Source organism: Chinchilla lanigera, unplaced genomic scaffold (genome assembly GCF_000276665.1).
Source record: "Chinchilla lanigera isolate Chin_1 unplaced genomic scaffold, ChiLan1.0 scaffold00080, whole genome shotgun sequence".
Taxonomy (NCBI): Eukaryota; Metazoa; Chordata; class Mammalia; order Rodentia; family Chinchillidae; genus Chinchilla; species Chinchilla lanigera.
In genome coordinates, this window is record NW_004955481.1 from 5,974,124 (window position 1) to 6,043,094 (window position 68,971).

Genomic DNA, 68,971 nt, shown 5'->3' on the forward strand with positions numbered 1-68,971 from the left:
CATGATACCGTCCTAGCTCAGAATGCATGAGGTCCTGAGTTCAAGCCCCAATTCATACAAAAAAAATTTTTTAATGAAAACCTGGTGATAAGCACAAGCAGCACATAAAAACTGCACAGAAAGTCCTAATAATTGTAAAGTAGTATATGATAAAGTTACCATGGAGATGAGCCTGTGCCAGGGGACCCACCGCAGTGGTAGGTGGGGTCAGCCAAGGCTTCTCTGAGGTAGTGCTGCTGGTCCGGAAGGGAAAGGCCAGAGCACTGGGTAGGAGGGACAGTGTAGCGCAGGGCAGTGTTACCAGCGCAGCTAGGCTGCATGGCTGCCTTGGTAAGGTGGCTGGAAGGAGGGCAGGGCCCCCACAAGCAGCTCTAAGGCTTCCATCCCGACTCAGTGCCTTGCAAAGGGAGGTATTTTGGGCTTGCATAGAGAGCGACCCTCAGGGCTGAGGGACCAGGGATGGTGGGACCAGTGACCACGAGTGCAGCCCTTGTCCTGAGGCCTCAACCCAAAGGGACAGGAAGGAGGGTTCTGGGCTGGTTCCATGGTTGTTTGGAAGGCAAAACACCGGCAGAGCAGGCACTGGGAAAGAGGAAGAGGGAAGCCAAGGCCCAGCCCAGTGCAAGCAGGGATGGAGGGGCATTCCCCACATCCCCCACCTCCCACCGCAGAGAGCTGCCTCAGCCCCAGGGCTCCTGGGCTCTGTGGTGGGCAGGAGACCCGCCAGGGCCTTGGCTGGGTTTCCACCGGAAGTCCCAGGAGGGCAACCACAAGGGGGCAAGGGAACTGCCAGAAGTTCCAACAGAGGGTGCTCTGAGTCTCACCCTGTGCAATGCAGAGATGGGCTGCTCAGGGGTGCAGGCAAACAAATACTTGAATCTGGCAGCACGAAAGGCAGCAGGGAGCAGTAGGATCTGTGGACCTCAAGTTCTCCTGCACTGTCAGGAGGCGCTCAGACGCCGTTGTTTTAGAATGCAGTGCAGAGCAAACAGAACATCTGGTCTCCAGGTCCCAGGCAAGCCTTGGCCCCCAGTGTGCAACCTCTGCGTGCGTTTATCTCCCATGCGTCTCCGGATCTCAAAGCGCAGTTTCTGTTACTGGCATCATCACTTGAGAGCTACAGTCACATGGACGATGTGTCCAAGTCACTTTCCACTCCTACGGGGTCTCTCAGTGGACCCGGCAGCCCCTGGGAGCCTATCACAGCTTTCCCTGGCTCCTGGGCAGCCCTCGGAGGGCTTGATTCCGTCACTGTGGAAAAATACTAACAATCCTCACAGATCTCCTTCCAAGTTCTGGAAAATACCAGATGGAAGGAGCCTTAGACTTGCAGTTGTCCTGTGAACACAGCAGGAAGACCCACGGAGCACACAGAACAGGGTGTCTTCCTTTCCGTGGATTACATCGTGTCAGGTCCCGGGCAGGGCCCTTAGCCCATGTGATCCTCATAACAATGCCTTAGGACAGTGGTGGTGAACCTACGGCACATATGCTACAGCAGGCACACAGAGCCCTCCCTGTCGGCACGCAAGCCAAGTCATCCCAGCAACCCGATATTCAGGTAACTGTGCAGAGGGGGCATGTGCATCCTTGGAAAGGAGTAGCAGCACCAGATGTCACGACAAAACATGTTAATGTTGTTTTTTCTAAACTAAAACCTCGGTGTTCAGGTTTAATTGCAGTGTTGGCACTTTGCAATAAATAAATAGGTTTTGGCTTGTAGTTTGGGCACTTGGTCTCTAAAAGGTTTGCCATCACTGTGATGTTAGGGTGTTTATGACAATTATCCCCATTTTACAGAGAGAGAAACAAGGGCAGCAAAGCAAAATGACCTGGTTGAAGTTTCAGCCCCAGCCTGGTCTTAGACAACCATATCACTTGGGATGAATGTGTGTCTAGTCATGCACAACCCAGGCTCAGAGGAGTGAAGTGACTCACTTAATGCCACACACCTAGGAAGTAATACATTACCTGCTATCACTCTTCACTTACCCTTTCAAAACAATCTCAGTCAGGTGTAAAGGCACATGCACTCCAGAGGCTGAAGCAGGACGATTAAGAGTCCAAGGGCAGCCTGGACTACATAGCAAGATCTTGGTTTAAAAAAACTTAATCTTGAGGGTCTGTTAATGATTTGACAAGTACTTTTCAAGCACCTGTCTGCTTCTGTTCTAGGCTCTGGGGACACAACAATTGTGAACAAAACAAACAACAATTCCAGCCCTCGTCAGAATCACATTCCAGACAGGGAAGCAGACAGTCAGCAAATAAACAGGTATCGAGAAATGACGGGAAAGGCAAAGCACAGTAGAGAAGTCAGGAGAGGCAGCCAGCGTGTGCTGAGGTGTGTAGGAAAGAAAGGCCCCCCCCCTGAGCCGGTGACATTTGAGATAAAACCAGAAGTGAGGGAGCGAGCCTGGGAGGCCTCAGGGAAGATAATCCAGAGGGAGGGGACAGCAGAGTGGCCTGGTCAGCTGAGGAACAAGGAGGACCAGTGAGGCTAGAGCAGAAGGGCACAGGGAGAGGGAGGGAAGGAGATCGCCAGGCCGTGCAGGAGTGGAGCCGTGGCCCGGTGGGGTATCCTGGGCCTTGCAGGCCATTAGAACAGCTGGCTTTTAGTCTGAGTTGGTGGGAGCCATTGCAAGGGAGTGACATGAGCTTTGTGCTGCTGTGGGGACAGGGACTCTTTTTTTTTTTGGTGTTTTTTTTTGGTTTTCTTTTCCGGTACCGGGAATTGAACTCACAACCTTGCACTTGCCAGGCAGGAGCTGTGCCACTGAGCTAAATCCCCAGCCCAAAATTTTTTTGTGTGTGTTTTTGTTTTTCTTCTGGTACCGGGAATCAAACTCACAACCTTGTGCTTGCCAGGCAGGCGCTGTGCCGCTGAGCTAAATCCCCAGCTGGGACACGGACTCTTAAGCAGCAAGCAGAGGGACCAGACAGGAGGCAAGTGGACCACGCGACCAAAAAGACAGGATGGGGTTAGACTGGGTGTGCCAGCAGAGGTGGGGAGAAGTAGGTGGATTCCAGATATATTCTAAAGATAAACCTAATAGGACTTGCTGGTGGGCTGGGCATGGCAAGCAAGAACAAAAACAAGAGTACTGACGGAATCATTGATGTTTGGGCCCAAGTAGCTGGAACATGACAGCTTCTACTTCCTGAGATGGGAGAAGGAGGAATAGGGGAATCCAGAAGGTCCGTGTTGGACACGTTCGTTTGAGCTGCCTCTTGAATTTCCAAGTGGAGATGCTGAGGCAGCAGGCTGCTGTAGATGATGAGGAGAATGAACCTGGAGTCCTTGGGCTTGGTGGGAAGGCAGAACTCCTGGCAGTCTTTGGATTGCAACAGTATCCTGATGCCCCTCAGGGCAACCAGCCTCCAAGATCAGCACCACTGATCCCACTTCCTGGTACTCACACCTACAGCAGCCCCCTCCCCTCCCACACACAACAGGGCTGAACTATGTCACAAACTGGTGTACAAATGCTGGGCTTGATGACCAAGGCTAGGTCGTAAAGGAAACTATCACTTCCGCCTTGCTTTCTCTTAGCTCTCTCACCATGGGGGAAGTCAGCTGACATGTTATGAGGATACTCAAGCAGCTCTGTGGAGGAAGTGAGGACTCCCGCCACCTTCCATGTGAGTGATCCGTCCTGGAAATGGATCTGCTAGTCAGTCTCTTTTTCCCAGCTTTCTTCTGCCCTTCCTACCATATCTTCCCCTCATGCAAAGCTCCAGTGTTCGTGTGAGGACCGCAGCACCACACTGACTGTGGACACAGCTAACTGTGATGTCAAAGCCTGGAACAAATCCCTTTAGACAGCTCAGAGGGCTCCCACCCTGCCACCTTAAGAGCACGCAGAGACAGCATGGGGAGGGGACTGCCCAAGGGACTCTCACTCCCTGTCTGGTTGTGGAGTCTGGCCTAAATCCCACCTGGGAGAAGCCCCTGGCTTCATTCCCCAGTGGAGGTGTCGGAAACACAGTGTGGTGGTCATGGCTGTGGAGTCTCATAACGAACAGTTTCTGGCTTTGTGACCCTGGGAAAGTCCCTTCACCCATTCTACTGCAGTCTCCTCAGGCAAGCTAATGGGCTCATAAGGCAACATATGGAACTCCTGGCACCAGGTAAGATGTGCGAAGCCTTGGCATTCAGGGGCCATCCAGTAATCAGGGGTTATTATTGTGATGTGACCTCATGGCTTATGCATGGCTGATTGGGGGTTGGATGGGGAAACCCCAATACTTTCCATGGTTCCTCTAGTTCCCCTTTGGGAAAGTGATGAATCTTTATCCACACCACCTCTTCCAGGGCTGATCAAAGGACAAAAGCAGTTTACATTAGTAAGTGTCTAAAAGACACCATCAGCCAGGTGTGGTGGTGCATGACTGTAATCCCATGACTCAGGAGGCTGAGGCAGGAGGATCATTGTGAGTTTGAGACCAGCCTGGGCTACAAAGTGAGCTCAAGGCCAGCCTGAACTGCATATTGAGACCCTGTCTCAAAAAGACCAAAAAAATAAATAAATAAATAAATAAATAAATAAAAAATAAAATAAAAGACACCATCAGATGTAAGGCATTCCAGGGACAGTTGAGTGGGTGGTTTGAGATGGAACTTAAGAGGTCATCTCTTTCAAAGTCTTCAAAAAATTTTTTCCCAGTACTTGGGATTGAACCCAGGGCCTTTGCATTGAGCTACATCCTCAGCACTTTTTAGCTTTTCCACTTGTTGAGACAGGGTCTCACTAAGTCTCTAAGTTGCCCAGGCTGGGCTCCTATTTATGATCCTCCTGCCTCAGCCCTCCAGAGTGCTGGGATTACAGGCCTGCACCATTGCACCAAAATCTTCCACTTTGTTTCTTTGGAACAAGAACCATTTTTATAGTCCCCAAATTCACCGGGGTGGCCACAGGAAGTGGGGTCCAGGACCAGGAGGTGAGGTGATTGGCAAAGAAATCTTCAGAGGAGAGGAGTAAAGAGCTCTACCCAACTGCTGTCTGTGTCCATTTATGGGTCTGTGTACCCATGTGTATCCTTCCATCCATCTACCCTTCTCAGCAGCTATTCAGTAACTAGTCAACTATGCATTATTTACTATGGGAAAAGCACTGTACCGATACCAATGCTCTTTATTAAGCACCTACTATATAAATGCAAGTACCTTGTTTATGTGATCCCATTCAGTTCTCCTAGCAACCCTGGGAAGTAGCTGTTATTGTCTTCACTCTGGGGTTAGGAAACTGTGACTCAGAGACAGCTCAATGTCACAAAGTAAGTGGGGGTGGGGGTGGCTGGGATTCTAACTAAGTTTTGTCAGGTGGCAGAGCACACTACTGCTGTTGTGCTCGAAATCCTGCCAGAGCCGAGGTTGCAAGGGACAGAAAGGCTCATCTAAGTCACAGAGCTAGAGCTCAGGGGCCAGCTGCAGCACTCACGGCCTCGGGGGCTGTTCCACACGCTGGAGGGTGCACAGGGCCTGCCCAAATTGGTGGGGACACTCTTTCCCACTCACTTCTTTTTTTGTTTTTGTTTCTGCACCCGGAATCAAACTCAGGACCTTGTGCTTGCCAAGCAGGCACTTATGCCACTGAGCTATACGCCCAGTCCCTCCCACTTGCTTCATGTTCAGGGTGGATGAACTAGAATTTGAGACTGTAAGGGTATGGCCATGACCCCAGAGGGCCCTTTCAAGATTCAACATTCTTGCTGGGAGATGGCACAAACCCATGATCCCAGCACTCTGGGAGGCTGAGGCAGGAGGATTACAAGTTCAAGCCCAGCCAGGGCAACTTAGTGACTTAAAGAAATGCTGTTTCAAATTAACTGCAGCTGATGTAGCTCAGTGGAACGGTCCTGGTTCAATTCCTAGTGAACATTCTTTCGGAATGCTCTCCTCATCCATCAAGAAGCACAGCCGGGCTTGGGGCTAAAGTAAGCCAGAGAACATGGGCATTGTTCAAGTTCTGACTCTAGGCCAGGCACTGCATACATATTATCTGCAACAACACTGAAAAAAATAGATACTGTATTTATGTTCACTGCTTTTGTTTTTGTTGTGTGTTTTTTGTTTGTTTGGGTTTTGCTTTTCATTTGTTTGTTTTGAGACAAGGTCTCACTATATAGTCCAGGTTGGCCTTGAATTCATTATATAGCCCAGGCTGGCCTCAAACTCATGGTGATCTGCCTGCCTCAGCCTCTCAAGTGCTGAGATTACAGGGGTGCACCACCGTATCTGGCTACATTCACATTTTAGACCTGAAGAAACTGAGGTTCCCAGAGCGCTGGGATTACAGGCGAGCACCCCTACGCCCTGCGGGTGTTCGTTTTATTCTCTCCCATCTGGTCTCATCCCCCCGTGGGATTTCCGGTACAGATATGATTCCCCACATTTTGATCGTTTGTGGGCCCTGGAATGTGGTCGCCCCAGAACTGGCGCTGGCTGAGGGCAGCATGGGAAAGAACCAGAGCCTGTAAGGGGTGAGGGGTGTCACAGTCCAGCCCCTGTCTCTGCCCCCCGCTGAGCTGGCTTTGTCAGGCGGTGCCCTTGCTCCGGCCTTCGGACCAAATGTCCCCTCCCCTCTGTGTCGACTCCCCGGTTTCAGGGAAGCTGGGATGCTCATTCCACTCTGGAATTACAGATGTTTCCCAAAACCTAGAGCCACCCAAGGAGTGTGGCTCCTCTAGATCACACCAAGGAGTGTGACTCCACAGTGAGCTGGGTCTCCAACCCCGCGCCCTCCCTCAGCCTCCTCGCCTCCCCGTGCTGGTAATGAGCACAAAAGGCTTGGTGGGTGTCTGACACCGCCCAGGTACTGGTGCTGTTGCTGGATCCCTGACGTCTGGTACCTGGGTGTCTTCGCCTGTGATGTGGCTGTCGCCTCAGCATGGCTCAGAGTCGTGTGAGGCTCAAGTGAGTTCCCACATGGGACTGCGTTCCAGTCCGGCCCGGTAACTCTGTGATTTTAGCGAGTTTCCAAATAAAAAAAACTAGGAGCTGGGGATTTAGCTCAGCGGCACAGCGTCTGCCTGGCAAATGCGAGGTCGTGAGTCCAGTTCCCGGTACTGGAAAAACAAAACAACAACAACAAAAAAACAAATAAACAAATTAAAAACAATATAGCTCAGTGCGGATGCCCTGGGTTCAATCCCCAAGACTGCAAAACAAGCAAAAAAACCCTTCGAGTCTCAGGGGCGGGGGGTCGTCGAGTCCTGTGTCGCAGCCCCCACTTTGCAGGTTGCGCTGTGCGCCCTTGATCTCGGCACTTCACCTTCCCCGAGACCTCGGTTTCCACGCTCGAAACAGTGACAGTCCACGGTCAGAGCGCAGAGGTGGTTCCCGGCCGCTCCACCCTCCGCCGGGCCCGCGAGGTCCTGGGGCTGCGCTGCGGGCTCTGGCGCCCCCTGCCGGCCGTCAGGTGCCGCGCTCCAGCTGACCGGGCAGGGAACTGCGGCCGGGCAGCGGCCGGCGCTGCTGGGGGCAGGGTGACTTCACCCCGGAGAGGAAATGAGTCACCGCTCCCGAGGCGGGGGACGGCGCGGCGAGCGGGGGGACGCGGCCGCAGGAACCCGGGACAATGGCGGGAAGAGAGAGCAATGTGGGCCTGGCAGCCGCAACCCCAGAACCCACCGGAGGGCACCTAGGGGTGGAGCGGGGCCAGGACACCGGGCGATCGGGCGGGGATGCAGGGGCGGAGGAGGGGGCCCCGAGGCCGCTTCCGAGAACCGCAGCCGGGGCCCTCGAAGGCCCCCTCTTGTCCTGAGCTCTGGGGGTTGGGGCTTGTTAAAGTCCAGATGGGGGCGCCACCCTGAGACACTGGATCCGCAGGCTCCTGTTGGGGTTCCGCCGTTTGTGGGAGGCGGGGTGCTCAGACCCGTTGGTGGGGAGCGCCGCCCGCCCCCAGCCCGGTGCCCTCTTCGTTCCGGCCGCAGCCTCTCCCCTCTCCTCCGGCGCCCGTGGGCCAGCCGGACGATGCTGCCCGCTGCCCGTACGCTGGGGTGACCCCGTGACTGCAGGGACTGAAACTCTTGCCCCCCGTTCAGCGGTGCCCCAGCCGGCTCACTTTGTCCTGACTTTCTAAAATCACCTCGTGGCATGCTTCCTGCCACACACTCAAGGGTGGAAAGGCAGCCAGCGAAAAGGGCGAGGGTACTCCCAAACCGTGTATCTGATGAGAGTTCATATGGAGGATATACGAATAATTAAAAATCAAAATCAGCCCGATTCAAAAGTGGGCAAAGGGCTTAAACGGAATATCTGTCCAAGGAAAATACACAAATGGCCACAAAGCACACGGACTCATGCTCGGCATGTCTACTCATCAGGGAAATGCAACCCGGACCCCTGAGTGATGGCCCTCCAACGCTTCAGCATGTGCGGGGGAGGGGGCAGCAAGTACGGATAAGAACACGGAGAACTGGAACCCTTGTGCGCTGTGCCATCACTGTGGAAAACAGCATGAGAATTCCTCAAAAATTTAAATATAGAATTGCCACGTGACCCAGCAATTCCACTTCGGGGTATACACCCCAAAGAACTCAAAACAAGGTCTCAGAAAAGCATTTCTACACCCACGTTTTTGTTTGTTTTTTTTGTTTTTCTCTGGTACCAGGAATTGAACTCATGACCTTGCACTTGCCAGGCAGGAGCTGTGCCACTGAGATAAATCCCTGGCCGCATTTACACCCATGTTTATAGCAATGTCATTCACAATGGCCAAAGGGTGGAAGCGACCCTGTGACTGACAGACTAACGGATGAACAAAGCGAGGCGCATACACACAATGGAACGTTACACACCATGAAAAGGAAATTCAGACATACGCCACAACACGGATGAACCGTGAGGACATCATGCTGTGTGCTGGTAGCCCACGCTACCATTTCCCTCAGTACTTGGGGGGAAAAAAATCAGCCCATGCACAGGGGCACAGGCCTGTAATTCCAGCTACTCAGAAGGCTGAGAGGATTGCAAGTTCAAGGCCAGCCTGAGCAATTTATCGAGACCCTGTCTAAAAGAAGTCATAGAAGGACCAATACTATACGATTCCACCTCTTCATGGTATCTAGAGTCCTACAGTTTATGACAGAAAGAGGAGCGGGCAGCAGGGCTGGAGGGCAGAATGGAACGGCAGTGTCACGCAGTCCCAGCCTTTTTGGCACCAGGGAGGATGATTTTTCTACCACCAGGGTGGGGTGGGTGGGACAGTTTCAGGATGACTCAAGTGCCTTACATGTACTATTCCCTTTATTTCTATTATTATTACATTGTAACATTTAATGGAATAGTTATGCAGCTCATAATGAGGAATCAGTGGGAGCCCTAAGCCTGTTTTCTCGCAACCAGACAGTTCCATCTGGGGGTGATGGGAGACAGTGACACCCGAAGTTTACCCCGTCGTCTCATTTTGGTTGCTGCCACTGCAGAAAACTCTGCTTCACAAAGGTAGGATGTGGGACGTGGAAGCAGGTTTTTCCTTTCTTTTTTGTCATGGTTCTTTTCAGTTTATTGCATGAAGGAATTACGCTAGTCCAAGTTCAGATGGACCCCGAATGGTTACATTATATAAGCTGTGAACGGGGCTGGGGATTTAGCTCAGCAGCACAGGGCCTGCCTGGCAAGCGCAAGGTCGTGAGTTCAATTCCTGGTACCGGAGGAAAGAAAAACAAATATAAGCTGTGAGGTTTCTGAACTTGTGACAAGGGACAGAAGGGAAATTCTACTCACTGCAAGGAAATCCTCACTTAAACTTCCCTCAGCCACAGGCACTTAAAGCCCACGAGCCCTCAGCTGACGGCTCTGAGCCAGTCAGCCTCTGTCTGGCCTATGTTCTTGCGCTGATCCCCCTGCAGCTGAATTACCTGTCCATGTTCTGGATGCTGAATTATGGTACGACTGAAGGCAAATTTCTTCTTAACCACTAGCACTAGTTTCTTTTTACTGTAGTCATCAGCGATCCTTTGGACAGTAATGCAGGTCTTCCTGCCGTTTCTGTTGAATTCTTATATAGACATAACCCTCAGTGCCAGCAGAAAGCAAAGCATCACCCTACTTGCACCAGTGAAGCAATCAAAGAGGTGGTGATTCTGGATAGTACAACTCCAGGGGCTGGGGATTTAGCTCAGCAGCACAGTGCCTGCTTGGCAAGTGTGAGGTGGTGAGTTGGATTCCCGGTACCAGAAAAAAAAAAAAAAAAAAAGATATAGTACAACTCCTTTTCCTTGGTGGAAATGGCCTTGGGTAGGTGGCTTCAGGAGAAGAAGGACGGGGGACAGAGTGTCAGGAAGTGAAGGGCCCCAACGGGGAAGCTGCTGAGTTCTTGGCAGTGGCTCAGTCACTAAAGCTGAAGCAAGATTTTTCAGTGCTTTCGAGGCAATCTCAATTCTGCCTTGACTTTAATTCAGAACATATGGAGATTTGAAGGCGTCTCAAACGTGGTTTTAAGGCCACCCACATTGGTAATTTCAAGCAGTTGATCCTCTTCTGGCATGGACAAATTTGATTCGCTTGGCTTATTCACAAGGGAGTTGTAGATCCATTCCGGCCCAGTTCAGAGGTCTCTGGTGGTATGGAAATAATGCTCAAACTCTTTGAAAAGCAGAGATAGGTAATCACACACCAGCGGAGAGAAAGATGGCACTGACTCAGTCTCTTTCAAAATCTCTGTTAATGTTTCAAACACATCAAAGATCTCAATGTTCATCCATCACCCCTATAATTCCAGTTTGGCTTGGAATGCATCCCCTTTATCTGCTGACTTGAACACAACTGTTCTCCCTTGAAGTGACAGATTGAGTTCGTTAACCAGGCTGAACATGTCACACGAGTAAGCAAGCTTTCTGTGTCATTGAAAGGTGCTGCCAAGGGTGATTGTATTTTCTAAAATAAACCTCTAGAGCAGCTTTCATAACTCAAAAACTCTCACCAGTGACTTACCTTTAGAAAGCCATCTCACTTCTGTGACCAAAACATGCATGTTCTATGTCCATCACCTCAAAGAGCTCCATGAACAGACATGAGTCGAGGGCACGTACTTTTCTGTGGTTGATAATTTCAATCCCATCCTACAAAACATTATTAAGTCCAAGTGACTTTTTTAATTTTTTGGTTAGCCAGCTTGCTTGTTTGCCTCCTGTTCCTCTTCCTCCTCCTCCTTCCCTCCTCCTTCTCCTTCCTCTTCAACATTTGATCATTTTATTTACACATGCAATGTAATGTTTAGGCACACTGCCTGGGATGCTATTTCTAAAAAATTTGTTGTTTTTTAGATAGCCAGCATTTCTCCATGGCCAGCATTTCTCAATGGGTGACACAGCACGTAGACTCACATTCCAAAGCAACCTCTTTGACCCCAGTAGTGAAACCGGAAAGCTGTGGCCAGATGGAGGTAGCCACTCCATCTGTGTATATGCAAACACAAAATGACCAATCCAGCTGGGTGCGGTGCTGCATGCTTGCAGTCCCAGCACTGAGGAGGCTGAGGCAGGGGAATCGATACAAGTTTGAGGCCAGCCTGAACTACACAGTAAGACCCTATATAAAACAACAACAACAACAACAGACCAATCCAAGGGGACATAGAAAGAGTTAAGAAACCAGTGCGGTGGCACGTGATTACATTCCCAGCACTTGAAAGCTGAGGCCAGCTTGGGCTACACAGTGAGACCCTGCCTCAAACGAACACAGAAGAATTAAGATGTGTTATATACATATACCAACTCCTCATGGTGAATATAATCACTATGTACTGCAAACATGTGCTAATAAAGATAACAATTTTAAAAATCAACAGTGCAGTTTTCTGATACGTAATCATTGAAAGACGTGAATAGTTTTACAGCTGTGGGTGTTGGCTGGCAACCAAAGTGCACATAACAGTTCCTTGTGCACATCCTCCTGAAAAATTCGTCTCACAAACAAAAGCACTGTTGCACTGCTGTGAGCATCAGTAGACTTGCCAACCTGGCTTGCATACCACAGTAATTCATTAACCCCCTCTAACAAGTGTACCTCAGTAGCCGATGCTATTCATCTAGTAATGGTGCTAGCCAAAAGAGAAACACATGACACCTTTTGAACTTCAACCTCTACTAAAAGTTCACAATAAATGTCCTTAGAGGCAGGCAGGATCAACCCTCTGCTATAGCAGAGAGCTTCTGAGTTTTAGCAATGTCGTTAGCCACCAAGAATGATGCTCTCGGGGAAGACACATTTGATGAAGTAGTGGCCTTCAACAGTTATTTCTGCTCTTCGTGTTTGTATTTTTCCCTTTTGGAAAAACTCCAAAGGCTTCTCTTTTAATGCAGGATGCTTGGTCTCCAAGCGGTAAAGGAGTTTGGAAGGTTTCATGTCTTCGCTGGCTGCCACATAATACGCAAAGTAGACTAGCACAATATGAATCACTTGTTACAACGAACCTCAAATTTAAGTAGGACTCTTGGTATTTCCTTGTAAATGCAGCTTTCTTACTAGTGGAAGTCTTTGATTCTTCTGCTATCTTATCATTGGTCTTTCCCCCTTTTCAAAGAAAAATATTGGTTTTTTTTTTACTCATTTTTGATCAAGTTAATATGTGGGCTTATTAAACGTGACTGAGACTAGTACATAGTGAAGGAAAGAGGTGTGGGTGGAAATGGTAATCAAAATAGTGGGCAGGGCATGTACAGAGTAAAATAAGTGTGGGATTCTAATTTAAAGCCTGCCATATATGCAGCTTAAGTGTCATCTGCCATTTACTGATACAGTTTCAATGAGTCTGCAACCAACTGATTTATTATAGTCCTCATGCAGCCAAACCTCTCTCTGCTAAAACTGCTCTGAATCTGCAGCTGCTCCCCAGCACTAGCATCACTGCCTTAGCTCCACCTCAGATCATCAGGCATTAGATTGTCATAAGGAGTACACAACCTAGACCCCTCAAGTGTGAAGCTCACAATAGGGTTCAAGCTCTATGAGAATCTAAGGCCCCCGCTGATCTGACAGGCAGTGGAGCTCAGGCAGTGATGCAAGCAATGGGGAGCAGCTGTAAATACAGACGACGCTTCATACGCTAGCCGCTCACCTTCTGCTGTGCAGCTCAAACCATCTGTGGCCCCAGGGTTGAGGACCCCTGGTTTAATGGGTATAGAATTTCAGTTTTATAAGATGAAAGGAATTCTATGCATGGATGATGGCAATGGTAGCACAACACTGTGAATATTCTTTTTTTTTTTAAGTACCAGGAATCGAACTCATGACCTCAGGCTTGCCAGGCAAGTGCTTATGCCGCTCAGCTACATCCCTGACCCCATTGTGAATATTCTTAATGCCACTGAACCATACATTTCTTTCTTTTTTTTTTTTTTTTTCTTTTTTTTGTCTTTTTGAGACAGGGTCTCGCTATGCAGTTCAGACTGGCCTTGAGCTCACTTTGTAGCCCAGGCTGGTCTCGAACTCACAACGATCCTCCTGCCTCAGCCTCCCGAGTGCTGGGATTACAGCACCACCACGTCTGGCTCTTGAACCATACATTTTAAATGGTTAAAATTTAGCTAATATGCATTTTACCACAATTAATTCACTTTTTATTTGGGGGTTTTGGGGTGGCAATGTTTGTTCTGTTTGGTGCTATGGATCAAATCCAGTGCCTGTACCAGTTAAAAACATACTCTTTGACTGAGTTGCATCCCTAGCCCCACAACTGAAACTTTTACAAAACCTCCTCCCTGGCAGCTTCTGACCACCTGTACCTCTCCTCTCCAGAACAGATGAGACCTCCGCTTTGCTAATGGACGGCGAGCTCCTTGAGCATGGCAGCCCGTCAGTTCTGTGGCCCCTGCACAGAACCAAGAGGGTGAGTGCTCGGCAAAGTGCTCGGAGAAGGCAGGGCCACGCGTGTATGGCTGGGCGGCAGGCTCAGGGCAGAAGGTAACCCAGACTTTCTGCCATGGAGCAGGAATCCGGCCCCAGGGGCTGTGCCCACTGACCCAATACTGGCAAGAGGTGAACACTGTCCCATACCTTGACCCAAGTTTTGATCTTGAGTCCTAAGCCACAGCTACCCCACATACCCTTTGACAAATGTCAGAGCAAACTGCTCATACCCAGGAGACTCGCAACCTTGCCCTGACTCCGCGCTCACTCCGTGGCCTCCGGCAAACAGCTTCCTGTGCCTGGGCCTCCGATTGGCAGCTATAAAGTGGGCAGGGATACGGTCTGAATAGGTTTTGCCTAGCTCTAAATCTTAATCCTTTTCTTTAATCAATTTTAAGTGAATTATGAAATAATTTTGTTTGTTTGTTTGTTTTGGTGCCGCGAATCGAACTCAGGACCTTGTGCTTGCCAGGCAGGCACTGTGCCACTGAGCTATATCCCAGGCCCAATTATGAAATAATTCTAAATAAAAAGGTACAAAGGATACTCTTAATAGAAACCTCTGTTCACGCCCATACAGGTTAAACAAATGTTAACATTTTGCCACGTTCACATACTCCCACTCTCCTCATCTCTTTCCCCTGCTCCTCTTCTTTTTTTTTTTTTTGGAGGCGGGGTCTCACTGTGTAGCCCAGGCTGGCCTCGAACTCAGGGCAATTCTCCTGTCTCAGCCTCCCAAGCACTGGGATTACATGGTGTGCCAACAACGCCTGGCCTCCCTCTCTCTTAAGCAGGGTCTTGCTCTGTATGTAGTCCAGGCTGGGCTTGAACTCAAGATCTTTCTGCCTCAGCCTCCCAAGTGCTGAGATTACAGGTGTGTATCACCATACCTGGCTCATTTTTTTTTCCCCAATACTGGGAATTGAACCCAAGGCCTTCACATTGATACAGTCCCAGTATTTTTTTTTTAAACAGGGTCTTGTAGGTCACTAAGTTGCCTAGGCTGGGTTCAAACTTTAAATCCTGCCTCAGCCTTCTGAAGTACTAGGATTATAAACATTCACCACCACACCCAACTTCAGTATTTTTTTAAAAAAAAGAAATAACTGATAAATCTAAAACTCTTCCACTTCTCTATACAGATAACTATTATTCTCAAGTTAAATTAGATACAACTTGTCTACCTGTGTGTGCTTTTTCACTACATAGCTATATAATACAACACTGTATTAATAATATGACTATTACATAAATACTATATATAAATAATACATTTACATATTAACGATATATGCAGATAACTGGTTTCCTACTGTGTAAGTCTCTTTGAAAGTCATCTTTTCACTTATTACATGTTTGAGACTTATCCGTGTTGATGTTGATATGTGAAGACCTGATTCTTTAATCTTGATGCTGTCTGCCTTGCCACTGTTGGAATGCACCCCAGTTCCTTTGCTTGTTCCCTCACAGATAGAGTTGGTTGTCTCCATTTAGGCTGCTACCCACAAAGTGCAGTGAGGGCTCCTGACACGTCCTCTGTGCACACAGGGAGGGTGTCCTTCTAGGCGTCTAGGTGCTGAGTCACAGTGCCTGCACACCCTTAGCTCTTACAAGGTATTGCTAAATTCCTCTCCAAAGGTTTTCCTAAGCCACTGACGTCATGTTGTTTCGAATTCCAGAATGGTTCTGATCTTGAAAATGCAGTAGGCTGTGTGACTGCATTTATTCTTGGAAAGACAAAATTATAGTGGATGGAAGACAGGTCAGGGCTTGCTGGGCTGCGTGGGGAGGGTGGAACTGGAAAGGGAAAGAATGGGGAGCTTGGGAGGCTCTTCTGTATTCTGACTGTCATGACGATCACACAGGACACGTTTAAAACTCTTGTAACTGTACAGAAGGAAGACTCAATTGTTCTGTATGACAGTTGTGTGTGTGTGTGTGTGTGTGTGTGCACTGTTTAGTTTTTGAGACAAGGTCTCAATATGCAGCCCAGGCTGGCCTCAAACTCATGCTCTTCCTGCCTCAGCCTCTCAAGTGCTAGGATTATGTGTGTGTGCCGCCACGCCTGGCTGCCTGTATGACAGTTTTAAAAATAAAAACATAAATGTTACATTTAAACATGTAAAACGGCACAGACTTCACATATTACCTGAAAGTACCAGTTAGATTTAAAATGGTGCCTCATAGCCAGGCTTGGGGGCACATGCTTGTGATCCCAGCATTCTGAAAGGCTGAGGCGGGAAGACTGAGCTCAGCGTGGGGCAATTCAGACTCAGTGATACTACGCCTCAAAATACTAAAAAAAGTTAGAAGGACTGAGGATGTAGCACTGTGTAAAGCCCTTGCCAAATGGCACCCCCTAAAAAAATTAGCATTTCTCCCACAAAGTACATGAATAATCACATTAGTTAGATAAATTAATTTGTTCCCCTTAAGAGAGGGTGGTCATCTTCGCTTGTTTTGATGGGATTTTTCAGCAAAATGTCTAGAAAACAAGAGAAAATAGGCAGAGGGCCAAAAAGCTCTCTGAGAAACCACGCACAGCCCAAGCCGCAGGAATCTTCCAAGGCTCCCCTGAGAACCTGTTCACTTTTCCTGTAGTCTCTATTCTAAGAAAAGATGATCTGTTTTCCAGCCCACAGCACATTAAAAGCATCAGCTTAGAAGGGGAAATGCAAGCTGTTTGTTAAAACTGAGAAAGGAAAGTCCAAATAATAATCAAAAAGAAATACGGGGGACTGGGGATATAGCTCAGTGGCACAAGCACCTACCTGGCAAGCATAACGTCCTGAGTTCGATTCCCGCTACAAAAAAAAAAGAGAAAGAAATACAGGGAGCTAGGGGCGCAAATATGGGGCACAGCTCGGGTAGAGCTCTTGCCCAGCACACTTGAAGCCCTGGGTTTCAGCGAGCAGCAAAGGAACGGAGGGAGGAAGGAAAGACAGGGTCGCAGGCGCCACAGCGCACTCTGGGGGCAGAAGGCCACTGGGCTCCACACGGTCACTCAACAGCCACCTTCGGGGGCGCCCGGCTGCTCTGGCTGCGGGGCCTTCCTAGTCAGAGGTGAGAAGGGCACGGGAGGACGCCAGGCGTGGCTGTCCCTGGGAAGCGAGGTGGGGAGATGCAGCAGACCCTGCAGTCTCGAATTCTGAGAGGGCTTTGATCCTCCTGGAGCTCTGAAATCATTCCATTTGCCTCTTTTATTTAGCCTTCACTGTATACTCGTTTGGGAGATTGTGGACCTGATCAGTCCGCAATAACTAAAGGATATTATTAACCCAATAGAAAAGTAGTGACGCTGGGAGATGTTTCTACACACATGCTCCTTCTCTGGAGAAAAAGCTGCAACACTTTTTTTTTGTCTTTTTGAGACAGGGTCTCACTTTGCAGTTCAGGCTGGCCTTGAGCTCACTGTGTAGTCCAGGCTGGTCTCAAACTTGCAATGATCCTCCTGCCTCAGCCTTCCGACTGCTGGGATTATAGGCATGCGCCACCACAACCAGCTTAAAAAGTACAATTTTCAATTTATGATTTTCCATGTCTCCTTTTCACCTATCTTTATTTCTTCTATCTCACCTGTCTTGTTTTGTTTTATTTTGTTTTAGCACTAGGATTTGAACCCAGGGACACTCTACTACTAAGCTACTTCTCTGGAGTGAGTTTCAAGATCAACAGAGAGAGCCGGCAGTGCTGGTGCACACCTGTAATCCCAGCACTGGGGAGGCCGAGGCAGGAGGATCCCTGAGAGTTCAAGGCCAGCCTGGGATACAAAGTGAGCTCAAGGCCAGCCTGAACTGCACAGCGAGACCCTGTCTCAAAAAGACCAAAAAATGAAAAAAAAAAAAAAAAAAAAATCAACAGAGCTTGGGGCCTAAAACTCCCAGAGGCATCTCAGAACCACCTCCCCCCAGACTGGTACAGGTGTGGCACATCCCACGGCAGAGGTGTTGCCTGGGTCTTTAAAGCAAGTAAAGTATTTAGCAAACCCCCAAATTTAACCACACATCTTAAGGCTCTTGAAACCAAGGCCTAAAAGATGTGACCTACAAGATAGTGCTGCAGGCTAATTCTGAGAAACGTGGAGTAAGGTACGGTGCCAACTCACCCAGCATAGCAGCTTTCCAGGATGGCTGTTCCTTTTCATGCCGTCCAGATCTCGTGGGAGCTCGCGAGAAGTTCTACATACGGGGTCCTCAGGTTGCCCTGGGAGCTTGTGATTGACAGGTCCTGCTCATTTCCCCAGCCGGCTTTGCGTCGCCCTGTCTCCCATATCAATATGCCCTTACTGGGACCTGGGGCACGGCTCCTGCCTGGCAAACGCGAGGTCCTGAGTTCAATTCCACATTCCAAAAATATGTAAGTATGTATACACAGGATAGCTAACATAGTTGTACTACGTCTTCTATTCCTTTACAGAAAGGAACAGCTCATGATGACTTGTTTGATCAATCATGTATGTCTCTGTTTTCCTGAGAAACCACTTTGAAGATATCAGTAAGTAATACAACAACCATTGTCAATTTCCAGCAACTTTGTCTGTAACTCTGTTTTGTTTGTATTGTTCTTATGCTATTTTGTAAATGGATGGCTGTTTGTTGATATGTTTTCCTTCTTTTATTTCTTAAAATTAAAAAAAAAAATCCAGATTCAAAAAAGACCTTACTCAGGGAACAACGTGCCCCACTCAGGGAAGAGGGCGTGGCCTGCTGGTCCGGAATGCCCTCCCTTGGCTCTTGCTTGGTCACTCTCCCAAGAGTATTAAGATAGGAAATTAGGGCTGGTGCAGACCGGTTAAATAATTGGGCAAAATCTATCCACACCATGCAGACCCAGGACACGTGCCCGGAACACGGGATCCAGGATGGCTCTGCAGTTCCTGAGCACCACGCGAAGAACCAATCAGAAAAGTGCTACTTTCAATTCTTCATTTACATCCGATGCAGAACTAAGCGAATCTCCGATAGGACAGTTTAACTCTGGCACGAGGCCAAGTGAGTTTTGCTAGGACGAAGGTCCCAATGTTTCATTTCAGTGAGGGAGAAGTCAGTCCTGGAACTTCAGATCAAAAAGACCCCTTCCCCTCAGCCTCACTTGTGAGTCTGTTCACCCGCCCGCTCTCACTCTGCGGAGCCTGCTGCTTTTCCACCTGCAGCAAATGTACGTCCCCGCTACCTTTCCTGTATGTCTTGTCCAAGTCTTTATTCAGCACACTACGAGCCCCGGAAAGAATTCCCCTGGGGCGCACCGGCTGATAACCGTGAGGCCACTCAATGAAGAGACAGTCGTCAGTGTCCCCAGCCCTGGTCCCCACTCAGCCAGGCCTTGTGCTTTGAACTTGACACCGTTGTGTCCCTGACCTTACTCTTCATAGGCTTCTCTTAAAACCACACTTCCAGGGGCTGGGGATTTAGCTCAGCGGCACAGTGCCTGCCTAGCACTGGCGAGGTTGTGAGTTTGATTCCCGATACTGGAAAAAAAAAAAAAAAAAAAACAGCCAGGTGCCTTTTCTTCCCCTCGGTGATCAGCACTGCCCACGTAGTACCTCCTCTTCTCCTTGCTGTGACAGGAACTATGGTTACTGCCCACCCAAGCTCATTCACTTAGGTGCCTTGCTCAACACTGGCCAAATCAAAGGATGCCATATATTTGGTCAAAGGGAATAAATATTTTATTCCCTGAGGAAATGGAGGGACCCATTTGCGGCCTATCCCCATCTCCCTGGTACAGGTGGGCAGGGGTCTCTTACAGGAAGATCAGGGTGGGCGCAGAGAGACGGGAAGATCTCCACACTTGCTTTGTCACTTCCAGCCTTCTTCAGCTCACCCTCCTCTTTCCCGAGGAGAGGAAAGGGGCTCCGGCCTCTGGTCTGGCCAGCATCTGCACAGTCTATCACTTCTTTTGGGCTGAGGAGAGGAGGGAATGTTGGTTATACGCTCCAGCAAGGGGAAGCCTGGAGAAGTTGCTTGTCTCTAAAGGAAAAAAATCTAATTTTTAAAGTTCCAGTTTGCGATACAGGCTACACTGTGACTATCCCCATGTGACAAGAAAGGTCCCCAAGGCACAGAGTTTGAATAATTGATCAGGCTTAAAAAATAACAAGGAGTAGGTCAGAAATGAAACCTGCATCAAGGGAGGGGAAGAGGGAGACAGGAGGTGTTCCTAGAGGTCAACAAAATGGATTTTATTAAGTGTATGACAAGATGTGACTGTTTTTATATCTTATGAGGTTTTTCTTTTTTCTTTTTTTTTTTTTTTTTTTTTTTTTTATGGTTTCTCTTTGCAATTCAGGCTGGCCTTGAGCTCACTTTGTAGCCCAGGCTGATCTCAACTCACAACGATGCTCCTGCCTCAGCTTCCTGAGTGCTGGTATTACAGGCATGTGCCACCATGCCCAGCTTTGCTTTGCTTTGCTTTGCTTTCTTTCTTTCTTTCTTTCTTTCTTCCTTTTTTTCTTTTCCTTTTTCTTCTTTTTTTTTTTTTTTGTGGTTCTGGGGATTGAACTCAGAGCCTTGTGCATGCTAGGCAAGCACTGTACCACTGAGCTACACCCCCAATCAAGATTTTTCTATTTTAAAAAAGTATTACATCAGGAGGCTGAGGCAGGAGGATCGTTGTGAGTTCGAGACCAGCCTGGGGTACAAAGTGAGCTCAAGGCCACTCTGAACTGCATAGTGAGACCCTGTCTCAAAAAGAAAAAAAAAGTCTTACAAATTAAAAAACAAACAGTTTTGTCTGGTTGCTACACAAAAACTATGCTTCAAAAAATAACATTTACAGATGTTCACAGCAGCATTATCCACCACAGTCCAACAAAAGGTAGAAGCACTCAAATGTCCAGCAGCAGCTGAAGCGATAAGCCAATAGTGGTACAGTTTATCAGTACAGCCACAAAAAGTAACAAACTAAAGCGGGGCGGGTGGGTCAGTGGCAGATCACTTCCCTAGCCAGTGTAAAGCTGTGAGTTCAGTCCCAATACTGAAAATACAAACAAACTTAAAAGCTATTCATGAAAACGTTAAGCCAAGTGAAGGGGACAGGAGGCTGGAGGGGCGTGCGGGGCGTGTTTCATAGACACGGGGCCCCCTTCAGCTCCGGAGCATTTCCGAGCTTTAACCCGACCATGGGAAGATTGCACAACACTGTGAAGGTGCCAAATGCCACTGAACTGTTCACTTTATTTTATTTTTATTTTTTGTCTTTTTGAGGCAAGGTCTCACTATGCAGATCAGGCTGGCATTGAGCTCATTTTGTAGCCCGGGCAGGTCTCGAACTTGTGAGGATCCTCCTGCCTCAGCCTCCTGAGTGCTGGGATGACAGGTGTGCGCCACCACGCCCGGCTTGAACTGTTCACTTTAAATGATTGACTTTGTTATGTGAATTTCACCATCTACGTAATAGATCAAGTTTTTGCCCATTAAAAAGTCACAAGAGGGGCGGGGGATTTAATTTAGCAGCACAGCGCCTGCCTGGCAAACACAAGGTCATGAGTTCGATTCCCGGTACCGGAAAAAAAAACAAAAAAGGAAAAAAAAAAAAACAAGAGTCACAAGAGAGGTCTCTGGCAAGCCTTCATCGTCTTCAGGTGAGCCCCACAGGAAGTGAGGGAGCCGGCTCCTACTCCAAACAGTCCTGCCGGAAGGGCTTCGCCCCAGGAACGGGGCATGGGAAAGCCCTCTGGGTGGGTCTCTTACCAGGGGATTGCACTCAGGGCTCCAGGGGCCTCGGGGCCACTGAGGGCCAGGAGAGGCCTGGAGAACCGGGCTCCTCCAGCTGCGCACCTCCGCCTACCCAGTGCACCTGCCTTCTGGGAAGGACCCACTTCTAAGAAAGAGCAACTAGCTGGGGATTTAGCTCAGCGGCAAAAGCGCCTGCCTGGCAAGCGCAAGGTCGTGAGTTCAGTTCCCAGTACCGGAGAAAAACCAAAAAAATAAAAAAAATAAAAAAGAACAACTAGCCGGGTGTGGTGGCTCACGCCTGTAATCCCAGCCTGAACTGCATAGCTAGACCCTGTCTCAAAAAGGCAAAAAACAAAAGAAAAAAAGAAAGAGCAACTCAACATAAAGTCCCACAAAGACAGGAAAATCACCTATTTTCCTCTATCCCCTCCTTCACAAATGGAGAACATCAAAGCCCAGCTGGGTAGTTTTGTAGAACAGGGAGACCACAGGCCCTGGAGCTGGCTTTGATTTGCAGATGTTCTGGGAGAAGGAGTAGTAGATAGGCAATGCAGCAGGACTTGCTTCCTGCCACCCTCTCCTGGGGCCTTCAGGGAAAGTCCAACGGGGCAAAACCCACCACCCACTGCCCTTAGGGCCCTGGGACACAGCTGAGCCGGCGCAGACCTGAGCCTCTCCCCGGGGCCTTAGGCTCCTTGACTAGGGTACTCCTCCGTCCGCCCGTTTCCCGCCCCAGCCTGTGTACCTTGTGCAGTCTCTGCCTGCCTTGCAATAGGCGATCTCCAGACCCTGCACCCAGTAAGAAATGATAGCTTTTCATGTTTTTCCACAGGCATTTACTATATTATAAAAGCTTGACTGCATTCTCGTTGCCCAAATTTTCAAGCACTTCCTTTGCTTTTTTTTTTTTTTTTTTTTTCTTGAGACAGAGCCTCTCTATGTAGTTCAGGCTGGTCTTGAACTCACTATGTAACCCAGGATGTCGAGGAGCATTCTATATAATTGTTTGGGGAAAATCATTTCATAATTAAATGGTGACCAGGGCTTGTCCAAGGCCTACTGCCTTGCCTGCAGGCCAGCTATGGTATGCAGGAACAAAACTCCGTGTGCCTTTGGTCACAGTTGAGGTCTCAACGGTCCCGTGATGCAGAGACAACCCAGGGCAAGACAAGCTGAAGACATTCTGGTTCCTTGAGAACCCAGTAGTAATGAAAACAGTTTCACCTTGGGGAAAGGACAAACTGCTTCTTAACCTGCCATCTCTCCCCACTGTCCTCAGCATATTAGCATAAGGTCTATGATGCCCTCTGAGTCATCCAATAATCCCTCCAATTATTGTACACCCAATAAACAGTGGCTGGCTCAGTACATCTTGTCTTTGCCCATCCTGAGGCACTGACCTCCTGGGGGCCCCCTTCACGCATTACTAAATTTGTCTCTGTTTCTCATTTCATCCTTTTGCCATATCTCATACGGGCAGTTGGGGATCTTGGCCAGATCTCCGATGCCAGGCTAGCTTTAAACTTGCATTGGTCCTCCTGCCTTAGCCTTGGGAGTGCTGGCATTATAGGTATGTGCCACTATGCCCAGGTGTCTATGGTTTTTTGTTTGTTTGTTTGTTTCTGTCTTTTTGAGACAGGGTCTCGCTATGCAGTTCAGGCTGGCCGTGAGCTCACTTTGTAACCCAGCTTGGCCTCAAACTCGCAATGATCCTCCTGCCTCAGCCTCCGGAGTGCTGGGATTACAGGTGTGAGCCACCACGCCTGGCTCATTATAGCTATTTTTTTTTTTAATTATTTCTGACTCAAAACAAAAAAATTATTTCTGACTCTAAAAGGAAAGTTTGGCCCATACCCTTGGACTGAATGGATAAAGACCTGGCCAGAAAGAAGCTCAAGCACTTAGTCTGTGATCAAGGTGGTATTTCAAGTCAGTGAGGAAATACTTTCCTGAAAGATAAAGACTCAGTTAAGGGGCTGGGGATTTAGCTCAGCGGCAAAGCGCCTGCCTGGCAAGCACAAGGTCGTGAGTTCGGTTCCCGGTACCAGAGAAAAACAAAAAACAGACTCAGTAAGTACATCCAGCTTTCCTGTCTTCAGGTTCAACCAACTGCAGACAGAAAATACTCTACCCCCAATGTATTTTTTCTTTTTGGTTTTTTAAGGTCTCACTGTAGTCCATGCTAATCTTGAACTCACAATATAGCCCAGCCTGGCCTTGAACTCATGGCAATCCTCCTGCCTCAGCCTCCCAAGTGTTGGGATTATAGGTGTTTGCCACTATGCCCAGCTCCCTCCCAATTTGATCTGTAGTGAACATGTACAAAGCTTTTTCTTGTCATTATTCCCCTACACTTGGGTATGATAACTACTTGGATAGCCTTTGTACTCTATTAAGTATTATAAGTAATCTAGAGAATATTTAAAGTATCAGGAGGGTTGTATCAGTTATATGCAAATATGATGCCATTTTATATAAGGAACTAAGGTTTCCATTTCTGCGGGGGTCCAGGAACTAATGCCCTGAAGGTACTGAGGGAGGAATGTGTTGATAAACTTGCGTAACTGATTTTAAAAACCTAAATTTAAATCTCTACTTCACACCTTATATCAAAACAAACTCCAGATGAGTTTAAAAGCTAAACAAAGAAGGAGAAGAGGAGAAAGAAAAAATAGAGATCTGGAAGAAAGCTGGAAGGATATTTGATACTAAAATGAGAATGTCCTATAAGCAAAGTGCAACGGGAGAAAGAAGAAAGGAAAAAATATCAAAAAGGCACATAACTGGGTGTGGCGGTGCACACCTGCAATCCCAGCACTCAGGAGGCTGAGGCAGGAGGATCGTTGTGACTTCGAGGCCAGCCTGGGCTACAAAGTGAGTTCAAGACCAGCCTGAACTGCATAGTGAGACCCGGTCTCAAAAAAAAAAAAACAAAAAACCAAAAAATAACAAAAAACCCCACACATAAAAATGCCAAGTGTATGTGTCAAAAATGACTTAAAAAAAAAAACGAGGTTAATTCTAAACTTAGAAATATATTCACAACACATAGGACAGGCTTGACATTTAAGGGTTTGCATAAATCAGTAGGAGAAAAAAATATAAAACAGAAAAGCTGACAAAGATAGGACGAAGCAGCTCACAGGAGAGGGGAAGATGTTCTTTGCATTTTTTTCCTGTCTTTTTTTTTTGTTTTTCTGTCTTTTTTTTTTTTTTTTGTACCGGGAATCAGACTCCTGACCGCGAGCTTGCCAGGCAGGCGCTGTGCCTCTGAGCTACACCCCGGCCCATGCAGCTGTTCTTAAAGGCAGCAGACACACGGCCTCGGGTTGCTGAGCTCAGGCCAGCTGGGGCGCCGAGGCCGGGCGTGGTGGCGAATGCCTGTCATCCCAGCACTCTGGAGGCTGAGGCAGGAGGATCGTTGCGAGTTCGAGACCAGCCTGGCCTACAAAGTGAGCTCAAGGCCAGCCTGAACTGCATAGTCACAAAAAAAAAAAAGAAAAAAAAAAAAAAAACTACAGCCGGGCGGGGACTGAGGAATGAGCCGGTCCTTGGTCAGGGCCTCACCCGGGCCGAGCCAGCGAGCCCCTCTGGAGACGGCGTCGCGCCGCGCGTTTTTCCGGCAGGGTCGCTGGCTGCGCTTGGGAGCCGGGCGAGTCCCGTGCCGGGGGCGGCCGCCGGGGGGCGCTGCTGCCCGGGAGATGCGCGGGCGGCGCCCAGGGGAGGCCCCTTTCTGCTCCAGAAAAGGAGTCGGGAGTCGGAGTTGCGCCCAGGCCTGCGCGGGAAGGGCCGCACGCCAAGGCGGCTTCGAGAAGCCTCTGAGTCACCCTGGACGCGGCCGCGCTCGCTGGGCTCAGCAGGCCACGCGTGGAAACTGGGTCAGGCCTGTGACCTAGTTTGCTGGTTTGCGGCACCGGCCAGTGGCAGGCGATGAATGCGAAGGACACCCAGCCTGCCCGCCTGGCTCGCTCTGTGACAAACATCTGAGGAGTCTCCACCACGCGCCAGGCCTGGGCCAGGCCCTGCCAGGGGAAGGATGGACTCGCTGACAGGCAGTTTCCAGTGAACTCCCGAAGCGCAGGTTGCTGGGCATGGTGGCGCACGCCTGTAATCCCAGCAGTCGGGAGGCTGAGGCAGGAGGATCATTGCAAGTTGGAAACCAGCCTGGGCTACAAAGGGAGCTCAAGGCCAGCCTGAACTGCATAGTGAGACTCTATCTCAAAATAATAATAATAATAATAATAATAATAATAAAAAAAACCAAAGCGTGGGTCGCATGTGGTCAGAAGGTGACCTCTCAGGACCCTGGGCCTAGGCTTGCCCGGGCAGGTCCCCAAGTCAGCGGCTCTCTGTCATCTCAAGTTTAGCAGTCCAAACTGGAATGCTTCTTCCCAGCCCTGGGGTCCCAGTCACCCCGCCTGCCCCAGCTCTCTGACCTGCTTCCTCTGCACCCCACATACACACGTCCGTCCTGCTTGTTTTCATCCGGGGCCCGTGTTGTACCCTGCAGTGTTGGGTTATTGAAGTGGCCACCTGCCTCCCAGCCCAGCCCAGTCCAGCTCAGCCGGTCCAGGCTCCTCTGTGTGTGCCCAAGCTGTCTGGAAACATTTCCTTTTCTCTCCAAAATTCTCACTTTTTGCTAATAAAGAAGGCACTTTTGTTTCTTTTCTTTTTTGTGGTGCTGGGGATTAAACCCAGGGCCCTGCTCATGCAAGGCAAAAGCTCTACCACGGAGCCACATCCCCAGCCCAAGAGGGCACTTTTGTCGCCTGGTGTGAGGTGCTGGACCTCAGGGACGCAGCTGTTCAGCTGGGCAGGGGACAGCTGGATGGCTGCCCGGGAGCGCTAGGTTCTGAGAGCAGGAGGAGGAGGCCAGCGGTGGCCTGAATGGATGAGGGTGGCCTGTGCCGAAGGAGGACGTGGAGAGTGACAGGAAGGAGGGGATGGCAGAGTCCAGAAGAAACCAGCTCCTCCGCCCCGGCCCCTTCTCACTTTCCGAATCTGTCCACAGCGCTGAGCTGACATTTCCTGGAGCTGAGCTGCCGCAGGACCTCCAGGCACTGACTTTTGCTGGCATGGTGTCAAGGTACCCATACACTGTCCACCCCAGGCCCCGTGTCCAGCAAGTACAGAGCATGCAGGATGGGCATTGCAGGTGGGCACAAGGAGGCGTCGAGGGCCACATGACCTCCGAGAAACAAGGTCATCAGGAGTAGGAGGAGAGGAGGAGGGGTTCTAATCTAGGACCCCCTGCTCGCCCCATTTCAGAGGACTTGGGCAGAACAGACAGAACAGCAAGCCCGCTGTGGCTTTACTAGGATGGCATTGTTCACAGAATTAAAGGCATCAGTTTGTCCCCCCTCCCACCCTGGATTGAACTCAGGGCCTTCTCACAGAGCTACACACCCTACCCTTTTCAATTTTTTTTTTTAAATTTTTGTGCTAGGAATTGAACTCAGGACCTTGCACTCGCCAGGCAGGCACTGTGCCACTGTGCTACGTTCCCAGCACTTCATTTTTTATTTTGAAACAAGGGCTTGCTAAGTTACTAAATTGCCCAGGCTGGGCTTGACCCACCTCCCTCAGCCTCCCAGGGATTATAGGCAGCACCACCCCGCCATCAATGTGTCTTTATTTATTTATTTATTTATTTTGTCCTTTTGGGACAGGGTCTTGCTCTGCAGTTCAGGCTGGCCTTGAGCTCACTTTGTAGCCCAGGCTGGTCTCGAACTTGCAACGATCCTCCTGCCTCAGCCTCCTGAGTGCTGGGATTACAGGCATGTGCCACCACGCCCAGCTTGACTTTTTAATGTCTGCTGCAGAATCTCCAAGTCACACAGTGTGTTGGTTTGGGGCTTATTTTGCAAGGGGAACAATATAATACAGGACACATACATTATATGATTCTTTGTAATAGTCACCCAAAGAACAGTATACAAAAGAGTGCAGGGAATCTGTCCACACACTAAGACCAAGGAATCCAGCTGAGGGCCTGGATCCCACAATAATGTCCTACATGAGTCGAGCTGAATACCCAGAGCTCATAACAATGCCTCCCATGAATCCAACTGGAGGCCCAGAGCCCATGACAACATCTCATGCAGGCCTGTTTCACGGATCTGCTGTGAAGGCCCAAAGGTCAGTGGTGGAATCTACAAAGTCTGTGCCAGCAGGATGAAGGATCTGTGCTAGCAAGTTGAGGGATCTGCACTGGAGCCAGGAAGTGATGCTCAGAAGAACCAGAGCTCCCCCAAAAGGTACCACAGCCATCCTCGGCAACAGTGAGGTCCCGAGCTCCTCCGATGATCAGGATGGCTGAGTTCCCATCAGGGAAGCCAATGCAGCAAGCTTTTCCTGGAGGCCAGCAGTGCACCATCTTCCCCTTTGGAACCAGGAAGCGATGCTCAAAGTGAGGACCAGAGCTCTCCAAAGTGGACTGAAGCCATTCTCAGTGCCAGCGAGGTCCCGAGCTCCTCGGAGGATGAAAATAGCCAAGTTCATCAGGAAAGCCAGCTCCCCACGGTCTCTCTCAGCTCCCAACAGCCTCCTTCTTCTTCTCCAGGCCTGCCTTTATGCTGCTGGCAACAGTCCTCAGGTGGGCCTCCCACACCCAGCACCACACTTACTCAGTTCAGCTGGGGGTTATAAGTTGACCACCAGTTATCAATCCACGACACACAGACATGCATAAAATCCAACCCAAGCAAAGCTCAGTTCTCCCCCAGCTCACATCTCACTGTGAACAGCTTGGAATACACCCACCCTTCCAAGTTTTTACAACATAAAAAACATGTACACTTACGAAATCATGATAGAATCATTCTGGAACTTGGCTCCTTTGTCTCCCCACAGTTTTATCTCCTTTATAAAAGCTCTCACGTCCTGCCAGCGGTGAGCCCGCCCCATGGGGATGGCCTGACAGTGGAGAGTTTCCTGGTTTTCATCTTTAGGCCTGCAACCCCGTGGGAACTGACTTCCTGAACATGGAGCTTCGGAGCGGAGCGTGGGAGCAGGGACAGTGCAGGGCCCTCTAAAGGCTCACGCTTGCCAGGGCCGACAGGTGCAGGGCACATCCCCCTAGCGCCAAATGCCAGCCTCCAGGGAGCCCTCCCTGCCACCTGTCCCCCTGCTCCTATCCGCCTCTTGTCCTGAGCCTGGACGGCGGCCAGACCAAAGCTTCTGATTGTGTGCGGGGCCTGGGGTCCTTGGCACCCTGGGTTCCCACGACCTTCTGCCACCCTCTGCTCTCAGGGTGGATGGACAGCATCCCATCCCGGGATTCCCCGTTTAGCCGCAGACTTACAAAGTCTCCCTTTTGCAGCCTCGCAGCTCTGTGCACCAGTGCTGGTAACAGACTCTAGTCCCCACCTTCTAAGGCAGCCCCTAGAAGTGGATAAATATCAGGTTAATACCCCTTAGTTATTGCGGACTGATCAGGCCCTAAATCTCCCAGATGAGTGAGCGGCAACGGCTAAATAAATGAGACAATTGAAATGATTTTAGGGCTCCAGGAGGATCCAGCTCTATCGCAAAATTAAAGATTCCCTGAGTTAAGACCAATAACTTCCCCGGGCAGCCCGTATTTATTTGGTTTTCAAACAAACGAGGGAGATACTGAAGAAAGTGCAGGAATCTGGGCAGGACTTGGGAGTCCCTCTAAGGACTTTTCCGGGTAAGACTTTATGTTAACTTAGGAGAACTCTGTTATCTCCAGGAAGGCCTTCCCTGCAGGAGGGAGATGCCTGTAGCTGCAGTCTCCTTTTAGTTAACTGGGGTTGAAACCAAAAGTCCTCAGCTGTGGCCTTATCTTGTGCTTCGAGGCCGCATGGCTTCACCAACCATTACAGGCCTCAGTAGGGACCAGTGACTCCCAAGTAAACATGCAAAGCCAGGGGGTTAATATCAGTCCTGCTCAGAGCTGCTTCGTATGGTCTCCATCAGATGAACAGCTTGTCTTCAGCAGCAAAGCAGTCCCTCAGAGTCCCCAGCCACAGAGCTGGGGGGTTGGCAGAGCTCTGCTTGAAATGTGTCATGAGACAGCCCTGGGCCCTGGGATGTGTCTCAGTGGCAGAGCTGATGTTTAGCTCGTGTGAGGCCCTGGATTCGATCCCTGTACCAAAAACAAAAAGAACAAGGCCTGGAGGCCACTGTGGTGGGGGCCAGGCAAGTAGTATGGTTTTCTGGAGGCCTCAGTGTACCTGGCTCTGGACCAGGCACTGGGAGGTGAAAGAGGAGGAAATCAGGACATAAGCTCCGCTCCAGTTTCTCCGCAGAATCGTGGGCATGAGGCCTGTGACTGTCCCGTAGAGGAATGCTGTCCCACCTTGGCACGGTTTCCAGGAGACTGGCTTCCTCTTTCTTCCTCCGGCACACGCCCTGCCCCCAGGGGCACGTGTGATTCTTCATGACCCTGCGGTTTGGGGTTTGGTAACCACCCTCATGTATGTGGCCTGTTCAGAGCGCCCCACGCAGGTGTACCGCTGTAAGTGTTTGGTGTCGCTTTCTCCAGGAAAACTGGATGGGTCCAGCCTCACAGTCGGGTCACCAGACAAACTATGCTCAAACCATTATAATACAACGCGGTAGATAATTCAGGACAAGAAGGCCGGAGGAGGGGGCTGGGAAGTGCAGTATTCCTTCCTGTGGGGCTTTTGGGGGAAATGGTGTCAATCCACCCCCTCTTCTACTTGCATTTAAATGCAAGGTTGTATGTTCTCTGTCTGTGCCTCTTGTCCTTGAAATCCCTCATCTCAAGGAAATGTCTTCAGATTAGGCCCCGTGAGCTTCTCATTCTCAATGTGGAGGCCTCTTGATGCTGGCCTGCGTCAGAGGTGTGTGTGAGACCTCCATCCTTGCCATCACCTCCTATGTCATCTGCTTCCTCCTTCAGCCTTCATCCGGTTACTGGATTGGGGATGCTAAACAGAGAGGAGAAAGCCTGCCTGTTTTCGGTGCATGGTGCTAGTTGGGCATGGTGACTCATGCCTGGAATCCCAGCACTCAGGGAAGCTGAGGCAGGAGGATCACAAATTCAAGTGATGCCAGAACTTGAAGTATCCTTTGCTAGGCTTGGACTGCTTAATTTCCCCCTAAAGTTCCTAGAAACTACTTCACACCTTCATACCTTTGTGACCCTCCTCATTCCACCTGCCATGTCCCCGCTCACCCATCCGAACAGTCCTGGGTCCAGACCTGCCCTCCTGCGGCACTGCTGTTCACGTGTTTGCTTTCTGAACCATAACGATTGATTGAGGGACAAACAGCAACGGGCCCTCTCTGCCCTTCGGGCTGGGGCCACACGTACCAGTGCGGTTGATGCCAAACAGCTGGCTGTACCCTTCCTCACCCTTCCCTCTTCCAGGCGTTGCTTTCCCCGTGTGGTCTTTGAAAAAACAGTCTCACAGTTATTCATCGTTTTTTTCCACTGCTGGGGATCAAACCCAGGGCCTGGCTCAGGCTAGGCAAGTGCCATAGCACTGAGCTATCGCCCCAGCCCTAATTACTTACTATGTTTAAAAATTGACTTTTTAAGGCACTGGTAGGAGACAGCAAGGCGGGTTGCATGGTAGGCAGCACAGGACAGGGGCCAGTACGGGAGGTTTCAGCTCTGGACAGGCTGGATAGGTAGGGTAGGGCCCAGGCCAGTGGAAAGTTTAGAGGTCCAGTCTGGGTTTGATTTACATTTGAAGGGGCAGAGTGGACAAAGTCTGTGGAACACCATCAGCCAGAGTAGATGCCAGAAGATTATGTCCAGCACTGGGAAATGAGTACAGAATGAGGGAGGCACTCGCCTTCTCCTGGGGAGAGAGTGTCAAAGCGCCCCCATGCTGTAAAGGTTCAGGGAGAGTCTCCAGGGCGGGGGATGGAGCTCACTGGTAGAGCACTTGCCTAGTGTGCATAAAGCCCTGGATTCAATCCCCAGTACAGTACACACATACATACACACACACACACACACACACACACACACACACACACACGTGCGTGGGCTTGTGGGGAGGGGGGGTCCTCCCCAAACAAGGAATGACCTTAAAAAGGAGAGAGATATAGACCAGGGGCCCGGAGGCATCCAGGCCAATACCCCAGCAGCCAGATCCCAGGCAGAAGGAAATCCTTGGTTCCAGCCCTGGGCTCCTTGCAGCATAGAAGGAAAAACATCTACATCGTGCTGCATAACAAGCCCCATTTCAGTTTTAGAACTATTAATCCCTCATCCTTCTAACAGCCCTCTAAGGATCTAACTATTATTATCCCCATTTTACAGCCAAGGAAACAAAGGTAAAGAGAACTCAGTTTTTGTCCAAGGTCCCATGGTGAGTAGGGAGCTGGGCTGCCCACCCTGCCAGGACTTGCCATAATTCGTGCCCTGTGTGTGGCCCAGTATCCCAATTGTGAGGTGGTCTTTTTGGATTTTTTTTTATTATAGTTTTCCTTAGCTGTTCAAAAGTTTGCACGTCTGTGACATCTGCCACCTAGGCTGGGGTCCTTCAAGGGCAAGAACTGTGTGTCCTGGTGTCCCCAGAGCCCGGCACAGGGTAGCCTATTGCAAGGGCTCAGTTGCTGCCTGGAGGATGGATGGATGATGGATGGTTGGATGAACGGTTGAATGGTTGAATGGATGGATGGATGGATGGATGGATGGATGGATGATGGATGGTTGGATGAGTGGTTGAATGGTTGAATGGATGGTTGGATGGATAGATGGATGGATGGATGGATGGATGGATGGATGGATGAATGGATGAATGGATGGTTGAATGGATGGATGGTTGGATGGATGGATGGATGGATGGATGGATGGATGGATGGTTGAATGGATGGATGGATGGATGAATGGATGGATGGATGGATGGTTGAATGGATGGATGGATGGATGGATGGATGGATGGATGGTTGGATGGATGGTTGGATGGATGGATGGATGAATGAATGGATGGATGAATGGATGGATGGATGGTTGAATGGCTGGCTGGCTGGCTGGGTGGATGGATGGATGAATGAATGGATGGATGGATAGATGGATGGATGGCTGGCTGGCTGGATGGATGGATGGATGGATGGATGGATGAATGGCTGGCTGGCTGGCTGGAAGGATGGATGAATGGACGGGTGGATGGATGGATGGATGGATGGATGGATAAGTTGTGCTGGACCGAAAGGAGGCACGGGGTGCCAGGGAACCCAGGAGGAGCAGCCAGTGCAGGGAGAGGCTTAGAATTATGCCTGATAGGGAGTCCATGCCCTGCTCCACCCACACTCCGGTCTCCTCTATCGTTCCTCAGCCTGCAGAGGAGTTGGCCCAAGGACCAGTTCCCAGCGGCTGCTGCCTCCCTGCCCTGGCAGCTCCCCAATGGGAAAGGCTCCTCCTTGGCCCGGGGGCTTGTGTTCTAGGGACAAGAAGCCGAGCAGGGCTGCCATCCACTTCTCTGCCTCCCTCCCTCCTACCCGTTCCTGATCGCCCCACATTCACGGGCAGTCCGGAGTGGGGGTGACCCTTTTCAAGGCCTTCTGCATTTGTCTGCAGAGGAGGACCTGCAACACACTGAGGAATGCAAGTGGATGATGAAATAACTATAAACACCCAAAGCTGGTATTGCCATGGAGATGTGTTCTTTCAGGCAAGTTAGTCACAGCTGTCTCCTGGGCTTAGGCGAGGCCCTGGGGTAGTGCTTTCTGGGTTTGGCAGCTCTGGGCTATCTTGTCTATCTCACAGAGAGGTTAAGGGACTTGCCCAAGGTCACACAGCTATGAAATGTTTAGAACAAACATTTCAAGTCGTTTTGTTTTGAGAGAGAGGCTTACTAATGCAGTTCAGGCTGGCCTTGAACTCACTATGAGCCCCAGGCTGGCCTTGAACTTGCAGCAATCCTCCTGCCTCAGCCTCCTGAGTGCTGGGAGTATAGGTGTGTGCCACCACGCCTAGCCCAAGTCAAGTGTTCCTTGACTCTGGGGTCAGAGGGCTTGGGTTTGAATGCTGACTGCACCATTACTATAAATGGGTTTTTGGAGGAGTTAACCCCTCTGTGCTGCAGATTACAGTGTAACAGTGTCTGTCTCACAGGTTGTTGTGAAGATTAAATCCTATAGATTAAGCATTTAGTGCCTGATTCATAGTAAGTGTTGATAAACGTTAGCTCCTCCTGGATTTTAATGTTTTGGTTGTTTGCCAAGTCATTCTTCAGGATGGGCTCATGGCGTCGTATCCCTTAAATTGCTTCATCCTGCCTCGCATTTCATTTGCTGCCGGTTTCTGGTATCTTTTACCTCTGCTATTATACACAGAACATCCCACTGGCATTTTAATTATATGCAAATTCCACTTTGTATTTCATCCAGTCCTAGACACCACTGGTTTTTATCTGCACCATTAGAGATTCTGAAACATTTGAGTGTGTACCATTTAAGAATAAAGTTTTGGTGGTGTACACCTGTAACCCCTGGAAGGCTGAGGCAGGAGGATTAAAAGTTCAAGCATAGGTTGGGCAATTTAGCAAGAACTTGTTTCAAGTTAAAAAGGGCTGGAATGTAGCTTGTTGTGAAGACCCTGAGTTCAATCTCCAATACCACAAAGGGAAGAAAGAGGACGGGGAAAGAAAAGATTTCCGCTGGTGCACGTTTGTAATGTCAGCACAGCAGAAGGCTGAGGCAGGAGGATCTCAAGTTTAAAGCCACCCTGGGCTATGTAATGAGTTCAAGGCCAGTCTGAACTATATAGGGAGACCTTGTCTCAAAAAACTAACACAAATAAGCACTGATATAAAATACACCCAGCTTCAGAGATGTTAAAACATAAGAGGGATTAAAGTCTCACTTTGAGTCAGTGACGAGCAGTGAGGATGACTCAAGCTTTGTTACTGACACAGGCGATGCCAGCTCTGCATTTTTCCTGTGTTTGACATCTGTTAGCTGACCTGGATAATTCTTGTGTCCAGTCCAGTTTGGCCTCCAGCCCTGTGCCAGCCCAGGTGGCTGGTATTTCTGCTAGGTCTGCTGTGGCAGGTGGTACTAACCAGGCCCCGTGCAGCCGGCAGCAGGGGCTCCTCCCAGCCTGTACCCCGAGCTGGTGTGGATCTCTGGCACCAGCAGCTGCAAGGTCGGCCGACTTTCTCTCCTCGAGGCCTGCTTTGTGGCCTCCTATTACAGCCCGTTTGACTTAGATTTGTTCACTCGGGCAATAAAAACGGATCTGAGATCAGTTCCTAAGCAATGTGGAGGGGAAACCGACCGACTTCCCGTGTGATTTCCCCAGGCAGTGGGCAAAGCACAAGGCACAATAATCATTTAGTCTGTGTGTCTTTCAATGGCCAGATTATACTTGGAGTCCTCTTCTGTATTTGCTTTTTCCGCAATTCAGTTAAAGGGGATGCGTGTTGGGAAAAGGTCAGCCTGATGATACGGCTGGCCCCGGCGGTGGTCGAGGAGTCTGATGTTAATTCCTCCAGCACTGGTGCCCATCCAGGGACACTACAGAACCAGGGCTCTGCAGGCAGAGCCGCCAGATAGTTCACCAGCTCTCACCTCTTTGGCCTAGAGAAATGAGCTGACCTCTCTGAAGCTCCACAGCTATGACATGAAGACAGTAACACTTCTTTGTTGTTTTGAGACAGGGTCTCACTGTGTAGTTCAGGCTGGCCTTGATCTCACTACGTAGCCCAGGCTGGCTAGTAACTCATGATCCTCCTGCCTCAGCCTCCAAGTGCTGGGAGTACAGGCATGCACCAGCATGTTATCTTCATGTAGATGAAGATAACACTTTTTGTTGTTGTTTTTTTTTGGGTACCCGGAATCAAACTCAGGACCTTGTGCTTGCCAGGCAGGTGCTTGTGCCACTGAGCTATATCCCTGGCCCGAGGACAACATTTCCCAGGACTGAGACGTACCAGGAATAGCACAGAGCAGCACACAGTCAGTACTCAACAAACGGCAGTGACAAATGTCAAGTGCCTGCCATGTTCCAACCCTGCAGATAGGAGATGAAAGCTAAACACCACGCACATGGGGGAGGTGTTATTACAGTACTTTAGTATCAACACTTGAACATTACAAGCTGCTAAGGAACCAAGCTAGCAATCACCTGGGTCTTCTGTGGATCTGCAGCCTCGGCCACCACTTCTGCAGTACCCTATGGGCAGCGGTCCCTAGGGAGAGGAACGGGGCCAACCCGCTATAGTGAACATCCTCCTGATCGAGGTCAGATAGGGCCAAGCCAGAAGTCCTGGCCTTTGGCAGGGGTTGAGCAACACGACCCAGAACCTGAAGGATCTGCTTTCTCCAGCAGGTATAAGCCGGAAGGCTTGCCCTGGGCCTCCCAGCCAAACCGAGACCAGGGTACTCTCCTGCTGCTGACCAGCACCAGTTGTCTCTCTCCTTGCCAGGAATCCAGGGTACAGCAGCCACCGCCAGGCCAAGCTCAGACTGGGCTTGTCTGCAGGCTTTGTCTCCAACCTGTCCATAGCCAAGGGGCCCGAACCAATATCCTCAGCGCACATCCAGTGGTGACAACCAGTCAGTGATTCAAACTCCAGCTGAGGACAGAGCCCTGTGGGAGAAGGCTCTGGACTCCTCTCGGGGTGAGGAATTTGCCTTCTAAATGAGCCATCAGCACCTAAAAATGATTAACTAGCAACAGGGCATATTCAAAAGGCCAAAGAAGTGGCGTGGAAATGAGGACTCCGATGGAATTCAAAAAAGGAGCAAGACCACTTTGGGGGGCAGTTTGCCTGTGACCTCCAGAAAGAAGCTACTCAGATAATGGGTCATAAACTTACACACCCAAGAACTGCGGATGGCTATGAAAAGGAGTGAGCCGGGGTAGTGTCACAACAGGGATGGGGCAGACTTGACTTGGGGACTTTCTGGTCCTGTCCCCCAGGTCCCACTGCAGACCCTTGCAACGCACTGGGCCCAGAGGTAACAGCCGCTGGTTCTCCCGAGCTCCGCTGGCACCATCCAGGAGAGAACGTGAAGCTCCAGAACTCCTGCCTAAGGATGGCACGGGCCTCAGGGCGGGTTGCAGAGCACAGAGAAGAGGCTCTCCGTGCTTTAGCTGCTCTTGTAGGACAGTGCGAGCTGCTGTAAGGAAGAGCCACGGGCTGGGTGGCTCAGCTCTGAAGGGTGAGGGCTGAGACTGCCACCTCCCTACTGCACACGCAGGGCGATGACACAGGAGCGCTCTGATAAAGGCGCTGATCCCTCACGTAGGCCCAACCCGGGATACCCTGGTCACTTCCCAAGGCCCCGGCTCCCGACACATCGCTAGGGGTTTTACCCTCCGCGAGTGAGTGGGGGAGCGTGCAGCACCCACACGACACAGTACGCCTTAATGTCCTTTTCCTCAGCCGCTGCTGTAAGCCCAACGCTGCAAACCATTCAGTCTACTGGGCCTCCCATTTCTTAGAGCCAAGGACGGGCTTGGCGCCAATACCTTTACGGCGTCCGCTTGATATAAGCCTCCGTTTGTGGGGAGGGTACTGGGAATCAAACTCGGGACTCCGAGCTCGCCAGTCAGGCGCTGCGCCGCCGAGCTGTATCCCCAGTCCCACAGGCCTCACGCTTGACTCCACTACTTTTCCCTTTTCCTTCTTATTTTGCTGAACGGTATTTCATTCATCAACAGTTGGGGAACGTCACTTGAGCAGGCACTTCATCAGCCTTACTTCTGACCCATACTAGATGTCTTCTAGAGACAGGGCTTCGCTATGCAGTTCAGGCCGGCCTTCAACTCACTGTGTAGCCTGGGCTGGGCTCAAAGATTTTGATTCCTCAACTGTTAAACTTGTATGACTGTCAGATTGCAGCCACACAAAGGTACCCAGTGACCTGTAAGAGAAATACACTCTCTACCTGGTTCAGACCAGATTTTTCCTAAGGTTATGATGACTGTTTCTCCAGGTCGTTTTGTTTGCTGCCTATAGTTCTTAATTTTAATGGACAAGGATTTAAAAACAAAAAACCCATTATACTCCAATGAAGCTTTGTCTGTAATTTTATCACTGACAGAAGAGCAAACTCATACATTACTGTACACACCTGTAAAAAAACGTATTAAATTATCTTGGGCCAGAGCCTGTGAGACAATGTTTAACTTCGTATGCTATTTGCTCATCCTGTGCTGGCTGGCAGCCAGCCTCGGTCTCTGCCGCCGCCTCAACCAAGCAGCATGCTGGCTAGTGTCCTTCAGCCCTTTTTTGGTTTCAGGTCCTGCTGCCCTGAGGGCAGTGCAAACCAGATGAATCCAACTATCTCAACTGCAAGCAGGCAGGGCATTTCAAGGATCATAAACTTAAGATTTGCCAACCTAAGATCAAGTTGCAGGCCTTCGAGTTATTTCAGTTTCCCAATGTGACTCAGTCCCCAGGTGACTGAGCACCACCACACTCAAAGCATAAAATCATTTCTTGCCAGTTCTCCAGAAAGAACGTAGGAAGCACTGTCAGCTGAGCACGGGGGTATATACCTATAATCCCAGCACTCTGGGAGGCTGAGGCAGAAGGATCACAAGTCCAAGCCCAGCCTGGACAATTGAGCAAATTGAAACTGTCTCAAAATTTAAAATGTCTGGAGATGTAGCTCCACGCAAAGCACTTGGGGTTCAATTCTCAATACAGGCTTTAAAAAGCACTATTAATTTCATGCAGCTAGCACAGATTCAAGAACCCAATCACATCTCCATCTTCTTTTAGTCAAACTATGATGATCCTGTTACCTTCACCTCCATAGACAAATGAAAAATGCAAGCATGTCTCTGACTGATACTGCTCAATCTTCCTCTCATATTGGCATTATGGTTTTCTCAAAAAAATAGGTTGCAAACAAGTGTGGACATTTTAAATAGCGTATCTTGATATTGGTGGAAAGTAACTTAATAGTGTGGATAGTAACCTTTCTTCTAAGATAAGGTCTACTATGCAGTTCTAGCTAGCCTTGCACTATGTCACCCAGGGTGGCTTCAAACTCTCAATACTCACAGCCCCAGCCTCCTTACAGGTATGCACTACCATGCACAAGCATTATAAAGTAGATATGTTGGAGAAAAATGCCAAATCAAGGAACTGTAAGAGACCTAAAGCCGGGCATGGTAGCACACACCTGTAATCCCAGCACTTGGGAGGCTGAGGCAGGATTGCCATGAGTCTGAGGCCCACCTGAGCTACACAGTGAGTTCAAGGCCAGCCTGAACTACAGAGCAACACACTGTCTATTAAAAAATCAAAACAAAACTGGGCGTGGTGGTACACACCTGTAATCCCAGCTCTTGGGAGGTTGAGGCAAGGTCTCAAGTTTGAGGCCAGCCTGGGCTATGAAGTAAGCACAAGCCCAACCTGCACTGCACAGTGAGACTCTGTCTCAAAAGACAAAAAAACCTAGGAGGCCTAAAGATGTCTTTTGTACCAAGCATGGTGGGGCATGCCTCTAAGTCCAGGACCTAGGAGACTAAGGCAGGAGGATCATAGCAAGTTCCAGACCAGTGGGGCTACATAGTGGTTTTCACAGTGAAACCCAGTCTCAAAAATGCAAAACAACTAAAAAGGCTTTTTGTAAAATATACATGATTCTCAAAGTTATTTGGGCAGGTTTTAAAGTTCATAATCTACATCTATATACTTTTTTTTGTTGTTCTGAAACAGGGTCTTGGGCTGAGGATTTAGCTCAGCGGCACAGCGCCTGCCCAGCAAAGCGCAAGGTCATGAGTTCGATTCCCAGTACCGGATAAAAAAGCCAAAAAAAAAAAAAAAATAGTGACTGAAACAGGGTCTTGCTTGCTATGTGATTCAGGCTGACCTTGAACTCACTACCTATCTGACACTGGCCTCAAACTAGGTGATCCTCTTGCCCCAGCCTCCCAAGTGCTGGGATTACAGATGTACACCACTGTTCCTGGCTACATCGAAATACTTTTTAAAAATCCTTTACTAGAGCCAACAATAAGATATTCCAAATATCTCAGAGGAAATAATCAAGTCTTCAGACCCATAATGGCTAATGAAAATTTTGTTTCTGTCATGTGTGCATATTTTTGATGGCTGTTTTGTTTTACAGTGCTAGGGATTAAACTGAGGGTTCATGCATAGCAGGTAAATGCTCTACCACTGAGCTACATCCCACAGCTTCAATGAGACAGGGTCTGAGATGGCCAGGCTGGCCTTGAGCTTGCTATCCTCCCATCTCAGGCTCAGAGTGTCTGATATTATAGGCAAGAGCAACAATGCCCAGGCTTTTTTGTTTTTGTCTTCTTAAAGGACGCATACTACTACTTTCCCTACGTGCACCTAAGCCAAAGAGTTTACAAGAAGCCTGTCAGTTCTTCTAAAAGATCATTTTTGCTTAGTGCTTTCCTTTATCGAGTGCTTTTCTATGCTTTAAAAATAAGCACTGCCACAACAGTTCTCTCAAAACCAAACATAAACACAGTTACACTCATGAAGCACAGCATTACTCTGAAGCACTGCTTTGGTCTTCAACTATTCTTCATCAGCCTTTCCTGGATTTGCTTGTGGTGCTCCAGGAATCTTGCAATGGAAATAGACAAGAAGCACTATACTTTCATATTTAAGAAGCACTCGTATTTTTTTTACAAGTCTTTAATAAAAAAACTCAACAAAAATATATAATCAAGCATTTTACATAATGCATACAGTCTTAAATAACAGAAGGCAAAAAGCAAGTATACTGTATTTTCTCTTTGGCGAGGTACCAATATTATCCTCTGCAAAAACACAGAATATGTGGTAAAAAAAAAATGGTCTTAAAATAATTGTCCCTTAGTATAAACACGGTATTTAATAATACAGTAGATTTCTCAAATTAACTAAAACATATAACATGTTATGCCACAGGAGTAAGGTAGCAAGCTGTTTTCCCAAATTAAGGCCTGCAGCAGTATTTAATGGGGTAAAGACATCCTTTTCTAGTTTTTATCTTGGCTTTTTTTTTTTTTTCTTTGCTACCAGGAATCAAACTCAGGGCCTTGCACTTGCCAGGTAGGTGCTGTGCAGCTGAGCTACATCCTGGCCCCTATCTTGGCTTTTAAAAAAATGTCACATTCAATTACCACCTCTCAGATGCCATTCTAAGGAAAACAAAATCCTTTCCCTACACAAAACCTGTGTTTCACTAGCTAGGTCAGTCTGCTCCTGCCCCAGTCAAATTCACTTTGAATGAGGCAATTCAGGTTTCTTAAGTCAATATTTCTCACCAAATTCAGTGTCCCAAATTTTAAAAAATTTTCCTTCTGCTTTACAACAAAGATACATGTTATGGTTCTACTGAAGCAGAATATACAGGTCAGAAAAATCAGAAAAGCAAAGGGTCCATTCAACACATAGCAGCTTATGTCTAAATACATACATCTATGTATATGTTTTCACAGTTAATCTAAAAAAATTTACATTTAGTATGTTCAGAAATACTTCTATAGTCTATAAATAATATTTTAAAAGCTCAACTGGTAAAATGCAGCACAAGAATGTATCAAATTAAATAAATCTTCTAAACCTTTAAAAACAGAGACATCGTCAGTAAAGCTTGAGGTTCATGGTAAGTGTATTCTGTCAGTCCCTACTACTAGGGAAGGCAGTCTTCTAAACAGGATATAAGGGCTGGGGACGTAGCTCAGTGGCCCAGAGCCTGCCTGGCAAGCACAAGGTCCCGAGTTCAATTCCCAGTATTAGAAAAACAAAGGCAACTAAATACGATACAAAAGAAACTCCAAAACTTTGGAAGGAATTGGCAGCTTCTGGACTTCTTGAGTGGGCATCACTCTTCGGATTGACATACGACATAAATGTTGAAGGCTGGCAACTTGTCTTGGAGTGGCCCAAAAATACACACTTCCATCATGTGTCCTAAACAGAAACAATAAGCATAAGTACATGTAATTCAAAGTTCCTATAGTTCAAGCAACTGTCATCATGGTCTACATATTGCAAACTTTACTTTAAAATCTAATTTAAGGAGAACTACCCAATGATGTGCTCCCTAACAAGGCAATAACAGTGTTAATGGTTTATATCAGATGTCCCCTCAAAGCCTCATGTGCGCATAGGTGGGGCTTTTAGGAGGACTGGATCACGGGGATTGATACTGGATTACTCAAACCACTATTGGGTTTATGGCTGGCTGTGGCGTTGGGAGGTGAAGCCTGGTAGGCGTCGCCCCCCCCCCCACATTTGCTTCATCCTCCTCCCTTGATCTTTTTCTACTTCCCACTGCCACGGCATGAGCCGTTTCTCTTCTGCAGTGCACCTCTACCATGCTGCCCTGCCTTGGAGCCACCCAACTATGGACTGAAACTTTCATACACTGAGAAAAAAATCTATCTTTCCTGCTTTAGCTTGTGTGTCAGGTATTGTCACAGTGAGAAGTAACTACTACAACATTATAAAAAGCACCTGTGAGAGACTTACAATAAACTGCTTTGCTTTAGAAGCCATCTTAACTTGCCCTTCCAAGGAAAGAAACATACCCAGCAGCTAGAACACTGCCATCAGTAGAAAAGGCACAGCAAAGACCATTGCTCAAAGGTGCAACTTGTACTGGACAATCCTCATCAATTCTCCAGAACCTCACCATTCTGGAAGGAAAACAAATTATCAAGTGAGTGTCTTTTATGAAGTTTAAGGTAAAAGCAACTTTTGAATTCACAAAGAAATGCCACTGTGTTGAATCACAAAATATACCAACATAAATCACTAACAGGTAGTTAGGATAATTTGTTTTTAAAAAGCTTCCTCCTTATTTTCTTACCCTCAAAATCTGAGTATTTTATTCTTTCCAAGGCACTTATGAAGCCTTTCCACTCTGCTGTACCTACAAATACAGCAAACAACTATATTCAAGAATGTGAGCAAACAAGAAAACGGCTGCTGGCAAATACAAACCTCTTACATACGTTTGGTAACATTCTGGGAAAATGATGAGTAGTTTTATGAACTGATGTGATCAAACTGCTCAGTGCCATGGCCAGGAATATATATGATACATACATGAAGAAGTGGAATAGCTACAACTAATTTCTGCCTCTTACCAGTGAGCAGCATATTCCTTAAATATGATATTTCATCCTCGAGTCTCAGCAGTAGATGTAAGTAACTGTGTTTAACTATTTCAGCTGAGTTTCCTTTTGCTTCACTATTTATTTGCTTCACCCTTGATAGGATACTACTTTAAAAAAAATCTCTGTGGGATGGGCTAACAGCTGGTTAATAATCTGCTCAGTTTGCCTAAGTCAGTTAAGCAGGCAACAGGGAGAAAGGCATTCATTATTATTAGTTTACAGAGGTATTAGTTAGACCAATGTTCTTTAAGACATATATCAGCATCTAACAAGGTCTTGTCGAGAGGTGAAACCGTAGCTATAGAAAGTTTTTTTCTTTAGGGGGGACGGGTTTCTCTTTTTGAGACAAGGTCTCACCATGAAGTTCAAGCAGGCCTTGAACTCAGTGATCCTCCTGCTTCAGCCTCTCAAGTGCTGGGATTACAGGTGTACACCACCACACTTGGCAAGAAAGGGTTTTTGACTTGAGTATTTTCATTAAATAGAAGGATGAAAGGTAATTAAGCAGAAATAAGCTATAACTCAAACACTTACTTATCATCAGCAAGGCTTGCAATGTGCAGTCCATCATGACTAAAAGATACAGAGCGTACCCATCGGTCATTTGCTCCTCCGGCAAATATCGGAGTAGGCGGGGGAAACAGGTGCCTGTGGTCAAACACATGTTCTTTTCAATAGCTTAGAGTCACTTCTAGAAACAAATTACCCAAGTACACCATACATCTGTCTTTGAATAAAGCAGCCTTAATAAATGCAACTGAGAAGATTGAGTAGAGACGATACAACCAAGTTAAATGACGGTGACCTTTTTCACAGTATAACTGAGATGCTAAGATTAAGCTCCCAAAGGTGAGGACATGTAGCCTCACAAATACTACTACTTCTTTTTTTTTCTCTTGGTACCAGGAATCAAACTCATGACCTTACACTTGCTGGGCAGGTGCTGTGCCACTGAGCTATATCCCCAGCCCAGCTAAGTATAACTTTTTGGTTTTAACTATTTTTCCCCAACATGATACTCTAAACATAATTATCACTTCCCACTGGATACTATTAAACAGCAAGACCACTATCATGAAAGCCAAACTGGTTTTCAGAATTTACATCTAAAGCTTTGTATTATTCCAGGGCTTAAATAACAGCAAATTTTTAAATTATGGTGCACTGTAATTTTAGTTTTCATACATTAACAATTCTAAGTATTCATCTTATTTCTCTTTTTAATTAAGACAAAGTCCATGTTGTCCAGGCTAGTCTTGAACTCCTGAGCTCAACTGATCCTCCTGCCTCAACCTCCAGAGCCCCAGAACTACCCCAGGTGTACCCCAGAACAGGTGCATCAACAAACCCAGCACACTGCCAGCATATCTGCTGTCACTTGTCTTTTTTTTTTCTTTCTCTTTTTCTGGTACCAGAGGATTGGGTATACAGCTCAGGGGAACAAGAACTTGCCTGGCAAGCACAAGGTCCTGACTTCGCTTCCTGGTACTAGAAAAAAAAAAAATTTGGTACCAGGAATTGAACTTAGGACCTTGTGTTTGCTAGGCAGGCACTTGTGCTGCTGAGCTATATCTCTGGCCTTTTTTTCTTTTGCGGGTAGTGGTGGTTACCAAGGATGAAAACCAGAGCCTCTGCTCACTTGAGATGTTAGTAAGAACTGCCTCCTCAGTATTGTATAGCTGTGACGAGGAGGAGGCCAAGGAGAGAAAACAGAGACCAAGAAAAAGCAGCTGCTTTTGCTGCAGCACTAAGAGAAACAGACCCTAAGTCTGATTCTTGGGGCCCCAAGAAGAACTCGACCACTACATTCATCTGCTACCATTGCTAAAAGCCAGGCCACCTCAAGAGGAACTGCCCTAAGAAGTCCCCTGGGCCATGCCCTGAATGAAAAGGAGACCACTGGTGATCGGTCTGCCCTCTGAAGCGGAGGCCCCAGAGCTCAGACCCATCCTACCAGTTAGTCCAAAGGAATGAGGGGACCTGGGACATACCCTGCCTTTTCCCTCTGGCCAGACTGTCATCTCCATGGAGGAGCCCTGGGTAACCATGACTATGGAGGAAAAAGAAAACAGCCTGTTGCTAGACACAGGTGCAAGTCTCTCCGTCCTTCTTTGCAATCCTGGCCTTCCTTCCAGCCGTCACACCTCAGTGAAAGGAGTCACTGGCAAGGAGGTAATCCACTGTTTTTCACAACCCTTAGGCTGTAATTACTTGTTAGATCTTTCTTGCATATCTCTGTCTTCCTGAGAAACCGCTTTGAAGATACCACCATGTATTACAGCAGCCACTGATATTTTCCTCCTAATCTGTCCATAACTCTGTAATGTTTGTATTGTTCCTATGCTATTTTGTAAATGGATGTATGTTTATTATTATGTGTTTTCTACAACAACCATTGAAAATAGTTAATGATTATTCAATTGGTCACTCATGTATAGCTCTATTTATTTTCTTTAGAAGCCACTTTGAAGATACCAAAGTATAGTACAACAACTATTAATGAGCTCCTACCTCTTTTGTCTGTAACTCACTATAGTATTTGTCTATTTGTTTTCCTGAGAAATTATCTTGTAGATAACAATATGTAAAACAACAACCATTGATAATTTCTTTCCACTTTGTCTGCTATTTGGTAAGCTCCCCCATTACTATGTTATCCTTCTTTTACTCTTTAAAATAAAAAATTAAAAATAACAAAAAGCAAAAAAAACCAGAGCCTCCGTATCAAGCTACACCTCCAGGTCTTTTTAAAAAATTTTTTGAGACTGAGTTTTGCTAAGTTGCTCAGTTTGGGCTCAAATTTGTAATCTTCCTGCCTCAGTCTCTCAGAGTGCTGGGATTACGATTTCTTAAATTATAATTTCTTAAAAGTACAGTGATAGGGGGCTGGGGATTTAGCTCAGCAGCAAAAAGCGCCTGCCTGGCAAGCGCAAGGTCATGAGTTCAGTTCCCGGTACTGGAGGACGAAAAAAAAAAAATGTACAGTGATAGGGCTAGGGATATAGCTCAGCAGCACAAGTACCTGCCTATCAAGCGCAAGGTCCTAAGTTCAATTCCCAGCACCAAAAAACAATAATAAAAAAAAAAACCACAAAAGGAATTTGGGAAAAGTATACTGATAGCCAGTGATGGATACAGACTAAAGTAACTCATGCAGTACCCACCCAAATTCCATTAGAATGCCTCCACTGTGTGGGTCCCAGATATACACACGGGTATCGTAAGATGCAGTAGCCAGTAATGCTCCATCAGGAGAAAAGTCACAAGCTACAACATCATGGTGATGCCCTTCTAGTTTCCGTATCATGGTATACTTATCCATATTCCAAAGGAAAACCTGAAATAAAAAGGCAATGTTATAGCTTCATTCAGACACACAGAGGACAAAATGGCACATCTTAAACTAAAACTGATAAATTTAATAAAATTATATTAAATTAAACATTGTAAATTATGAGTAATTTAAAGAATATGCTCAGTGTCATAGATTAAAATCAGTCTTTAAGTTAATCAAAACAGACATGCAAATTCTATTTCAAATGTTTCTGTTAAATGTTAATTTAAAATATAGGCCTAAACATAAAATAAAGGCAATGCAATTTAGCCACAGTTATACTGAAATCCATTTATTCCAAAAAGTAATTAACTAAAATAAACAAATAAATAGGGTTAAGTACTACAAACCCCTTTTCTTTTCCAGAAACTACCAAATTTTTAAAAAATATACAGACAGAAAATGTAAGGTTAACAAATTGTTACTCCATTGGCATCTCCCTTTGAGATAATCACTTGTTTACAATAGGCTTGGATCACCAACGTGAGCCTAGGAAGAGAAACAGATACTGCAAGCAAAGAGAATTTTCACAGCCAAATGAAATTTCTTTGGCAAACAACAAGGATGTTAAACCACATTACAATATGAAATGCTATTTTATGAAAATAATTACAGTGTTTCTTTGAATCAAGGTTTATACCAATTATTTTTCCCAAACTAACTACAATCATTAGTTATTTTCAGTATAAAACAGTTAAATTACTTAAGAACAAGTTCACATACAGTTTCAGATTCTAAACATCAATAGACTGTGCAGAATAGCCCGAAATAAGATTCTAATGTTTATTTCAATGTTATATTAAACGTGAACTTAGAAATGCATAATGATCCTAATATAATAATCTCTCCTCCTGGGAGTAAAAGAATCCTTTTCTACTTTTTTTCTGCACAGACACAACATATTATTTCCAAGAAAGCAAGCAAGCACAAATTTCAAATTGGATCAAAGACTTAAGGTATCCAGCATCTTCCAAAAAGTAAAACAGAGAAACCATTTAAAAGCCAATTACTTCGAATTAAATTGGTTTCACTTGTTAAGACTCCCACTTCCATCAAACTGGAAGATCAATTTACTTGGAGGAGTCAGTGGATTTCACTGTGGGGAAAATTATATTTAAAAAGAAAAAAAAAGAAAGAAAGAAAAGCAGAAAGTGGACGTCGACCAGCACCTGTGTACGTACAGTACACCTTGCAGCCGAATGCAAGGTTACTTCATCCTATGGTAAAGGTCGCCCCCAGCCCGGTAGCCAGAGATGCCACTCTTTCTGCCCAGCTAACACCATTGTGCGCCTGTGTGCGAGTGGTGCCAGCATAACCTCAATCACACCAATATTGCTGCCACCACCTGTGACAGGGAAAGCAAGAAGCATATGGAAAACACACAGCCTAAAATAGCAACGTCAATTATCTAGTTTTGTTGTTTTATGACTTAAAGAACTGAACTATTTGTTCTTAACGTTCAACATTTCTAACTATCATTATAACATACCTCTTTGCTAAATAAAATGCATTTTAACTAACTAGTTTCCACCCCCCATTAATTCAAAGTGTATTGTGATCACCCTATGTATTTGCACTTCAACCTTTTCATAAGTACCCGAAGCTATAAAGATTCCTTCAACTATACTAACTCAGTGCTCTAGTTTAACAATAAATAGCATAACCCTCTTAAAAGTCATTTGACTTAAGCTGTCTATAGGTACGCTACATAAGACAGACAACATTTAAGTTTCATCTATAATTCATTCTAGGACATACATGAGTGCTTTTATTATTATGTTACTTTTTCAGTTAAATGTCCAGGACCAGCTGGGACTCAAAACTTTAAAAACAGCAAACTGGACAAAAATAGAACAACAGAGAAGAAAATAATTAGCAAGGGAATGTCTTAACATGAACTAGAACTCATCTATAGCACATAAACTTTCCTAAGTCTTGCAGAAAATAAATTTTATTTACTCCTTATTTTATAAATATTATCTCTAAGAGCAATCAAACCTCTCACTTCACAAGCAATAACTGTATTTAATTTCCCTCATGCAAATTCTCCATCATGAAGTAAAACAATTAAGATATTCATGACACCGAGCACAGACTTATTAGGTTACTTAGATTTAAAATGATTACGCATACATCGTAATTCAATTCATAGGGAATGTGTAAGAACTTTGACACATACTGCTTTACTCGCTCCAACTGAACACAGCATTGAAGAGTCAGGAGAGAATGCACAGCTGTACACCCAGTTCTGATGCCCTCTCAGTATTTTCATCATGTTTCCTAAACAAAAACAAGTATTTGTGTCAACCTTAGAATGTATTTCAAATGAGTAGCATTTTAAAATGGCAATATTTACCAAGTGCTTATTTTTAAAACAAAATTTTACCAATATGAATTTTACCATATAAATACAATCATGCCGGTTTGTTTACACTGTGCTACTACAGGAGACAGTATGGCCCACACGCCTAAAATATGTAACATCTATCTAGTCCTTTAATTAAATGCCTATGGCCCTTTGTCTAGGAGACAGAGTTTTCTTAGTATGATTCCCTTATTCTACAAATGAAGGAACTGAAATCTACCAAGTTTAAGACTTGCTGAGAATCTTCAAAATGCTTTTTCATCCTCTTTCACTTTGATCATCTACAATCCATTCTCAAGTCCTTGTTTTCCTTATACCCACAGGACACAACTACATTACTGCTTACATTACTTAACTGTGCCCCTCAAGAGCTAAGCAATCAGCCAGACAGGGTGGTACGTGCCTGTAGAGCCCGCACTCTGGGAGGCTGAGGAAGTAGGATAAGAAGTTTGAGCCCAGCCTGGGCAATTAAACAACTTAGTGAGATCCTGTCTCAAATAATAAAAAATAAAAGGACAGGCTGGGGTGGTAGCTCAGCGCAACACCTCTGAGTTCAAACCTCAGTATTTGGGGTACGGAAAGAGCTGAGCAATCATAGAATTGATAAAATGCAGGGTAGGTACCTCGGGATTTGGGAATATTAGTATTTTATTTTATCAAGCAACGGTTACTATCCATCAGGTGAAACAATGGCTCTAAATCTGAGGCTTTTTCCTTCCACATTCAATCTACTCATACTATATTTCTGCTTGGCAAGTCTGTCAACTTCCAATTTGAGACTGCCAAGCACCAACACGTCCTACTCAAATACAAAGTTTTAGTTTCAAATATAAACTGCTTCATTAGGAGATCAGGAGGCCTCAAGACAGCCTCTCTAAAACTGTACCACAAACATCAAGTTTCAGAAAAAGCTGAGTATTTGACATGAACATAACCTTTCTATTGTATTGAAGGGCAAAGAAAATTTTATTTTTCATAAAAACTTCTTAGCCATGCTTACCAGCATTTACAGTGCTATTAATTCTGGTACATAAATCTTGTTTTAGCCTAAATTTTATTACATTCCTGAATTTGTTGCTTTTAAGATCTACTTAAATTTTCACTAAGCACATGCAGGAAGTTAATTACCCTAAAATAAAGGAAATAAACACAAACCAGTTCATCCACAACCCTAAAAAAACGATCCAGATTTTGTCTGAGTACCTCATACAAATCTGTGTGGTTAGTTTCCGAACAGTATCAGATTGTTTACTTATAGTAACTGCTGGCTCCTACCCTGGTTCATCTTATGTTTCTATTCGATCTACATAGGAAAGGGATCAAAGGGTTAAAATGAAAAGAGGAAATTCTGATCAAACATCACTTTTAAAGTTTAATGCCAAGATATTCCCAAAACCTCTCAACAGTAATACCAAGAAATCAATCTCTTTACAGCATGGAATAAAGACATACCATCATCTTTTAGGTCCCACACTCTGAGAGTTTTGTCTCTTGAAGCTGATACTAGGATTAAGCTCCCATCTGGAGCAAAAGTCAAGTCTCTGATCACTTCAGTATGATCTACCAAATTAAGGAGGAGTTTTCCTAAACATGATGGAGAGGGGAAAAAGATTTATTTATCAGCTTCTACTTTTGAGAAATAGGGTTGCTAACTTCAGTTTAAAAAAGAAATTCTCATTGGTTTACCAGTACAAAGTATTTATTTATTGGTGCCAATATTTATTAGTGCTACTGTTGTTTCTTGCACAGATTCATTATCTACAATGTTTAATGGATTCTTCCCAGACTAGCAAAGCCTTAAATTTATTAGAAAAACTAAAAGACAATTCCTGATGTAAACAAACTCATGTATCAAGTTAATATCAAGAAAGCCCTTATATTATCATCTAAATCTTTGTATGATTTACAAAAACAAATTTTACCTTGCTTTTATTTCCCAAGCTCCCCAAAAGGTACAATTATCCCACAACTAATTTTTGAACACAATTTCAGTTAAAAAATTGTACTTTTCTTACCTATTACTATGAGTTTTATTTTCTAAAAACTATAGGTGCTTACCCAAACTCTTTTTTTTCAAGGCTCCAAATGTTGACTTACAGTGGTACCTCACTTCACGAACTTAATTCTTTCCACAATTCTGGTCACAAATCAAATTGGACAAGAAGTGAATCAAATTTCCCCATAAGGTCAACGTTGACCCTAACTACTGCATTTGACTTAGTTCTCATCCAATTCAATCTGCAACCAGAAATGTGGAAAGAATTAAGTCCATGAATGAAAGTACTACTGTATTACCCCCAGTGTTAGTATCATTTCCTGTGTTCTATAGTCCATCATGTTTTAATGCTCATTTAAAAATTCTTTTACATTTTTGAACACACACTGTATGCTAGACACTTTCATTTTGTTGTTGTTGTTATTTACCACTGTTTTAGGCAATGAATAAAACTTTTTAAATGATAGGGTTTTTTGCTATTCAGTCCACGCTGGCCTTGAACTCACTATGTAGCCTAGGCTAGAACTTGAATTTGCGATCTTCCTGCCTCAGCCTAGATCCTTCTGCCTAAGCCTAGGATTACAGGCATTCACCCAGCCAAAACATTTTACCTTTTTTTTTGCGGGGAGGCGGGTCTGGTACCGGGAATCAAACTCATGACCTTGCACATGCTGGGCAGGCGCTGCGCCACTGAGCTAAATCCTCAGCCCGTAAAACATTTTACTTTCTTTTGTTTTGTTTGTTTTTTGGTTTTTTTTTTTTTTTTTTGGTTTTTTTCCGGTACCAGGAACCGAACTCACGACCTTGCGCTTGCCAGGCAGGCACTTTGCCGCTGAGCTAAATCCCCAGCCCAACATTTTACTTTGGACAAGGCTTTTTTTTTTTTTTCCTGGTACTGGAAATTGAACTCACAACCTTGCACTTGCCAGGCAGGCGCTGTGCCACTGAGCTAAATCACCAGTCCCTAACATTTTACTTTTAATTGCCCAAAGAACAGAACTTAACCTGTCTTCTTAGACTTCAGATAAACAGTCACTAAAACATTCTAAGGCTAGATAATGATTATTAAAATCTAATTTGGTCAGGCATAGTAGCACATGTTTATAATCTCAGGACTCTAGGAGACTGAGGCAGAAAGACTGAAGTTCAAGCCCAGACTGGATAACTTAGTGACTCAGGGAGACCCTGCCACCAAATAAAAAATAAAAAGGGACGGGGATGGAGCTCAGTGGAAAGGTTCTGGGTTCAATCCCCAATAGCAAAAAAAAAAAAAAAACCAAAATCAAAAGACACTAATTTGCCTTGAAATCCCGGTACCAAAAATTAATTAATTAATTAATAATAATAATAATTTGCCTTGAAAGTCTCTAAGCCAGCTGTGGCAAACCCATGGCACATGTGCTGCAGCAGGCATGCCCGCACGCAAGCCAAGTCACCCCAGCAGCTGAGCATCAGGTACCAGTTGTTTTTTCTAAAATAAAATCTCAATATTCAAGTTTAATTGCACTGTTGGCACTTTGCAACAAATAAGTGGGTTGTGGGTTAGAGTTAGGGCACTCAGTCTCTAAGAGGTTCACCATCACTACTCTTTGAAAGAGTACATAAGAAAACACCTGTTGAGTCAAACTATAATTATTATTTATAAATAGTAATTAACTAGACACTCCCTAGAAATGTCTTCCTACTATAATATTCTCTGAAGGTCATCAAACAGTGGAAACTCTATATTGTGTTCCTAAATTAAAACAATGAGCTAAGCTAAAGATGCTATCAAGGCCAATTATAAAGACACACTTAAAGCTGGGTGTGGTGGCACACATCTGTAATCCCAGCACTCAGAGGCTGGAGGCTGAGTCAGGAGGATAGCTGTGAGTTCAAGGCCAGCCTGGGTTATACAGATACATACAAAGACAGCCTGAACTACAACAGCAAGACCCTATCTCAAAAAAAAAAAAAAAAAAAAAAACAAAACAAAACAGTAAGAACACACTCAAAGCACCAAGTCTTGCTTTTCAGTTCATTAAAACCCTCAAATCATGAATTTCAGTGCACATGAGCAGTATCCTACATTATAAAATAATCAGGTTTACTTTTAAAACATGAATCCATACCTGTATATACATCCCATATTTTGATACGACCATTGCTTAATCCTGTGGCAAGGAGTAGCTGATCTTGTCCAAATCTGAATCGATGCCATTCTATATTCACACACCGGCTCTGTTTTTCTGGAACTGAGGACCCAAAGGCAAGACTCCAGACTATATCTCCACAGTCTATAGTATGTTCGCAAGGGTTATTTTTTTGACCATCACTATTTTGTCTTGACAATCTTAAACTGTTTGAATTAGCAACATTCTTCGTGCCATGCAAGAGACTGAGGGGGCAAGTGTGAAATTGAATGATTATTTATTCTGGAACCCTGTAGACATTAACAATAAACATTTATCGCAATAACCTCAAGGTGATTATAATGAGAATGAGTAATAATAGAATCCTATCGATGGAAGGGGAAAGAATACTTGCTAGCTGAACTACAAAAGAATGATAGGATAAAATTAGGTATTTAACAAAAGTTTTCAGTTGTGGAAAAGTAGTTCAATAATAAAGCAATTTTATAACTTCTTTGCCTCCCAAATTTTCCTCAAAACCACTTTTATCAATTGAGACTACTTTAACTTAAACACAGAATTATAAATACGAAAACAATGCTGGGCTGGTCATGGTGGCACAAGCCTGTAATCCCAGTACTCAGGAGGCTGAAGCAAAAGGATCACTGAGTTCAAGGCCAGCCTGAACTGCATAGTGAAACCCAGTCTCAACAAGACAAAAAAAAAAATATCCAATAAAGTGTTGTGAAACGCAAAGTGAACGCAAGAAATTTCACATAACAAGGCATCTGCTCTGGTACAATAGAATATATACACTAATAAGGTGTAAGTAATCTGTTTTGAAATTTTTCTTTTCTGAGACTGGGTCTCAATATATAGTCCAGGCTGCCTTTGAACTCACTATGTAGCCCAGGCTGAAGCTCCTTCTGCCTCAGCCTCCCAAATGCTGGAACTGCAGGCATGTGCCACTATACCTGGATTAATCTGCCCCTTAGTACAAACAAACAGTCAAAAAAATTTCCACAATGTATAAATAAGACTAAGCCAGGCGTGGCAGCACACACCTGTAATCCCACCACTCAGGAGAAAGATCATTGTGAGTTCGAGACCAGCTTGGGCTACAAAGTGAGCTCAAGGCCAGCCTGAACTGCCTAGCCAGACCTAGTCTTAAAAAGTCAAAAAAAAAAAAAAAAAAAGACCCTGTCTCAAAAAAACTACTAAATAAGGCCAGACAATTCTTTTTTTTTTTTTTTTGCGGAGCGGTGGGGAGGGGTCCTTTTTGAGACAGGGTCTTGCTATGCAGTTCAGGCTGGCCTTGAGCTCACTCTGTAGCCCAGGCTGGCCTTGAACTCAAGGATCCTCCTGCCTCAGCCTCCTGAGTGCTGGGATTACAGGCATGCGCCACCACGCCAAGCAGCTAGACAATTCTTAACACAAATTTTCCAGTAAATACATTCACCCTATGTTAAAACACATTACAACACTGTGAAGAAAAATATTGAAATGTTTTACTACCTCACATTAAGGTACAACAATAAATTCCAGAGATTAAAAAAAGGAAGTCTTACAAGTTCTTAAGACACTGGGACCAAGGAACAAGCTTTACAGTTCGATGTCCTTGTGACCAAGCAAAGTATGAACCATCTGGAGCAAAAGCAACAGTCCAGTTTTCACGACCACATTTCTTGTCAAAAGGAGCTGCTGGAGCTAAAAGTTCACCTATAGTGCGTGATCTCACTAAAAGAAAAAGCACAGAAAATCATATAGAACCAACAATGACCCAAACTGCTTCTATATTACTCTGGGATTCACTGAATTTTTTCACTTTTATTTTTTAAAATTTATTTTTTATTATTTTAAAGAGAAAAGAGGGAGCTGGGGATTTAGCTCAGGGGCACAGCGCCTGCCCGGCAAGCGCAAGATCATGAGTTCATTTCCCGGTACAGGAAAAAAACCAAAAAAATAAAGAAAAAAGAGAGAAGAACAAAAACAAAAAAAAAAAGACAAAGACAAAAACTATAAACCAATAGAAATTAGCAGTACAATTATCTTAGCTATCTTTGTGTGCATGTATACATTTATCTTTCCCTTCCGTTTTTCTTTTTCTCCTTTCCCTCATTCCAGTTTTCTATTGAGCAATTTCTTTCCCTTTCACACTATCTATTGTACCTTTCAGTTTTATTTACTCTTTCAGGTTCTTACACCAGGGAGACAATATCACTTTTATTTTAGACATAGTATAGGGAACTCTGCTTCCTACCAGCAAAGGGAAAGTATTTGTACTCAATATAAAGACTGATTAACGACAGTGACTATCTTCAATTTTTGGTAAAATGATTTTCCTAAAATCTCCTAATTCAGGTCTTTAAAGAAAGTTTCACTGAATAAAATTAATACAAGTGGCCAGGCACACTTGGGGAATACTTGTAATGCCAGCACTCGGGAGGCTGAGGCAGGAAGATCGTTGTGAGTTTGAGACCAGCCTGGGCTACAAAGTGCGCTCAAGGACAGCCTGAACTGCACAGTGAGACCCTGTCTCGAAAAGGAAAAAAAGAAAAATATTTTAGGGGCTGGGGATTTAGCTCAGCAGTACAGCCCTTGCCTGGCCAGCGCGAGGTCATGAGTTCAATTCCTGGTACCGGGCAAAACACCAAAAAAAAAAAAAAAAAGAAAAAATTTTTTTACATATTAAACACATTTCTTGGAGACAGAGTCTTGCTATGCAGTTCAGGCTGGCCATAAACTCACTATGTAGCCCAGGATGGCCTCAAACTTGCAGCAATACTCCTGCCTCAGCCTCTTGAATGCTGGGATTACAGGCATGTGCCACCATACCCAGCCCTCCAAATTAAATTTTTTAGCTTTCAAGAACCATAAACTGGGCCGGGGATATAGTTCAGTGGCACAAGCACCTGCCTGGCAAGCAGAAGGTCGTGAGTTCAACTCCCGGTACCAAAAAAAAAAAAACAAAAACCATAAACTATTATAAAATACAATACAGTAAGACTCTGTCCCCAAAAAACAAACACACATACCCCCAGAACAAAATAACAACTCCACCACCACCCCTGGCATATTTCCAAGGAGAATATTAATTCCTTATTTAACAAAAAGCATAATCAACAAAATCCTATTACAATATGCACATGCAAACTCAAATGAAATTTTCTTAATTTTGGAAAAGGGCCTTCTTTATCAGAGTACCATCACTCCTTTGTTGGACTGGTCTTGCCTTCTACCTCTCCCACTTTTTCTTTTTGTTACAGGCTTACTGATCAACTGTACAGGCACAATGATGTATTTTTATATGCTTTTGGCTTAAGCTTTCCAACAACTAACTTTAACAGACTATGTACTGAAGTTTGGGTCAGAACCACTTAGCCCACCATACCTAGAGCAGATCTATACACACAACCCTCTTTCAGGGACACTTCAATCTGAATGTGTGCTCCATCAATAGCTAGTACGGCACCTAGCACATGACAGGTGCCTAGTAAATATTTACTGAGCAAATAAATATGAAAGCACATGTACAAATTCTCATTCTTAAGAGATTTAAATGTTCCTTGCCCAATCCATTGATACGAGTATTGTTTAAAACACAAAAACAAAAAGATGTCTATTTTTCTATAACATTCATAAATAAGAATAAGGCTTATTCTACTTTATTTATTTATTTATTTTTATTTTTTTCCCAGTACTGGGACTCGAACTCACGACCTTGTGCTCTACTTTAGTATAGCTGAGATTATCAGAAGTGTTTTCCTTTTAATGATGTAAAAATTTTCCATCCATCCATTCAGTCCTGATTCTGACCTGAGAGAATAAATCTACTAAGCCTGCGAATCTAACATGCAACCACGACATCATCAACCCCCCCACAACATCATCAGCTGAGTCGTTTTGCCAGTCTCAAGTATTTCTAGCTCTTTCCACCATTCCTCAGATCACGAAGTTTCAAGTCCATCCTCCATCTTAACTTCATACTTTTCTAGATCAACTACAGTTAGCAGCTGTTCTCATACCGTGACATTAATTTCACTAACAACCACATGACTTCCTTAAAACAATATTCACAAATGGGTGACCCTCAGATCCGTGCAGTGATTCTGTGCCTCTGTATGGAACTAGGAAGTGGAGCCAGGCCCTCAAAAAATGGCAGGGCAATCTTTCACCCAATCTACCATACTTTTCAAACACTTTTTGAAAATTTAAAAAAGGGCTTCACTAAGTCACCCAGTGTGGACTCAAAGCTGTGAATGTCCTGTCTCAGCCTCCTGAGTGTTGGGGATTATAGGCATATGTCACCATGGCTAGCTAGAATGATTTTTTAAAATACATAAATCGCTTCAGGTAGGGGCTACTACTCCAGGTTTCCTTACATTTTTCCAAACCCAGTTCAGGCTGGCCTTGAACCCACCACACAGTCCAGGCCGACCTTCAACTCAGGCCATACTCCTGCCTCACTTTCCCAAGTGCTGGGATTACAGATGTGCACAGCTACGCCCAGATCCAAACCTAGTCATACATATTCTCATTTCATTAGGGCTCTCTATTTTATTTTTGTCTTTTTGAGACAGGGTCTCGCTATGCAGTTCAGACTGACCTTGAGCTCACTTTCTGGCCCAGGGTGGCCTTGAACTCGCAATGATCCTCCTGCCTCAGCCTCCCAAGTGCTGGGATTACAGGCGTGCGCCACCACCCCTGGCCATTAGGGCTCTTTAGATGTCTGGCTCTGTATCTGCAACTTCTGCCTAAATTTATTTTTTAATTTGGGTCTCTGTCTAACCATAGCTATCTTTTTACATCCATAAATTTTAAGAAGAAAAATATTAAACTTCACAGATAAAGGAAGCAAGTTTTAGGGGCTGGGGATTTAGCTCAGTGGCACAGAGCCTGCCTGGCAAGCAGGAGGTCATGAGTTCGATTCCCAGTACCGAAAGAAAAAAAAAAAAAACAAAAAAACAAAAAAAGGAAGCAAGTTTTAAAATGCACTTGAAGAAGCCGGGCGTGGTGGTGCACTCACTCCTGTAATCCCAGCACTAGGGAGGGTGAGGCAGGAGGATTGTCTCAAACTTGAGGTCAGCCTGGGCTATACCAGTTAGTTCAGGGGCAGCCCCAACTATACAGCAAGACCCTGTCTCAAAAAACCAAAATAAATTTTTTTTAAAAATCCACCTAAAGAGAAGGTCCTCAGGGCTGGGGATATAGCTCAGTGGCACAAGCGCCTGCCTGGCAAGCACAAAGTCCTGAGTTCGATCCCCCGTACCGCAAAAAAAAGAAAAGAAAAAAAAAAAAAAAAAAAGAAGGTCCTCAGCTAAACTAAGTGAGAATATAGTACTAAATTTCTCACATAATATTCCTAAGTCTGTATTTGAAGATTATTCTGTAGTTTTTATTTTATTTATTGCAGTACTAGAGACTTGACCCCAAGGCCTTCCACTAAAATGCTTTGAAAAGCTAGTTTAACCTTTACTACATTACCTGCTAAGTAGCATCTTCAGACATATACCATTCAAACCAGGGTGTGGACCAGGTATGGTGGTGCACACCTGTAATCCCAGCACTTGGGAGGCTGAGGCAGGAAGATCCTCGAAAGTTCGAGAACAGCCTGGGCTTCAAAGCGAGCTAGCTCAAGGCCAGCCTGAACTGCACAGTGAGACCTTGCCTCAAAAAGACCAAAAAAAAAAAAAAAGGAACAAACAAGAAAACAAAGCTGGGTGTGGTAGTACAGCCTGTAACTTTAGCACAGACGCTGGGATTGGAGGATTGGGAGTCCACGGCCAGCATGAACTATACAGTGAGACCCTGTTTCAAAAATGTGGAAAGGAAGGGGAGGGCAGGAAAAGAAAAGAAAAAAGAAAAAAAGAAAAGAACGCTTCAGTGACCTTGTATATGGGAAAGGCTGCCTGCTTGGGAAATGGACCACAAGACACAAGACTGCATTATTAACATCTGTACAGGAATGTCACACCATGAGTCACCACTGAACTCAGCAAACCAGATTTAGCTACTTCTTTACATTCCTCCTTACAATCTTATAGCCAAAAAGGGAGGGTCTGTGGCAGTGCCTAGCTCACGGCCGTTGAATTCCTGTCATAGAGACTTCTTTACTCATTCATCCACTCTTACCTCTACTTGCAGTCTTACTCTAGAAGCCAAACTTGGCCTAACTGCAGCTAAAACGCACTCAAACAGACACTACTTATTCATAGATACAAAGCTACACAGAGAAGCAAATGTTTAACCTTGTATCCAAATCATACTTCAAAAAAAGAAACAAAAACTGGGGTTTAAAAAAAGGTTTTAAAAACTCTGCGTGCGCACACAGCTGTAATCCTAACGGCTGGAGACTGAGGCAGGAGGATCACAGCGAGCCTGCGGCCAGCCTGGGCTACACAGCAAAGACCCTGCCTCAAAAACCCCAAAATTAATCAGTGTACCTAGTGCAGGTATGCTAAGACGTTCTATTCATCCATCCCTTAGGAAAGGGGACTGGAAAGTTTTCAAAATGAGTTACGCTGACTAAAATACAGATAAATGACAGGTAGATCACTCATCTGTAATACTACGGTGTGTGTATGGTGGAAGGGGGTAAAAAACCCTGGAATGGTAAACGGGACAGGAATTCCGTGTGCTCCCTGTATCCAGGCAGAAGGATCGCTGCGCGTTCGAGGCCAACCTGGGTCACAAAGTGAGTTCAAGACCAGCCTGAACTCCATAGTGAGACCCTGTTTCAAAAAGACCAAAAACAACCAAAAAGAAACAGTTATTAAGACAAGGTTTAGTCACCTAATCAGCCATTCAACCTTATCTCTAAGAGCAAAAATCCAAAATATTCTACAACAGCGGTTTCTCAGTATAGAAATGGGTCCACATACCAGCCACTTCATTTTGGCTACTTCCGTTTCGCTCCTTCTCTAGAATACCTTCGCCAACTCTTTAGTATAAGTGTACGCCTACTTCAAAAGCAGGAAAACTCCAAGGCTCCAAGCTCAACTGCTACTGTTAACTTTTATTTAATTAACACCGTACAAAAAAGTCTGTGTTGGGGCTGGGAATTTAGCTCAGCGGCACAGCGCCTGCCTGGCAAGCGCGAGGTCGTGAGTTCGATTCCCGGTACCCGGAAAAAAAAAAAAAGTCTGTGCATACTAAACAGCCAATTGCACAGCACCCCAAGACCCGCAAAGGTTACTCCGGTTATTTTACTGTGAGAGAATTTAAGTAACGTGAAATGCTTCAAACAGAGCCGCTGGTCTGGACCACAGTCTTCAACACCGGACTGCCCCGTCTCCAGGGCGGCAGGGCAGCTCCAGGCCAGCGTCTAGAAAGCCTTCCCAGACTTTGCTCTCCACTACAGTAGCCTCACTCCGGTCCCTCCACCCAACCATCCTGCTCCTCCCACATGCATTTGAAAGATAATTCAGAGTCTCCTCCCCTGAACCGCAGACTTCTCCTAACGATAACGCCTTATCGTTTTGTTTTTTTTTTTAATGTATTTTAAACTGAGTTTTCCAGGCCGTTGGCACCGCTCCGAGCACATTTTACGCAGTACAGGAGAACCCCTTCCATTCGGTGCAGCTCAGAACGCACAGATGCACCCCCCCCCCCACAGCCACAGGGTCTCCGAGACAAGGCAGCGACCCTGGGGAAATCACCTTCCCCCGTGCATTCGACGCCCAAGCCCCGAGTCCAGAGAATCCCAGGATGAGGACCGTGCGCCGATCGCCGGGGAGGAAACCGGGATCGGGGTGAGCGGCCACCGCGGGCGCCAAGCGCCGGTCCCGTCGGGGTCCACCCCGCCTCGCGCCCGCGCCCCACGCGACGCTTCCTCCGCGCCCGCCCGCCCGCCCGCGGGGCCGCCTCCTCCTCCGCGCCCGCCGGCTCTGCCTCCCAGACCTCCTCCCGGACTCCCTGCCTCTCCTCAGCCCCCGCGCGCTCGCCGCCCGCCCCTCTCCTCACCGATCTCTTTCTCGTTGACCCTCGGGGGAAAGCTGGCCATCTATGGGGCACAGTCTGATGCCGGGGACACGATGCGGACGCAACGGCAGAGAAAAGCGCAGCTACGGCTGAGGGGCGTGCCGCGGGCTCGGTCCCTCCCGGCCCGGGGACGAAGGGGAGGGGCGGGGGCGGCCGCCTCGGCTTCTAACCGACTGCCCAGAGAAGACACCAGGAGGCCTCGGACCTAACTACGGGGTCGAACAGACAAAAGACCCGGTATCCTGCCTCCTGCCTGCGGACCCAGATCACAGCCTCAACGCCGTCGACGGCAAAAAAAAGACACTGGGACAAGATGGCGGGCGGCGCGGGTGATATCTGGATGCAGGGGGCGTGGTCCTGTGACGTCAGAGCCCCGCCCCGCCTCTCGACGCACGGGACGTGACGGCCCGGGGCCCGCGCGCGGGCGTGGTCCTGGGCAGGGGCAGTGCAAAGAGAACGGAAGAGTGCGGACGTGGAGGGAGCCAGCTGCTTGCGCCTGCCCTAGAGGGGTTCCCTGACTCTGCGTTAGTTTGCCGTTTAGAAGTCGGAGCGCCTTTCCAAAGGGCCACCGGATAATTGTTTAATACATATTATCCCACAGCATGGAATTTAAATTGGCTGAACCAAACAGAACAAAAAAGTTACTTCAATTTTTAACTCCATTTGGCCACCTCCCCAAGTCCCTGTGGGCAAGTTACATTGACGAAAGAGTGTGAGAGGTAGCATCGTCGTGCGCCACCTGTCCGCCTGCGACTGCGCTGAGGCCAGCCAGCCGGTTTCAGGAAGTGCAGAGATGACGGCATGCAGACCTGGAAGACCAGGGATGTGGTGCCTCACTGCACAGCCTCCCTAGGCTGCCTGTGCCCTGATTGGTCCCTCAGCCAGTCCTGCCACCGAGCTGGTGGTCTTTGGAGTCCGGCTGCTGGCCAAGGCGGATCCCACTGGGTCGGCTCAAAAACCACACTTCCTGTGCTCGAGGCCTGGGCCTCGGGGAGGAAGCTAGCTATTCGCGAGTCAGAGCTGATAAATGTATTGGTGTGTGCGCGATGCCAATTGGTTCCCGTTTGCAGATGACGTCTTTGCATTTAATGGCCCGTATGTGTACTCTAAACCTTCCAATGGAAGGCATACAAGGCTGGGAATTCCAATCATGTGACAGATACACCTGGGAGAAGGAGCTGCCTCGCCTAACTCTTGAGAGATCTCAAATGACAGCACGTAGTGCACGTCCACATTATCATGTCTACTTTACCACTCTCATGTATATAATTATTCAAATAGTGAAACGTTTAACAGAAGCCATCGTGGTAGCACACACCTGCAATTCCAATAGTCAGGAGGAGGTACGAGGAGTCTATATTTGAGCCCAGCCTGGGCAACTCACCAATTTAGGGAGATCCTGACTGAAAATAAAAAAATAAAAAGGGCTGAGGATGTTGCTCCAGCTAAGGCCTTGGGGTCAATCTATAGGAAAAAAAGAAAAGAAAAAAGAAAGAAAAAAGGAAAAAAGAGGGGAAATGTTTAGCCCATTTCCTGTTTGCACCTAGAATAGTTGTCATCCTTTTATTGTTCAATGGTAAAAAATATGTATAATCAATTTAAAATGTACAGTTGCTTTTCTTTTGAAAAGGAATTATTATGGAAAATAAAGAATGGCAGGACCATTGCATTCATTAAAATATCTACTGGGTTTATTCTTTAAAAAAATAGTTGTCAGCACCTTCAGCTGGAGTATTTATCCCAGCATCAATGGAAGATTAAACTCCAAGCCTTACCCCAGTGTTTGGCAGGAAATATCTCCCTTTTATTATCTTTCTACTATTTCTTTCTTTTCTTTTTTTTTTCTTTTTTCTTTTTTTTTTTTTTTCTTGTGTGTGTGTGTTTTTGAGACAGGGTCTCACTATGCAGTTCAGGCTGGCCTTGAACTCACTTATGTGACCCAGGCTGGCCTCAACTTGAAAGGATCCTCCTGCCTCAGGCTCCCAAGTGCTGGTATGTTTCTACTATTTCAGTAGCCTTTGGAAACAAAAGATATCATTCCGTGTATAGCATTCTCTTTTTAGTAGTTTACTAGTTTACTAGTTTTAGTATTTTCTATTTACAAAGTACAGTAATTCTTTTTTTTTTTTCCAGTACCGGGAATCGAACTCATGACCTTGCGCTTGCCAGGTGGGCGCTGTGCCGCTGAGCTAAATCCCCAGCCCCGTAATTTTTGATAACTGAAACTGTCCAATCCAAATTCCTGCCCATGTTAACATTGTTCTCGAACAACTGTTGGCCAATGATTCATTTGTTGAATCCATTTTTTCCTAACTAGATGATTCTGATGATTTTCCAACTAGTGTTTTAGAAGACAGCAGAGTCAGGGTCTCATTGGACTTGAAATTTGACGGGAATAGCCCTGCATCAGCTGACTCGGGTGTGCTCTGAAGGGTCAACCCGTGATTCCACACCACAGGTACAACTTTACCTTCACACAGAGCAGAAGAGTTGATGTCTGATACCTCTGACCCACTGCTGTATGTTGAACTGTTCTTTACTGAGGGATTAGTTTTTCAAATTAACAACAAAGCAAATACCCAGACTTCCTTGTTAGCCTCAGAGCCACCTGTCCCAAAGGATTTTCTCGAATGGATTAAGTGGAAAAACACTGACAATGATGAACTGAAAATCTTCTTGCAGTAACAGCACTGCAAAGTACTGTGCAGAAACCTGAGCTGGAGAAGTTTTGGTCGACAAGGCCTCTTTTGGATACACCTTATCTGAGGCAAATTATGACAGGCAAAAGATTGTTAATTTTGTTTGGTGCCTGCATTTTGTCAGTAATTCTTCCGTATTTCCGTCAAAGGCCCTGATAGCATTGATGAATACACGTTTGATCTTCTGCAAAGATCAAACGTGTATTCAACTTTGTTGTAAATAAGTGTCAATATACTCCAAACGGGAACATTGCGATCAATGAATCGTTGACACTGTTCCCGGGGTGATGAGCATGAAGCAGTGTATCCTGATGAAATGAGCACAATTTGGTCTCAAACTACATGACTTCATTTTTTTTTTTTTTTTTTCTGGTCTTTTTGAGACAGGGTTTCGCTATGCAGTGCAGGCTGGCCTTGAGCTCAGTTTGTAGTCCAGGCTGGTCTCGAACTGTCAATGATCCTTCTGCCTCAGCCTTCTAAGTGCTGGGATTACAGGTGTGGGCGACCACACCTGGCCTCAAGCTACATGACTTCATGAAAGGCAGTCTGGTTATGCATGGAATATGCTTGTTCTCATAGGGCCTGGTATGAGTTTGAAAGATTCAGCTGATGATCTGAAATCATCACACATTGTTTTTATCTTAGTCATTGACCTTCTTGGCCAAGGATAGTGTGTCTTCCTCAGTAACTTTCAAACACTTCTCAGGCTTTTCAGAGAACTACATCAAAACAGGACTGATCAGGTTGGAACAGACCATTTGAACAGAAAACAAATGCCAGATGATCTGGGGGAAGAAAAGGATTGTGAAGGGGACCACTGTAGCCAGAGTCTGTGGTGAACATATGGCACTGAGGGGCTGGGGATTTAGTGCAGCGGCAAAGCGCCTGCCTGGCAAGCGCAAGGTCATGAGTTCGATTCCTGGTACCAGAAGAAAAACGAAAAACAGCAAAAAAAAAAAAAAAACCAGCAAACATACGGCACCGAGATGGTGTGACAAGAACATGGTGACAATGTTGTCAGACTTCTATGAGGTTACTGTGATTGAAGCAGAGGACAGAGATGATAAGAAAACTAAAAGCCTTGTGTCATTGTGGGTTATCACAAGAATATGGAGCAGTGGACTCAGCTGATCAGATGCTCACGTATTCCACTGAGTGTGAAAGATGTGAGAGAAATTCTTCCCCCATCTTCTAAACATTACAGTGCTGAACTCCTACATTCTGTTCAGGAGGACAGTCCTCAGCACATGATCAGCCGTATAAACCTCAGACTGATGTCGACTGAAAAAACGCTGAGGACCGGGGATGGAGCTCAGCAGTATAACACCTGCCTGGCAAGTGCGAGGTTGTGAGTTTGATCCCGGTACCAAAAAAAAAAAAAAAAAAAAATGCTTGAAAGCTAGGCGTGGTGGCGCACACCTGTAATCCCAGCACTTAGAAGGCTGAGGCAAGAGGATCATTGCAAGTTCGAGACCAGCCTGGGCTACAAAGTGAGCTCAAGGCCAGCCTGAACTGCATAGCAAGACACTGTCTCAAAAAGACAAAAAAATAAAACAAACAACTTTTTTTTTGATCTTTTGAGATGGAGTCTCACTGTGCAGTTCAGGCTGGTCTTAAACTCATTTTGTAGCCCAGGCTGGCCTCACACTCGCAATGATCCCCCTGCCTCAGCCTCCAGAGTACTGGGATTACAGGTGTGTGCCAACACGCCCAGCAAAAAAAAAGTATTAAATAATGATAATCATATATATTTCTGTTACAATAGGATTGGAGTCAAATTCTGTTTAGAAATAACTCCAAGAACAGTTTTTACATTTTATTTTCACATTGTAAAACAGTCAGATTTGCATCAACCTCAAAATGTGTTTATGTAAAATTAAATGAATCCTGGCAAGAAGCTGTGCTTTTTTTTTTCTAAATGCTTAAGATGTGCAAGAAATCGCCTTGTTACCTTCAACAAACATTGAGAATGTGGCACTGGAGTTAGTTGCTGAATATTTAGAGTAAAGCAAGAGAAAAAACTTAATACAGTTTTGAGGTTAATATAGCAACATTTCTATCATTCCCTGTTAATTCTTTAAGCCAACTGCTATTATTGTTCACTTGTACCATTCCACACAAATTCATGGAAAATGCCAGATCTTGAGCATCTAGTTATGGATTATTTTGTTTTGTTTTGTTTTTTGTCTGTTTGAGACAGAGTCTCGCTATGCACTTCAGGCTGAGCTTGAGCTCACTTTGTCACCCAGGCTGGCCTCGAACTCACAATGATCCCACTGCATCAGCCTCCTGAGTGCTGGGATTACAGGTGTGTGCCACCATGCCCAGCGTTCTGGATTATTCTGGTGGCTTTTTCATACAGTTGTTTAATTCCCACCATATTCTTACTAGCCAACAGACTTCCAGATCATTTTCTCAACTGGCAAAGTATGACATGGGATGAAAAACAGTGTGCAGCCCAGCGTGGTGGCACATGCCTGTAATCCCAGCACTTGGGAGGCTGAGGCAGGAGGATCGTTGTGAGTTCGAGACTATCCTGGGCTACAAAGTAAGCTTAAGGCCAGCCTGAACTGCATAGCGAGACCCTGTTTCAAAAAGACAAAAAAGAAAGAAAAAAAAGGAAAAACAGTATACACTCCTTGGGGACACTATCTGATACTTGGGAGTCCATCTGACATGGTAGGCACTGTCCCTAGGGGGAGTAGAGACCAGTAGTCTTTTCCAGGATTTTATTGTCCCATTCAATGAATCGGTTAGGACAATTGCTGAATGTGAACGACTGCTGTTTATTTTAGACCAAAAATAAGAAGAAGAAAAGAAAAGAAACACAAAGGAAATGCTAAAAGATAAAAGGGTGCTTCAAAGGAAAAAGAGGAGCTACGTCCTGCAAACAGAACATACCACTGCAAGGGCAAGAGGCAGTGCCACCAACTCACTTGCTGCCATCTTTTATTAGCGTCTTTGACAGTTGGGGGGGTGTCCCACTTGGTTTCACACTAGAAGTCTGGTGCCAGGTGCCAGGCTCCACATGTTCTTGTGTCTGAAGATCAATACCAGATGTGGGGCTCGGCACGACCTCCTGTCAGGCTTGGGGGCTGCAGAGCTGCACCCGTGGCTAACAGTCTCTTCACTTGGCAGGTCGTGACCAGTTGCTCCAGCCACATTGCCAGGCCCTAGTCTCCTACCCCAACCCTGTGCCATGTGTGTGCGTTCATGAATTAACCCATGTGACACAGCAGTGAGTGGTGTAGAGACCGAATCCGCAGTTCACTCATACTTAGTAACCTGAGAACTGTCTCAATACCTAGGAGAAAGGCCAGGAATATAACTCAGCGGCACAAGCGCCTGCCTGGCAAGTGCAAGTTCGTGAATTCGATTCCTGGTAAAAAAAAAACAAAACAAAACAAAAAAAAACACCTAGGAGACACTGATAAAAAGCAAAGTAGCAAGAAGTACAGCAGTGAAACATGTCTGAGTTCAAATCTAGCGTCCACCATGTACCAGTCCATTTACTCTCATCGTACACAAAGGTTTGCAGTAAGAGCCTGGCATTTTCATGTAGTTATAACTTTGCCTTTTCTACATCATGTTTTACCTGATAGGAAGGTACATAGACATATGAGAAATAGAGTAATTGTTGTTACATTCTTTTGTTCAGAAGAGTGAGTATAAACATACATATAGACATAATTAGCTGAGCATGGTGGCACATGCCTGTAATCCCAGCACTCAAGAGGCTGTGGCAGGAGGATTGTTGTGAGATCGAGGACAGCCTGGGATACAAAGTGAGCTCAAGTTCAGCCTGAACTGCATAGCGAGACCCTGTCTCAAAAAAACAAAAATAAAAACAAAAACACTTTTATTCTTGGAGCAGTTTGAGGATCCTGCAAGTTTGAGGCCAGCCTGGGATACAAAGTTAGTTTAAGGCCAGCCTAAACTGCATAGTGAAACCCTGTCTCAAAAAGAACAAAAAGGAAAAAAAAAAAAAAGGAAGGAAGAAAGAGAAAGAAAGAAAATTGGACAATTAAATGCTGATATCTTGTACTCTGACTAACTAAAGATAACAATATGCAGTGTAACAATGTATTAACCATTATTACTTCCTGTTTTGAAATTTTGTTTTATTTTTTTTTCTCTTTAAAATAAAAAAATAAAGGCCAGGCGTGGTGGCTCACGCCTGTAATTCCAGCACTCAGGAGGCTGAGGCAGAAGGATTGCTGTGAGTTCAAGACCAGCCTGGGCTACAAAATGAGTTCAAGGCCTGCCTGAACTGCCTAATGAGACCTTGTCTCAAAAAGAACAAAACAAAACAAAACAAAAATAAAATACTTAGAAGAAAAGAAAAAAAGAAAGAACTAGCATTTGGGAGTAGATTACCATCTAAAACTTTGTGCCTTACCTTTTTATTTTTACAAAATATTTTCCTGTATTAGTAAAATTTTCCACTGCATCATTGTACATAGCCTTTACTTCACTTGGAGTTGAACTTTGTTCTTTTCTGCCCCAAACTGCAGAATACTACTAAAAGGACGGGCTTCTTCTGTGACCTTTCATTACTCCCTGGACAGTGTTCTTCCCTTGATGTCATGAACACAACAAGTTCACAATCGTGATCTCTTCCTAAAAATTAGGGCAAATCCAGTGAGTTGCTGTCAGGATGTGCACACACGTAGGTCTCTGAAGTTATAGACGAACCACTGAATAAGTTTTACACTGGGAAAGTTTCCTATAGCTGTGTTTTTTGTTTTGGTTTGGTTTTTCGTTTTCTATGGGGCTAGGGACTGAACCCTGGGCAGGTGCCCTTGTATTGAGCTATATCCCCAAACTCAGAATCTTATTTCCGTACAACAACCATTGTTAATTCCCTACCACTTTGTTTGTGACTCTGTATTGTCTGTACTGTGCTTGTGATATGTTGTAAAATGTTGTATGTCTGTTAATGTTTCCCTCCTTTTATCTTTAAAATAAAAGAAAAAAACCACAGAGAAGAAAACCTAGTAAACCTAAAAAAAAAAAAAAAAAAATCTTATTTCCGAACCTATTATCTCAGTGAGAGAAGAAAGTAAGTGTCCCCTCTCTATAACTAAAGAGAAAGGATATCTACTTAAAGCAACAACCAAGCATGAACAAAACAAGAAAGCTAATAAATTATACAAGCTAATAAATTAGCTCTTACACAAGAGGTAATAAATTTGGGGCTACACTAACCACCATCAACACACACACACACGTAAGCAACAAACACAATGGCAAATATTTTATTGTTTTCTAGCATAGTTAAATCTCAAAGATGAAAAAGACTGCTATAGTTTTTGACTCTTTCCTGCCCAAGACTAAACAAAGCTAACAGCTTGGAAAGCACACATTGTTTATGCAGTAGGAGCGTTACTTGTTTTTGCTTTTTAGACCTTTTGAGGTCTAGATCGACGGTGAGGATGACAATTTGTTATGTCTGGTGGGTCTGGGGTCTAGGGTTAATTTAGAAAGCAACTATCTCTATTATTGTCTTTCTAAAAACAAAGCCATGCCAGGCCTGGTGGCACACGCCTGTAATGCCAGCACTTGGGAGGCTGAGGCAGGAGGATCACTGTGAGTTCAAGGCTAGCCTGGGCTACAAAGTGAGCTCAAAGCCAGCCTGAACTGCATAACGAGACCCTGTCTCAAAAAGACAAACAAACAAACAAATATAAATGAATTCAAAGATTGAGACAACAAAATAGAAAAGATTGAGATAGGGGCTGGGGATTTAGCTCAACCTCACAATGCCTGTCCGGCAAACGCAAGGTTGTGAGTTCGATCCCCAGTACTGGAAAAAAAAAAAAAAAAATTGAGACAATGCTGGATATAAACCAATAAAAAATATATTGTGCGGCATGGGGATTTAGCTCAGTGGCACAGCA

The 68,971-nt window shown here is 45.8% G+C and overlaps 1 protein-coding gene and 1 long non-coding RNA gene across 4 annotated transcripts; both read right to left on the bottom strand.

The window, feature by feature from the left end:
- Nucleotides 1-10,257: 10,257 nt before the first annotated feature.
- LOC106146472 lies at nucleotides 10,258-18,014 on the bottom strand. The gene is made up of 3 exons (XR_001230919.1): nucleotides 17,961-18,014; nucleotides 10,940-11,067; nucleotides 10,258-10,563 (listed from the first exon to the last, which is right to left on the bottom strand). It is a non-coding gene; the product is annotated as an uncharacterized LOC106146472 (long non-coding RNA).
- A 22,080-nt stretch (nucleotides 18,015-40,094) lies between these two features.
- Nucleotides 40,095-60,727, bottom strand: Wsb1 (WD repeat and SOCS box containing 1). Of its 3 annotated transcripts, XM_005402791.2 has the most exons (9): nucleotides 60,355-60,727; nucleotides 53,961-54,129; nucleotides 52,393-52,658; nucleotides 49,738-49,869; nucleotides 48,100-48,200; nucleotides 45,751-45,923; nucleotides 43,121-43,234; nucleotides 41,996-42,103; nucleotides 40,095-41,375 (listed from the first exon to the last, which is right to left on the bottom strand). In XM_005402791.2, exons 1-9 carry the CDS (start codon nucleotides 60,392-60,394, stop codon nucleotides 41,216-41,218), a joined length of 1,263 nt encoding a protein of 420 aa, XP_005402848.1. In that variant the 5' UTR covers nucleotides 60,395-60,727; the 3' UTR covers nucleotides 40,095-41,215. The 3 variants fall into 3 exon arrangements, with proteins under 3 accessions (XP_005402848.1, XP_013358951.1, XP_013358950.1); XM_013503497.1 differs by lacking the exons at nucleotides 49,738-49,869; nucleotides 52,393-52,658; nucleotides 53,961-54,129; nucleotides 60,355-60,727 and having other exon boundaries at nucleotides 47,090-48,193; XM_013503496.1 differs by lacking the exons at nucleotides 49,738-49,869; nucleotides 52,393-52,658; nucleotides 53,961-54,129; nucleotides 60,355-60,727 and having other exon boundaries at nucleotides 46,271-48,193.
- Between the last annotated feature and the right edge of the window lie 8,244 nt (nucleotides 60,728-68,971).

Excerpts from the sequence above, each read along its gene's own strand:
- Wsb1 (XM_005402791.2), bottom strand. The coding sequence starts at position 60,394 with ATGGCCAGCTTTCCCCCGAGGGTCAACGAGAAAGAGATCG. Across the intron at positions 54,130-60,354 it reads GGTCAACGAGAAAGAGATCG|TGAGATCACGCACTATAGGT; the intron begins GTGAGGAGAGGG and ends TTTTTCTTTTAG. Across the intron at positions 42,104-43,120 it reads GCAAGCCTTGCTGATGATAA|AATGGTGAGGTTCTGGAGAA; the intron begins GTAAGTGTTTGA and ends TTTTCCTTCCAG.